General features: G+C 39.9%; 1 protein-coding gene across 1 annotated transcript; it reads left to right on the top strand.

Annotated features, from left to right (window-relative positions):
* Positions 1–42,474: 42,474 nt before the first annotated feature.
* Positions 42,475–54,118, top strand: zgc:162592 (uncharacterized protein LOC561993 homolog). Its single transcript, XM_051651206.1, has 2 exons — positions 42,475–43,282; positions 53,731–54,118. Exons 1-2 carry the CDS (start codon positions 42,475–42,477, stop codon positions 54,057–54,059), a joined length of 1,137 nt encoding a protein of 378 aa, XP_051507166.1. The 3' UTR covers positions 54,060–54,118.
* Positions 54,119–54,455: the final 337 nt, after the last annotated feature.

The following is a 54,455-nucleotide window of genomic DNA, read 5'->3' on the forward strand; positions in this document are numbered from 1 at the left end:
AAATAAATTCAATGCACACAGACTGAAGTAGTTTAAGTCTTTGGTTCTTTTAATTGTGATGAACTGTGACTCACATTTAACAAAAACCCACCAATTCACTATCTCAACAAATTAGAATATGGTGACATGCCAATCAGCTAATCAACTCAAAACACCTGCAAAGGTTTCCTGAGCCTTCAAAATGGTCTCTCAGTTTGGTTCACTAGGCTACACAATCATGGGGAAGACTGCTGATCTGACAGTTGTCCAGAAGACAATCATTGACACCCTTCACAAGGAGGGTAAGCCACAAACATTCATTGCCAAAGAAGCTGGCTGTTCACAGAGTGCTGTATCCAAGCATGTTAACAGAAAGTTGAGTGGAAGGAAAAAGTGTGGAAGAAAAAGATGCACAACCAACCGAGAGAAGCGCAGCCTTATGAGAATTGTCAAGCAAAATCGATTCAAGAATTTGGGTGAACTTCACAAGGAATGGACTGAGGCTGGGGTCAAGGCATCAAGAGCCACCACACACAGACATGTCAAGGAATTTGGCTACAGTTGTCGTATTCCTCTTGTTATGCCACTCCTGGCGTCTTACCTGGGCTAAGGAGAAGAAGAACTGGACTGTTGCCCAGTGGTCCAAAGTCCTCTTTTCAGATGAGAGCAAGTTTTGTATTTCATTTGGAAACCAAGGTCCTAGAGTCTGGAGGAAGGGTGGAAAAGCTCATAGCCCAAGTTGCTTGAAGTCCAGTGTTAAGTGTCCACAGTCTGTGATGATTTGGGGTGCAATGTCATCTGCTGGTGTTGGTCCATTGTGTTTTTTGAAAACCAAAGTCACTGCACCCGTTTACCAAGAAATTTTGGAGCACTTCATGCTTCCTTCTGCTGACCAGCTTTTTAAAGATGCTGATTTCATTTTCCAGCAGGATTTGGCACCTGCCCACACTGCCAAAAGCACCAAAAGTTGGTTAAATGACCATGGTGTTGGTGTGCTTGACTGGCCAGCAAACTCACCAGACCTGAACCCCATAGAGAATCTTTGGGGTATTGTCAAGAGGAAAATGAGAAACAAGAACCAAAAAATGCAGATGAGCTGAAGGCCACTGTCAAAGAAACCTGGGCTTCCATACCACCTCAGCAGTGCCACAGACTGATCACCTCCATGCCACGCCGAATTGAGGCAGTAATTAAAGCAAAAGGAGCCCCTACCAAGTATTGAGTACATATACAGTAAATGAACATACTTTCCAGAAGGCCAACAATTCACTAAAAATGTTTTTTTTATTGGTCTTATGATGTATTCTAATTTTTTGAGATAGTGAATTGGTGGGTTTTTGTTAAATGTGAGCCAAAATCATCACAATTAAAAGAACCAAAGACTTAAACTACTTCAGTCTGTGTGCATTGAATTTATTTAATACATGAGTTTCACAATTTGAGTTGTATTACTGAAATAAATGAACTTTTCCACGACATTCTAATTTATTGAGATGCACCTGTAGAAGTTTGCTCAAGATTGCTCAAGTTCATATGGACAGAGTAAAAGAATAAGTAAAATCCATATTATTTATGTTATTGTTCGATTATATTATATCATATTAATGCTTTGAATGTTTATACGATAACTTTGTGTGAGGTACAGGTTTATCATAATCTTAAATTTAACCCTTTCCTAACTGCTGTTCTGTTCGGGAAGACCCAGTAGAGTACAGTAGACATACAGAACAGTGGCATACAAATGTGGCAATTACCAAAAAGAAACAATCGGCACAATTAATCAGTAAAACCAATATATCGGTGTACCTCTACTTACTAATCTAATCAGCTGCCATTCTTTCCTCATGTGCATCTGTGTAATCATTTGACGGTATTTCAAAGGTTGAGCAGAGTATGGTGTGTGCACAACAGTAATCCCAAAATCAGTTTTCTAAGTAAACATCTCCCTTTCTCAAGTGTGATGTGTGCATGCAAACCACAGTGGCAGCTGTGTCACTGGCTTGGTAGGAATTAAAATCTTCTTGGATTACTACATAAAACCTGGCACTGGCTTCGAACATGAGCGCCATATTGAGAGCAGGAGGTGATGCTGGGATGGAGGAGATGAAGAAGGTGCGGGGGTTCAAATGCAATGAATGGATACTCGGATGTAGAGATTAGTGCCTCTCAAGACTCTCCTGTAAATCTTTGTCTTCCATCTCTAATCTGTGCCAATCAGACACATGCCTTGGCTCATTTAAATGGAAGAATGAGATTCTGAAGGCATACGCGAGAGAGCTCTGATTGTGCGTAAAGCTCTTCTGTTGTTCTTGATTAGTAAGTACCTCAGGGTGACTTTTAGACTCCAGTGGATGCTCTCATGTAGACCTAGTTTAGCCATAGAATAATTTTAAATTGCCATTTTAGTGTTTGAAATATTCATATTAAATATTACATTTGAACTTACTAAATAAGATGCAAAGGATGCAAAAGTGCCCCATTAAGACCCCATGAAATCAAAGTTGTAGTTTTGTGGCTTTTTGAGCAAGGGGGTCATATTAGGGCTGTAGATTTAAAGCATTAATTTAGTGTGAATAATTATATATTTTTTTAATGTTAAAAAAAATATATATAAAAATCAATGCAATTAATCATGCCCCCTGACCCGTACATAAATTCCATAATACGCCTTGCTGTATTTGCATTCTGCAGTTTGCAGGGGAAGTTAACCCAGTCTCATCTGGGGGCTGTACTATTGGTACCAAAGACAAAGAAAAGAGTTGGCTGTACATGCAGTCGTCAAACCAACCAGAGGAGACAGGCAACACAGAATGAATAATGAGACATTCACAGATGACACGATTTTGCATTCAAAGACAGATGGTCAGAGCACAATAGAATGCAGAGATATTGAGACACCTTTTTCAAAGTTTCAAACTACTTTTAACTTGACACAGTGTCTTAAAAAGCAGTGTTTATGGCGTGAGATGCTGAAACCCGATGCAAACAAAGTCTGATGCATGTGTACTACATTAACAAACATTTTAAATAGTGCAGACGGAGAACATCCTGTGATGAACTCAATTGGATTTGAAAATGGATTGCTTTCTAGAGTAGGCCAATAATAGGCTAAAACCCTGTCTACACTGGGCCCGTCGAAGTGAACATTCTGAATGACATGATGCAGATACTGTAGCACGGACCAATCAGCTGTGAGATCGAGGAGACTTCAGCAAAGGTTAAATGGCAAAAAAGACTGTGTCCTACTTTATTTACAATGGAAATCCACTGGTGTAAACATTTACTTAACTATATAATTATTACTGTAATGTTGTTGATGCTAAAACTGCGCATAAATGTGGAAACATCACAAGCTGGCTTTAATGTAGCAATCAGAAGATATTTAAATATTTAACAAACAAATTTAATGTCAAAAAGATTCATATCTGGTAAGTAAAATAATAAAGCGGCTGCAGCAGCTCTGAAGCACGTCAGCAATAGAACGGGGCATCTGTTTAATTTGCGCCTGACTTAATAAAAAAGCAATGCAAACTTAATTTATTTAAGTTGTAACAAACATCACTTTTTACAGTATTAATAATGCGTAATAATTATAATAAATGTAAAAATGTTTCAAATGCCACCTATAGAAATTTGTATTTCATTTATTTCACTATTTTGAATCTATTTTTATGAAGTTTTCTGAAAACAGTGGTCCATTTCTGGTGCTGTACAGCAAAAACTAAATCTTTTAATGGCTATATTAATTGTGTTTATTTATACATTTATTTTTTTTTAGAGAGAAATGTTATGTCTGAAAGCTAAACAATAATGGTACCTATTAGGGAATAAATAGGTATACTTGGTCAAAAATTATAACATAATTATCTGTCATAAAATGTCTTGGACTAATGAAATTGTGTAGTGTGACTGTGTGTTGAATTTCATTGTATTGCAATTCAGTTAATTCAACTTCCTTTCATTCAAATTAAAATTCCAATTCAACATCCTGTGGGGCGTGGCCAAATCAATTCAAATTCCAACTCATGAACTGAAAGGCAGCCAATTCAGAAATTCTGAATTTGGCACAACTCTGCCCTCAGAATGCAGGCCAGCTGGACCATGCTAACCAGTCAAACCTTGACCCTTGGGTTTGAGGCAGTATAAGCTAGTGTACTCATAACATTTGACCAAATATGCTTTTAGCAGATACATGAATTTAAAATGCTCTCCAGAATGTTCCCTCCCCCAATACCACCTGCCACCGACTAGCAGTAGCAAGCTTTTGGGGCTATGACGTAAATGCATAGGCTATTAAGTTATTGGCCATTTTTTAAAGAAAGGACAAGCCCTTTGATATGTCTCACCTCAATTTCAAGTTTCAATAAGAAATACGTCAACACAGGAAAGAAAATTGCTTTCACATCACAATAATAACAATGGCATGCACTGGTAGCTTAGAATGCACAAATGTTGATGGCCAGACCATTGGCGGCAGTGTAATAAGAACTATGTATTGAACTGGATTCTACCCATAATTGCAATCAGTGTAAAGACTTGAGGAAAGGCATAACAAGATCATTTTTGTAGGTAAAAACAAGTCAAATGGCAGCATTTTGTGCTGGTAGTCTGGCAAAATCAAGCAGCTGTAAAATGACTAGGGAACGCACAAAGAGCTGAATAGAGGTCAAGGAAGAGCCCTATTTTTTTATGCTGTGATGCATAAAGTTGTATAAGCCGGGCAGTTGTAGTAATGTGATCCACAAAGGAGACCAAGTGTTTTACATACCGGAGGGCAAAGACTAGGTGACCTTCAGTTGAAATAGAGAGAGATTTGATGAGGGGGGTCTTTACTGAATGGAAGAGGAAATCAGTTTAGTCAAGGTAATACTTGTGGTGATGGGTAGACAATTTTAACTAGGGATGGACTGTGACTATACTGCAAAAACTCTTTTGTTGCCTTGTCTTTCAGTGAAAATATTTAAACATCCCTACAACAAGATTACATTTCACAGAAAAAGCCTTGTTTTCAGATACATCTAACAAAATTTTGTGCAATTTATAAAAGTGAAACTCAATCGACAAAATTTGTTGTCAGGTTCCCGACTCTAGTTAAGTATTTTCTTCACTGTCAGGACCTGGAACCTGTGTTTTGTGTTAGTTCTGTCTTGTGTATCTAGTGTAAGGATCCTGCCACTTCGGTTAGTCTTGTTTATAGTTGTGGCTGGATCCTGACACTAGTGTTGTGTGAGTGCACATGGCTTTGTGTTTTCTCACTGCATGTACACTCATGTCAGTTCAGTCCAGAACACCATGGGCCCTATTTTAAGAGCGCAAGCGTTATGCACAAGGCAATGCTTTAAGTCAAAAGCACAAAACTGATGGGCATGGCCATGAAGTTTTAGTATTTTCATACAAGCATACCTTGTAATCTGTTTCATCTACTGGCTAGTATAAACAGTGAGTGTATCGGCACACACTTCACTTCTACCGGTCAATTTTGATTTTGAAAAATGTTATTCATTTATTGAAACACAAAAAAATTAAACCAAAAATATTTCTAATTTCAAATTACACTTCAAATGAAAAGAAAATATAATAAAAATAGCAAAGTGGTAAAAATAAAAAATCCAAACATTTTACCCTCTCCAACTTGTTCCACCAGCCCCTTTTGCAGTGAAACCACTCTACGACAACTGGTGGAAAATTACTAGTCAAAATTAAATCATAAATACAATTGTAAATATACAAGAATAATAATACATATAAAACATAACAATAAAAATTATAATAGTAATTGAAAAAACAAACCATGACCTCTAAAAATATAACAAAAATCTCATAATTTTTTTATTTCAACAAACGGCCTCAACAGCGATTGAAGGGACATAATTAGATGTTCTGTACCTTCAGAATTTGGACATGAACTTTATTACCACCTTCTGATGAAATCTCCAAACTGCTAATGCAGGAACTGAATTTGGACTTTGCGCTGAGTTAAGAGGTGGTATTGAAATGTATTAGCGCAACAACCAAATTCTTAGGAAAATAGCAAATTGCGCTTTGTGCCACTTCATTTACATACAATACTCCCACAGTTTGCGTGCCTACACCCACAGTAGCGCAAAAATTCCCACCTACGCCCAGTTGTGCTTTGCGCTGGCATGAAAATTGCACTTAGAATTAGTGCTCTCACAAAAATTGGATAAGACATTGTGCATGGTTGTAGCGCATTGCGCTGCGCTTTGTGCACTCACGAAAATGGAGCCCCATAACTTTTGCATTTATGTTACGTAAAATATGAAATATGATTTCTGTAAGACATCAAATACAAACGTCTGTTTTATGCACTGATTACTTGTGCTGTAAGCCCTACATAGACACAAACTTTATATCTAGTAGTTTTCTAAAGAATGAGCCATTTTTTTACTTGTCTGTGAGTTTGCTTGGGTGAATAATCCAATATTATATCTTAGATGTCCAGTACAAAATATGTAGTCCAGCAGGAAAAGCATGCTAAATAAATCATTGGAAAAAATATGTTATTGACTATTGGTAATAAAACGTTATATATCAGGCTTCTAATGACACCTACACTCACTGAGAACTTTTTTAGGAATACTATGGTCCTAATAAAGTGTTTTTTGGCTGTTGTAGCCCATTCCCCTCAAGGTTCTACATGTTGTTCATTCTTAGATGCTATTCTGCTCATTACAATTGTACAGAGGTGTTATCCATAGCTTTTCTGTCAGCTCGAACCAGTCTGGCCATTCTCCGTTGACCTCTCTCATCAACAAGGCATTTCCAGTATTATCTTGCCTTCTCTCTCAAAAGCCAATCTTCATAGAAAAACTAACAGAACTCATGACATGTACTATGTCCATGAATGCACATTATTTCTACTGATCCTAAAATAAGCCTTCATGTTCAATACACAGGCCAAAGGTCATTCAGAGCACTGAAATGATGGATGTGTGTACATGCCAGTTGATAAAAAGAAAAACACCTCTCTCTCTCTCTCTCTCTCTCTCTCTCTCTCTCTCTCTCTCTCTCTCTCTCTCTCTCTCTCTCTCTCTCTCTCTCTCTCTCTCTCTCTCTCTCTCTCTCTATGAACCCTTTTGAATTACATTATTGCAGCCCAGGGGATGGATGCGCTATACTATCAAGGTCTTTCTCTGCAATATGTGATTTTGTAATTTCTCTTACCAAGTCATGATGCTAGCACTGAAATGGGTTATGCGCCCACTCTTACACTGCAGCTTCCTGCTTTATCTCTCTGGTGTGCATGTGAATATGATTCATTGTGGCTTCTCTTCAGTCTCTTCTGTTAAGCATGACATCAATCCAACATCAATTTTATTTACAGAATATTGTCACTGTTGATGGTGATCATAGGAAGAAGGTCTTACAAACGATGTATGAAGAATTTGTATAGTAAATCTAAAAAATTGCAATAGTCCTTAAACCTCACAATACCTTTGTTACATCATGAAAAGATTGACTATTGCAATATTTTATGATATGATCATATATGCATAATTTCTTACCTGTATGTACAACAAAAGATCTAGTTTAGCTTCTGGTATTCTGCTTCAAAAATGAAGATTCTATAATGGTGATATGAAAGGTGTAGGTGAGAAACAGATCAATATTTAACAATATTTTGTACTATATAGTAAATCTCCACTTTCCCTTTCACATTCTTCTTCCTTTGCTTTTGGCAATTCAGATACTTCGTGCATATTACCACCTACTGGGCAGGGAGGAGAATTAATAGTAAAAAAAATAAAAAAAAGACAAAATATTGATCTGTTTCTTACCCACTCCTCTCATATCACTTCTGAAGATATGGATTTAATAACTGGAGTTGTATTATCACTTTTATGTTGCCTTTATGTGTTTTTTGGACCTTCAAAGTTCTGGCCACCATTGACTTGCATTGTATGGACCTACAGAGCTGAGATATTCTTCTAAAAATCTTTGTTTGTGTTCAGCAGAAGAAAGAAATTCATTCACATCTGAGATGACATGAGGGTGAGTAAATGAAGAGAGAATTTTTGGGTGAACTATCCCTTTAAGGTTAAGACTTAAAAAAATAAATAAAATAAATAAAAAATAACTCTTAAGTATACCGCTTGTAACTCATTCCACACTATTTGTGCGACAGATACAAATGAAACCTCAAATCATGTGGTTTTCACCCAGTGCAAGATAAAATGAGCTAAAGAATGCCAAAAAATTACTTTGAAGGAGGAACTTCAGCCACATCTAAGGATTAAAATATCATAGAGACTTTGGGGTGGGCTCTTGGGACTTAGGCCAGTCAGCAAACACCCTAATAACCCTAGCAACCACCCAGCATATATGGTACATGCACTAAAAACCACTCAGAACATCTTAGCAACCTCACTGCACTGCCGTGGCAACCACCCACAACACCATAGCATTGCGGTAGCGAATTCTGCATGAGCAAGCAGCATTCACATTTTCTTTAGAAAAAGTAAAAATCTAGATCTCTCTATCATTGCAATACTATATGTGGAAAAAGATGCAATGTGTATCATTAGCCAATCACTCTCACCCTTTATTTATCCAGTGGCTGCTGATTATAAACTACAGCATGCTTTGTCTGCACTTTCAGCAATATTGTTGTGTGCTGCTGAGGCACTCATTAAAGTTTCATTAATTTTATTCTCAACAGAAAAAAACTGGCAAGAGCAGCAACAATGTTAGTTATTCCCAGAGAAAATCTATTAATGAGATGCAAATAAGCTCTAGTTTTATCTGATTAGTGACAAAATAATTTAACCAAAAAAATAATTTTTATGCGTGGCAGCTTAATTTTCCGTTCATACAAAATTCTAATTTGCATGAGGAGTAAATCGTTTTATTAGTGCAGAGCAAACAAGATGTGACATTAGGCAATTAGGCAAATTGTTATTCTTGTTTAGGCATTCTTTTAAAGGGACAGTTCTCCCAAAAATGAAAATTCTTTAATTTACTCACTCGCATGTTATTCCAAACACATTACTTTCTTTCTTCTGTGGAACACAAAAGGAGATGTTAGGCAGAATGTTAGCCTCAGTCACCATTTACTTTCATTGCAACTCCTTCCATAAAATGATTATTAAGAATTTAGAATTTTCCATTTATTTTCCAATTATTAAGAATTTTCCATTTTGGTCTTTAAGTTGTTCAAATCTCTCATTGTGAACTGACAATGATAAGCAGAGCATGTTGAGAATGAGAAGTCATAGAGCTAATCATGAGCAGAGATTACATCTGCAGTCTCTAAAATCTATTTTACTGTGAAATGGAGGAGACATGGTGATTCTACAACCAGAAGCAGCTATCAGAGCCTCATTATAGGTCCCAACAGCACTTTTGGATTCAGAGATTAGAGCATGTAGCGGTGCCCATTTCAGAACTCTTCATGTAATGTTGCAGCTGGATCTTTGGAACATTTTGACTGCTTCACATTTCACTCTGTAAAAGCAGAGAACAGGCTCATGGCTATGATTTCTGGCATGACAGAGGAAGCAGGTGTGTGCATGTATGTTAGTTTGTCTGATTGGATGCATTATGCCTAATATAGTTGGACTAAATATCAGTGATTTCCATTCTCACAAAATAACATGGCTAATAAACCAGTTTCAATTTAGTATGCCCAATTTTTTGGCCTCTTAACAGGAAAAAAATAGCTTCGCTGAGCAAACTGGAAGCTGCATTGTTTAGTGGTACAGGATTTGACATTTTTAAAAGGGGTGTGAATCGATTAAAATGTTTTAACTAATTAATTGCAGTTTTCTGTGATTAATCGCGATTAATCATAGTACATGATACATTTAAACAAACCATAAAATATAATCATAAATATATTTACTTTATACTTTGTCTTAAAGAATTTGCATGAAATCATTTATTTTTATTATTATACATGTACAATATAATAATATATTTATTTATTTATCTTTTGTGGATAGAGTTAAAGTAGACACATTTTACAGGTATAAATGTTTGATACATGTACAGTGCATTCAGAAAGTATTCAGACCCCTTACATTTTTTCACATTTTTTATGTTGCAGCCTTATCCTAAAATGCTTTAAATATATATTTTTTTCACATCAATCTACACTCCATACCCCATAATGACAAAGCAAGTCAAGTCATTTTTATTTGTATAGCGCCTTTCACAACACACATCGTTTCAGAGCAGCTTTACAGAAAATCATGCATTAACAGAAAATTAAACTGTAATATCCATAATGTCTTAGAGTCATCATTGTGAAGTTTGATAAAATACAATTGTGAATTGTGTTTAAAAATAAGAAATTAAATAATAATTGTATTTAGAAATCCAGTGAGCAAGCCGAAGGCAACTGTGGCAAGGAACACAAAACTCTATAAGATTTTGGTTAATGGAGAAAAATAACCTTGGGAGAAACCAGGCTCACTGTGGGGGCCAGTTCCCCTCTGGCTAACATCATGAATATAATGCCAATATTACTTATGTATAGTGCAAGTCATGGTTTAAAATTATTAAACTAAGTAAGTGTTAAGGGTCAGTGTTTAAACAAAGATTTTGTATGAACTGTAAGATTAATGACTAATGTCTTTGAAGTCCATCCTGGATTAACTGCAGAAGTTCACATAGATGCAATTGTCCTTGTTAGTTGGATGATGAAGGGTTTTGTTGGCAAATAATTTATAGTTTATGTATTCCATTTCAAGAGTGTAGTCCATTATTATATCGAGGTGATGCAGGCAGAGATCAGTTAGGTGCATCGCAGTTCAACCGGCCGGTAATTTCGGTGAGGTCCAAGGTTCAGGCAATGGCATATGAAGTATCCCATGTCTTATGGTTGGAGTTGGCATCAGTTCATCCTCTGAAGTCCATCGTAATAGACTGAAGTGATGTTTGGCCGGCACCGGCTGCTATTAGTCATCATCACTCAGAGACATGTAGCAGTGGAGTCCAACAAGAAGCAGGAATGGAGCTGGATCCAGCCGGTTCTGGTGACCTCAGTATAGGAGTCCCGAGGTTGAGACAGGGAAACAAATAGAATAATATTAGCATAGATGCCATTCAATTTATTACAGAGTTATAGATCATGATCAATGTTTCTGGTTTCTGGTTCCGGCAGACCTAACTAAAGCAGCATAATTGTGAGTTGAAGGATAAATTAGGTGTATCCCTAGCTAAATAGATGAGTCTTTAGTCGAGACTTAAACTGAGTGAGTGTGTCTGCATCTCGAACAGTGTTAGGGAGATTCCATAGTTTAGGAGCCAAATATGAAAAGGATCTACCTCCTTTTGTGGATTTTGATATTCTAGGAACTATTAACAGGCCAGGATTTTGTGATCGTAATGAACGTGATGGAATATAGCGTGGTAGAAGGTCACTTAAGTACTGCGGAGCTACACCATTCAAAGCTTTGTACGTAGTTAACAGAATTTTAAAATTAATATGAAATTTAACAGGTAGCCAATGTAACGATAATAACATGGGGCTAATATGATCATATTTCTTGGTTCTAGTCAGCACTCTGGCTGAAACCAGATTTTTGATAACTTTGCAAATGTATTAAAAAGAAAAAACTGAAATATCACATTGACATTAGTATACAGACCCTTTCCTAGAGTTGGTTGCCCAGCTAAACTGAGCAATCGGGGGAGAAGGGCCTTGGTAAGAGAGGTGACCAAGAACCTGATGGTCACTCTGGTTGAGCTCCAGAGATCATGTGTGGAGATGGGAGAAACTTGCAGAAGGACAACCATCACTGCAACACTCCACCGATCTGGGCTTATGGCAGATTGGCCAGACAGAAGACTCTCCTCAGTGCAAGACACATGAAAGCCTGCTTGGAATTTGCAAAAAAGCATCTAAAGGACTCTCAATTTGTGAGAAACAAGATCCTCTGGTCTGATGAAACAAAGATTAAACTATTTGGACTCAATTCCAAGCGTCATGTGTGGAGGAAACCAGGCACAGCTCATCACCTGCGCAATACCATCCCAACGGTGAAGCATGGTGGTGGTAGCATCATGCTGTGGGGCTGTTTTTCAGCAGCAGGGACTGGTCAGGGTTGAACAGGACAATGACCCTAAGTGCACAGCCAAGACAACGCAAGAGTGGCGTAGGGACAAATCTATGAATGTCCTTGAGTGGCCCAGCCAGAGCCCGGACATGAACCCAATTGAACATCTCTCTAGAGACCTGAAAATGGCTGTCCACCGACTGTCCTCATCCAACCTGACAGAGCTTGAGAGGATCTGCAGAGAAGAATGGCATAAAATCCCCAAATCCAGGTGTGCAAAGCTTGTCGCATCACACCCAAAAAGACTTGAGGCTGTAATCGCTGCCAAAGGTGCTTCAACTAAGAACTGAGTTAAGAGTCTGAATACAGTACTTATGTCAATGTGATATTTCAGTTTTTCTTTCTAATAAATTTGCTTTGTCATTATGGGGTATGGAGTGTAGATTGATGTGAGAAAAAAATAATTTAAAGCATTTTAGCTTTAGGCTGCAACATAACATTAATTGGATTTATTGTTAATGTGTTAAAACAGTCAACTATTAAATGCAGAAATTAAGTTAATTTCCAGCCCTCATTTCTAATATGTATAAGGCAAGCATGGACATGAATGATCAAATCACGTGGCTTGTTGAGGAGAGGTGAGCTATTACTTTTCTAAGCTGCTCGTGATTTTCACCTGATATATGATATAAAACTGCCGAAAAATCCCATAGACTTACATTGAAGTAGGGACTCAAACCATGTCTAGGGACCAGAATAACACAGAAACTTAGGGGTGGGCTCTTTTGACTTGGGCCAGTAAGTAACCACATAGCAAACCACCCATAACACCTTAACAACTGCATAGCAACACACTGGCAACCACCAACAACATCCTAGCAGCATGGCCATGTTGTTTGCACAGGAAAGTACCATTCACATTTTCTTGTGTGGTGGTGAGCACATTTGCATTCATGTATTTGAGCACCCATTTAGAATCTGAACTTTCAACTCACTGATAAACAGAATCTACTGTATATATTGCAGCACATCTCAAAACTGGCATAGATGCGTCCTATGTTTCGATTTTCATGCTTTCAAGGTAGCTAGGCAAGACAGGTCTTCACTAGAATGCAAGTCCGTTCTTTGCATTCATAACATTGAGAAAACAGCCACATTTTATAATGAGACTCATCCACTCAGAATAAGCAACAATCCATTTTAATTAATTATGTTTTCAAAGTTTGTTGTTGTAATATTTTCTCATGGTAAAACATGTTTAAAATAATTTCTGGTTTAATTATCGAATACTGTATTTCCATGATGGATTTTTTTTTATTTTATTTTATTCATTTTTTCAGGACAAATGTTATAATCAACTTTAGAAAAGATACTAAAATATGATACAGTGTGAATCCATTAATAAAAGCATTATTTTTTTATCTTGAGCAGGAACATGATTTCATTTCCAGTGAGAATGAGAAATGGCTACAGGCTACAGATTTACACTGCCATTATTTTCACTCCATATCTGATTTCTCCATTAGATGAAAATAGATATTAGATAAAGATGCTTGATACAATTCCATATAAAAAGATTACTTTGGCAACTTCTACATGACCGGAGCCATAATCTTAAAACCTTTCTTTTTAAAATCCCGTTTGATTCATTTGAATTCCCTGGCCTGGGTTTGAAATAGAGCTGCTCAGCCGTGATGTCAATTTGTAGGCAAACCCAAAAGGCTAATTTGCCATGGGTTACCTTTTAGGAGTTTCATATGGGTTTTTTTTATAATGGCAGGTTTGGATTTATGAGTAATATAAGGTCTGTGGTAAACATTACTTTAAGATACTTGGACGTTTTGTTCTACAACACAAATTACACACAATCATAGCCCAAACATGAATTTTGAAGTCACAATGTTTTTTTAAAAAGTATGTTGCTAACGAGTTGTTAGATAAGGATGACAAATACCACAAGTATGTGAGTGAGCATGCCTGATTAAACAAATAATTTTTTACACAAACCTATCGATTTGCTTCAGAAGACATTAATTGATCAACTGGAGTCATGTTGATTACATTTATGCTACCTAAATTTGCCTTTTGGATGGTCAAACAGCCAGCAGCCTGATGGCACCCATTCACATTCATTGTATGGATAAACAGAGCTAAATTGTGCTTATAAAAATCTTTACTTCAGTTATGCATCTGGGATGGCTTAAAGGTAAACAAATCATTAGCATTATGATGAGATCAGTAAATGATGAGAGAATTTCATTTTTGGGAGAGCTATCCCTTTAAAGCACTTCTGTTTGTGTACTGTATGTGTTTTAAAATTGAGTGACAAGCTTGAGAAAGCATTTTCCCCATTTAATCCTACTACTATAATATATATTTTAGGCACTTTGTAATAATAAAAAATATAGTAATTAAAAATATTGAAAAATAAATTAAATTAAACGCAAGATGCATTTGTAAGAATCAGAAGAGTTTACCTGAGAGTTCTGAGTACTGTGAGCTTCAATGATGCATGGCTTTACCTTGCAGATTAATTAGCCTTAGACACACATATTTGTGTGTATCTGCCACTGGGTTCCATTCCATGCCATAATACCTAGGGGATGTGGATGCACAAAATGAACAACAGCCAGCACATTGATAAATGTGTGTAACTAAACGTTTACTCTCAATTATCATAGCAATAACATGCACTATCAGCCTGGAAAATAATGCTCTCCTTCCCATTTTCTGCCCAATCTCTCTCATTCAGCTCCTTGGCCAGGCTGTAATTACTCATTCACATCTACATTGGTAGAAGAGCCAGTGAGGGATTGCCATATTCTATAATTGTCTGAAAGGAAAGTTTGCAAATCATTCAGCTGCAGCCACAGTGGCTGTGTGTCAGTTGCATATCTTGATAACACTATTTGAATAAATCAAAGCGGGGAGTGTCATAGTCTGTTATCTTGGCGATGATCATCGAGTCTAGGTGAAAACACTTGATCTTTATCATACGAAATATTTCCTGTCTTTTCAGTTTGCATCTCTCTCTTATGCTAACCAGGCACTGGGGCAATGACATGCCTGATGGCAGCCTCAAACTGTGAACATCTGATAATAATGCAATAATAAGCAATAATAACTGCAGGTTTTGCTGCTTCATATCTGATTCTCTCATTCTGTAGTTTATGAGATTTTGTGATGATTTTCCTGTGAACAAAGGGAAAATAATCAAAAGGTTTTTAGCATGGAAAGCTATTGCCACCACAATCTCACGCTTTGGAAAACTTGAAACCATTGTAAACTTAGAACTTAGGCATGACGCATAATTAACTGCTGACATACTTTGTAGTGTGTTGAACTTTTCACTTTCATGTAGAAAAGAGGCTGATCCACTTAAGATACTTTTCTTCTTTCCATAGTTTCTTTGCTCATAATGAATCACAGTTTGATGAATCATAATACGTTTAATGCATAGACCTGCAGGCTTTCTTTAAGGCTGCTTAATAGTGTAACATTGAGGTATGCATTAATGTCTGTGGTGATGTCTGTAATTTTTAATGTTAATATAATTTCTCCTACACCAGCTTTATATGGGGAGACTATAAGTAAGCCATTCACAGCTTGATTCCCCTTAAAAGAGTAAACACTGACTGTGGCACTATCAAAACATTATTTTGCAAAATGATATTACCTGGTTCATTGTTCATTGACAACTATAAGTAAGCCAAGACAACTATAAGCCATTTGTGGGTTTACCTTCCCCAAAAGTATAAACACTGAGCCTCCCAGGCATTATCAAAACACTGATGTTTATACTATATTTTGAGTGGCCTGCTCAGCTCCACCCATCCCTTTATACCTCAATAGCTAGTGTTTAATAGTGTAATTCCTGGTGAAGAACTACACTACCCATGGTACAGCAGTCAAAGATCCACCAATCAGGGAACTGCAGCCATGCAAGCCCATGAAAAAAGCCTGGAAGAGACCAACCACACATTAGAGTGACGCATTAGAGTCGGTATTCCTTCAACTTCAAACTACTTATTTATTTATATATATCAGATTTTTATTATTTATTTATTTTTTTAAATAACATAAAATATATTGTTTCTATACTTATAATCAACAACCTTAAATCAATAGTTTACAATAGGTTTAGAACTCTTTTACGGGGGGGCCTGGGTAGCTGAGCGAGTAAAGACGCTGACTACCACACCTGGAGTCGTGAGTTCGAATCCAGGGCGTGCTGAGTGACTCCAGCCAGGTCTCCTAAGCAACCAAATTGGCCCGGTTGCTAGGGAGGGTAGAGTCACATGGGGTAACCTCCTCGTTGTCACTATAATGTGGTTCTCGCTCTCGGTGGGGCACGTGGTGAGTTGTGCGTGGATGTTGCGGAGAATAGCGTGAAGCCTCCATATGCACTATGTCTCTGCGGTAACGCGCTCAACAAGCCAAGTGATAAGATGCACGGACTGACTGTCTCAGACACCGAGGCAACTGAGATTCATCCTCCGCCACCCGGATTGAGGTGAGTCACTACGCCACAATGAGGACTTATAGCGCATTGGGAATTGGGCATTCCAAATTGGGGAGAAAAGGGGAGAAAAAAAAACTCTTTTACGAAGGATTTTATGAAAAGTCAAAGGAAAAAATGTAAGGGAAAAATACTTCCAGAACCGACATGGCTGAAAAAGTGGGCAGGCACTGTTGCGCTTTACAGCATGAGTTTGGGGCTTGGCAACTTGTTCAGCCGGGGGAATATGAAAAACCACGGCAGACATGTACAGAGGAAAATAAACTTAGCATCACCAACAGATGTTCGAAGACTTGTTAAAAGACACAGCAACAGAAAACGGAGTAAAACCAGATTGGACATTTGTGTCGCATTTACAAGGTGGAGGACACACACACACACACACCACCAGTGATGTAATCGCTCTGTCCAAAGGGAGCGTCAATAACACGATCGCTGCACAAGTTGCTAATACACTGCCACCTCCCCGGTCAACAACAGCGATCTCGCCTAGGGCCCCAAAATGGTCAGAAACGGCGCTATCGTTATGCTTATTAGTTACCAGAAGAACCATCCTACCTCATGTGCTAGATCCCCTGCACCGCACACCCAGCTGCCGTTTAATCTGGCGATGTTATCGGATGACCTGATTCCTCTACCACGCTTACTGTCCGGTGTATACATGTTATAGTGGTCTTGTTTATTACGATGTTACATTTTTATCACCTTTTATTTAGTATGGCTTACATTCGAACTGCAGTGCACCTTACTGACTTACCTTACTCTGCCTGCATCACCTTGGTCAAAGAATGGACTACACTCTTAAAATGGAATAGATAATAAATTAACTGCAGCCTTCATCAGCCAAATAACAATAGACAATGCATCTGTTTGCACTTCCGCAGTTAATTAAGAATGTAAATTCTAAGATTTTTGTTTAAACCTTGGCCCCTAACACTTAGTTTACTAATTTTAACTCGTACTCGTACTACTCATAAATAACTAATATTTGCATTATTTTCATGCTGTTTAGCCAGAGGGGAACTGGCACCCACAGTGAGCCTAGTTTCCCCCAAGGTTATTAACATCTTATGGAGTTTTGTGTTCCTTGCCACAGTCGCCTTAAGCTTGCTCACTGGGGGTCTAAATCTAAATATAATTATTTTTAATTATTTTAAGGCACAATATACAATCTTCTTTTCTTTTTTTTTTTTTTTAAACTGCACTATTCTGACTTGGAGACATTACTATATTACAGCTTTTTCTGTTGGAGCATAATTTTCTGTAAAGCTGCTTTGAAATGATGTATGTTGTGAAAAGTGCTATACAAATAAAAAATGACGACTTGATTTGTTTCTAGAGAATCAGAGAGTGCGAAAGGGCATGATGAGTGTAAGTGTAAGGGAGTTGGCAAAGGTTGTTTTAAAACACTTTATTTTTGAAATTTCTTTTGGTGCCACTAGTATTGCAGAAATCACACACTTCACCTTTAAATTAACAAAACATACCTCCCTACCCTAAACCTTAAACCTAACCACTAGCGTCATAAAAAGCAAACGTGACATGAAAAATGCAATTGCTGAAGCAACCACGTCATTTCCTAGCTTAAGTGTTGACTCGCATGCTCTTTAGGACTCGTACCCCAGCCCTTTGTACTACAAGTGCAACGCTCAGTTGAACCACCGTGCAATTTGATCGCATTTGAACAAGCTTGTAGATGTATTTAGTTATGTAATGCAAACATTCAAATGTATCGCATTAAAAATTATGCACCATAGTAGAAGTTTTTAAATGTCATAAGATAACATTGTGTAAGGAACAGGGCAAAAAAAATATGTGTTTAACTGATAATCTGCCATTTTAATCTAGTGCACTTTTAGTGTTCATTTCACCAGGATACTGCTGCAATATGTACAACAAATCATTTTGCAAAACTGTAGGTATATATTAACATGATTCTATGAGACTAGGCTACAAACGTTGTTTGTTTGAGCATCCCAACCACCCTGTCATAAAAACATTGGCTCATTCAGTGGCATCATTTTAAGGCAGGACTACCTGTTTGTCTAACAAATGGTAGACAGGGGGAGTGGTCAGGAAATCATTAACTATATTCGGAATAGCATAATATCATACTATAACAATAATAATAATAATAATAATAAATGTATTTTCAAATCAAAATCAAATCACTTTTATTGTCACAACCATATACACAAGTGCAATAGTGTGTGAAATTCTTGGGTGCAGTTCCGAGCAACATAGCAGTCGTGACAGTGATGAGACATATACCAATCTACAATAAACATAAAATTTACACAACACAATTTAAAATCTAATATACACATAATTACACACAACACAATATACAAATAATAACATACAATGTACATTATACAATACACACAATACAGAATACACATTATACAATAAAAAAAAAATAGTATATATAGTATATATAAAATGTACAGTAGGTTGTTTTGTACTGTATTGACATTCAGGCTGTCGGTTGATAGTCAGTTGCCAGTGTGTTGTTAATAGAATATAATTTATGACAGTCCAGTGTGAGATAATAAGATTAATAAAGTGCAGTGCTGATGTATATTGATCGTGAGAGATCAAGAGTTCAAAAGTCTGATTGCTTGGGGGAAGAAGCTGTCATGAAGTCGGCTGGTGCGGGTCCTGATGCTGCGATACCGCCTGCCTGATGGTAGCAGTGAGAGCAGCCCATGGCTCGGGTGGCTGGAGTCTCTGATGATCCTCCGAGCTTTTTTCACACACCGCCTGGTATATATGTCCTGGAGGGAGGGAAGCTCACCTCCAATGATGTGTCTGGCAGTTCGCACCACCCTTTGCAGGGCTTTGCAGGGCTTTGCGGTTGTGGGCGGTGCTATTGCCGTACCAAGCAGAGATGCAGCCAGTCAGGATGCTCTCTACAGTGCTGGTATAGAACCGTGTGAGGATGTGGCGGTTCATTCCAAACTTCCTCAGCCGTCTCAGGAGGAAGAGGTGCTGATGAGCCTTCTTCACAACGGCCTCAGTATGGACGGACCATGTGAGTTCCTCAGTGATGTTGACACACAGGAACTTGAAGCTGCTGACTCTCTCCACTGGTGCTCATTGATGGTGATGGGGCTGTGTTCTCTTTCTCTTCTCCTGAAGTCCACCAAAATCTCCTTTGTCTTACTGACGTTGAGGGAGAGGTTGTGCTCCTGACACCAGTGTGTCAGAGTGTGCACCTCCTTTCTGTAGGCTGTTTCATCATTGTCAGTGATCAGACCTACCACCATCATATCATCAGCAAACTTAATGATGGCATTGGAGCTATGTGTTGCCACTCAGTCATGTGTGTACAGGGAATACAGGAGTGGGCTAAGAACACAATCCTGCGGGGCTCCAGTGCTGAGGGTCTGTGATGAGGAGATGTTACTGCCCATTCTAACCACCTGGCGTCTGCTTGACAGGAAGTCCAGGATCCAGCTGCACAGCGAGCTATTTAAGCCCAGAGCCTGGAGTTTCACATAAAGCTTGGAGGGCACAATGGTGTTGAATGCTGAGCTGTAGCCTACAAACAGCATTCTCACATAAGTGTTCCTTTTTTCCAGGTGGTAGAGAGCAGTGTGTTTTGTAGATGCAATGGCATCATCAGTGGAGCGGTTGTTGTGGTAAGCAAACTGCAATGGGTCCAGTGATGGAGGCAGCATAGAGCAGATGTAATCTCTGATTAGTATCTCAAAGCATTTGCTGATAATGGGGGTCAGAGCAACAGTATGCCAGTCATTTAAGCAAGTGATTTTGGATTGCTTTGATACAGGCACAATGGTGGACGTTTTAAAGTGGACTACAGACAAAGAGAGGGAAAGGTTGAAAATGTCTGTAAAAACACCAGCCAGTTGGTTCGCGCAAGCTCTGATGACGCGGCCCGGAATGTCGTCTGGACCCGCGGCTTTACGGATATTCACCCATCGGAAGGATCGGGTTATATCCGCTACAGAGACGGAGAGTGAACTAACCTCTCTACACGAAGGCAGTGTTATTTCCCTCGAAACGAGCATAAAAAGTATTTAGCTCATCTGGGAGAGAGGCAGCGGTGTTCACGGCGGAGTTTTTATTCCCTTTAAAGTCCGTGATGATATTAATTCCCTGCCACATGCTTTTAGAGTTGGTGGTGTTAAACTGTCCTTCAATCTTGTCCCTGTTCTGGCATTTGCTGCTCTGATAGTTTTTCGGAGGGCATAACTGGCTTGTTTATGCTCCTCCGTGTTCCCGGAATTAAAAGCGGAGGTCCACGCATTAAATGCCGCGTGAACATCGCTATTAATCCAAGGTTTCTGGTTCGGGTAGATCCGTATTGTTTTGGACGGAAGAACATCCTCTACGTACTTTCTGACGAAACACGTTACGCTATCAGCGTCAACCTCGATGTCGTCATCAGAGAACATCTCCCAGTCTGCGTGATCAAAACTGTCTTGTAGCATAGAGTCTGATTGGTCCGACCAACACTGGATCGTTCTGAGGGTGGGTGCTTCCTGCTTCAGTTTCTGCCTGTAAGCGGGCAGAAGCAGAACGGAAGAGTGGTCTGATTTGCCGAATGGTAGGCGGGGGAGGGATTTGTAGCCATCCCGGAAGGGAATGTAGCAATGGTCCAAAACCCGGTCCCCTCGTATGTTAAAACTGATGTGTTGGTGGTACTTTGGTGCAACTGATTTAAAATTGGCTTTGTTAAAGTCCCCGGTCACAATGAATGTGGCCTCAGGGTGCGCAGTTTCCTGCTTGCTTATAATCCTGTACAGTTCCTTGAGTGCCCGTTCTGTGTCGGCTTGTGGGGGGATGTACACAGCTGTGATAATGACAGCTGTGAATTCCCTCAGTAGCCAGAATGGTCGACACAGAAGCATGAGAAATTCCAGATCAGGAGAGCAGAAAGACTTGATTAAATGTACGTTCCTCTGATCACACCAGGATTTGTTGATCATAAAACATACACCACCACCTCTGCTTTTACCTGAGAGGTCTTTCGCTCTGTCCCGCTCGGTGCACAGAGAACCCAGCGGGTTCGATGGCTGAGTCTGGAATCTCCACAGACATCCAAGTTTCTATGAGGCAGATAATGCAGCAGTCCCTCGTCTCTCGTTGGAAAGAGATCAGCGCTCTCAGCTTGCAGAGCTTGTTGTCCAGAGACTGAACATTTGCCAGTAGAATACTGGGTAGCGGGGGTCGATTTGCATGACGTCTTACTCTGATGAGAACGCCGGCTCTGTTTTCCATTTTCCTTCTGTGTTTTCGCGGCCAGGTATCCCAGACAAAGGGCTCCGCTTGCGTGTTTGTTAACAGCGGGTCGGCATTGAGGAATTTGAAGTCCGGTTTACGGTGTGTAATCGCAGAACCAATGTCCAAAAGTGTTTGTCTGTTGTAGACAATAAGGCAGACAACATCCAAGACAAAAAACATAAGAATTGTAAACAAAACAATCAAAAAACTACAATGTTGTTTCGGAGCTCGCAACGCAGCAGCCATACTCGGCGCCATCTTGAGTTCTTTTTATATAGTGCCTTTCTTCAAACTCAAGGTCACTTTACAAGATGAGAGTAAACACAAAGTATCAGAGAAGCATAGGGCAAAGAGATATGTTTTGAGATTGATTTTGAAATCATGTATGGAGGTGAGATCACGGAGGGACTGAGGAATAGAGTTCCAAAGCAAAGGGCAAGTATGCAAAAAGCCCTACCACCTAGTGAGGTCAGCTTGCAACGTGGAATGAATAGTAGGCCCAAATCAGATGACCTGAGTGAGCGGGATGGGGTGTAGTGGCAGACAAGATCAGTGATGTATGAGGGGACAAGACCATGTAAAGCTTTGAATGTTGTAAGGAGAATTTTGTATTGGATACGATAGGAGAGAGGCAGCCAGTGTAGCCTACGAAGGATGGGACTGATGTGAGAATATTTCTTTGAATATGTGAGAACCCTAACTGCTGAATTCTGGATTTATTGAAGTTTGTTTATTGTTTTAGTCAGAAGGCCAGAAAAGAGGGCATTACAAAAGTTGAGTCGAGAAATGATGAAGGTGTGAACAAGAGTTTCTGCATCTTTGGTGCTAAGAATGGCGCGGAGTCATGCAATGTTACAGAGATGACAGAAAGCAGTTTTTGTGAGAGAGGAGATGTGAGTGTGGAAAGAGAGTGTGGGGTCAATGATAATGCCAAGGTTACGAACAGTAGCGGAGGGTCTGACCAGGACACCATTTATATCAACCAACTGATCAGGGAGACAAGATAAAATACTTGGAGACCCAACTACTAGTACATCAGTTTTCTCAGTGTTGAGTTTTAGAAAGTTACTGGTCATCTGAGTTGATGTCCTTAATACATTCAGATAAGGAACTTGTGGGGAAGGGGGCAGTGTGCTTAGAGCTGATATAAAGTTGAGTGTCTTCAGCATAGCAGTGAAAGTTGAGGTCATGATGGCGAATGATGCGACCTAGGGGAAGCATAGGACCAAGTACAGAACCCTGGGGGACACCTTGAGAAACAGGAACAGAAGTAGATTTAAACTGACATATAGAAATGTAGTGTTGGTGGCTGGAGAGGTATGAAATGAACCAGGACAGAGCAGTGCCTGAGATGCCAATTGCAGAGAGCCTAGCGATGAGTATGCTATGAGAGATAGTGTCAAATGCAGAGCTGATATCTACAAGGACCAGGAGAGTGATGGCACCAGTGTCTGCGGCCATCAGTAGATTGTTAACAACTCTGATGATTGCAGTCTCAGTGCTGTGTAGATGACGAAAACCAGATTGAAAACACTCAAAGAGATTGTGTGTGGCCAAGTAGGAGAGAAGCTGAGAAGCAACCACTTTCTCCATTACTTTAGACAAAAAAGGAAGATTTGAAATAGGGCGGTAATTTTTAAGATCTGTGGGGTCTAGGCCAGACTTTTTTAAAACTGGTGTGACAGCCGCAGTTTTCAGTTCTGGAGGGACAAAGCCAGTACTAAATATTCTGTTGATAAGGTGGGAAATAGGCACTGAGATAACAGGCAGACATCATTTAAACAAGGCAGTGAGTGCAGGATCAAGCTGGCAGGAAACAGAATTTGATTTGCTAATTACTGAACGAAATCAGTAAAAGCGCCAATCTGGTGGATTGTGAGAAAACCCTGAAGTGGATCAGGAGGAACAGTAGAGGGGAAAAGTTTGTAAATAGAGTTGATTTTATTTTGAAAGGAGTGAAGAAATGACTAACAGAGTTCAGTAGAGGCAGAAATGAGGGGTGCAGGTGGGTTGAGTTTATTGACAGTAGAAAAAAGTGTTTTGAGTCTAGAAGATGCGTTATTGATAATGGACGAAAAGTAAGATGAGCGTGCATCATTTAATGTTGATTTGTATGCCTGTATGTGGCCATTATAGGTGGCTAGGTGAACAGAGAGACCAGTTTTCCTGTAAAGACGCTCAAGGCGGCATCCTGTATCTTTGAGAGCACATAGTTCATGTGTGTACCAGGGAGACGAGTGAGTGAGGGGACACGTCTACTTTTAAGAGGGGCATGAAAATCAAGGGCATTTGAGAAGGTTTTGTTGTAGCTAGTGAGGATAGTTGCATGATGTCTGTAGGGAAAGATATTTGAAGAGATGCAGAGAAGGATACAGGGTTAATGGAAGTAAAGTTGCGAACGGTAACCAAGGATTTTGGAGCAGACATGGGAAATGGAGTGACACAGCTCAGTTCTATAAAGAGATGATCAAACAGTCCAATCTGAGACCTAGAAACTGTGATATTATTTAGGCCAGTGATATTATTAGTGCAAACCAGATCTAAAGTATGGCCATGTAAATGAGTAGGGAAGGTGAAATGTTGTACAAAGTTGAAACATTTTAACACAGACATGAGTTCATGGGTTGCAGTAAAATCAGTGTCAACATGAATATTGAAATCACCAAGTAATATAACAGATGGACACATGGCACATGAAAAAGTTAGCAGCTCAGTCAGATCACTAAAGAAATTTAACAGAGGGTTAGGTGGCCTATACACAAGACCCACACAGTGATGTTGGAGAAGTGACTTTGAAAACACAGTATTCGTAGGTGGAAATCTCATGAAGTTCAGTGTTCAAAGTTGCTGCGATATACATCAGCCAAACCACCACCTCTGGTTTTCGGGCGAGGTTTAGCCAGGTAATTGTAACCAGGAGTGAGCAGGTTCATGTGTAAAGAGTCCAATGAAGAAATATAATTATTTCTGCTGTATACCCTGCTAGAAAAACCAATTTAAACAGCATGCAATTCCCATGATGGTCTAGGCTGGTTATTGCTGGTTTGGTGCTGGTCTAGCTGGTGGATAGAAAGAGAAGTATTTTTTTTTGCAGTTCTTTTTGATGACACTAGTGGTGCAAAAATTGCACACTTCACTTTAACATTTTTTTAAATTCCTTTCCATTTGCATCACTATAGTGCTTGTTTGTGTCGGGTGGGGTGGAGGGATTATTGGATAAAAAAAAGTTATAGGAAAAAAAAAGTTTTGATTTCATGTGGTTTGAGGTTGTATTTTCTATTATGTCTGTGTAATTTGCTGCATAAATCAATAACAATTTGTAATTAGAAAAACTAACAGATTTCAATTTTTTCCATTTTTGTAATATGACGATCTCATTAAAACTCAATTTGAAAACTTAAAAAAAAAAAAAAAACAATAATAAAAAAAAACAAATCCTTTCCATTTGCTTCCAGAAGTTTTCTTTCTTCCCAACGGCAAAGTGCCAGCATCACCCTCTAATTGCATATGCTAGTGGACAGTTTCCGTTTGTTTCAGAAAAGGTTAAAACATTGGAAGTCTGCCCAGCCAACCTTTTATAAGCCCTTACACAGAACCCTGGCTATTCTGCAGTGTTTTTAGAATCAGTTTATAAAACAAGCCTTTCCCAAGAGTAAAAAGCAAAGGTGAGGAGTTCAAATCAATGTTTCCGAGCTGACAAAAAGAGTGAGAGCATATCTGATGAAAGTCAATAGACTTGGCTGTTTCTGTAGATTATGCAGACAAGCTGTGGTTACACAACACTTAAGTGATTGCTTGATTACTGAGAAAAGAATAAAAACATTTTTTAGGTTTGACTCAGAGGAAGAAATGGTCAAGAGGTTAAGAAGACAACTTATGGGGGCCTGGGTAGCTCAATGAGTAAATACGCTGACTACCATCCCTGGAGTTCGTGAGTTTGAATCCCAGGGCATGCTGAGTGACTCCAGCCAGGTCTCCTAAGCAACCAAATTGGCCCGGTTGCTACAGAGGGTAGAGTCACATGGGTTAACCTCCTTGTGGTCACTATAATGTGGTTCGCTCTTGGTGGGGCACGTTGTAAGTTGGGCGTGAATGCCGTGGTGGATGGCGTGAAGCCTCCACATGCGCTATGTCTCTGCGGTAACATGCTCAACAAGCCACGTGATAAGCTGACGGTCTCAGACATGGAGGCAACTGAAATTCATCCTCCGCCACCCAGATTGAGGCAAGTCACTACGCCACCACGAGGACTTAAGAGTGCATTGGTAATTGGGCATTCCAAATTGGGGAGAAAAAAAAAAAAAGAAGAAAACTAATGGTGTGCAGGGTATATTTATGATTTAAAATACCTTGAGTTTTATGTAATTTTATACAGTATCATGTAAGAGAGCAACAACAGAAAACACACTGAATAAAACAGAATTTGAAAATAGTATTTTTAAGTTATTTTATGATTTCTCTATTTGTAAATGTTCATGTTTTGTGGTAATACCTAGTGTTACTTGCAATCTGGTCTCACAGAATCATGTTACTATACCTACATTTTTGAGAAATACTCGTTGTATGTATCGTGACAGCTCCCTATAATAAAATAAACACTAGAGGTGCTACAACCTCTAGTAGTTCAACTGACTGAGCATTGCACTTGCGATGCAAAGGACCAGGGTACAAATCCGCAGAAAGTGTCGTGGAAGCACCGCAAAGTGACGTGGTTGTTTTGGCAATTGCACCTTTCATCTCACCTATGCTTTTATGACACTATCGGTTAGGTTTAGATTGAAGGTTTAGGGTAGAAAGGTTGGTTTTGTTGATGTAAAACTCGATAGAGCATTCACCTTAAAAAACTCTTCTGTTTGGGAGAACAACTAACTCGCTTATAGCACCACTGTGAACATTTCACTATGTAATATCATTTTGCAAAAATGTTGCCACAGTTACATAATTTCTCCTGCATTTCCTGGTATTCCGTTTTTCTTTTCTTCATGTAAACTCTTTCTTAGGTCTCCTTGTTAGCTATTAATTTATTTATAGTCATGCATTAATTTTTTAGTTATTAAATTCTTAGCTATTTGGTGTCAATGCCACTTCAGCCGTTATAGGTTAACAATGATTGCAGCATGATATTTTCAATCACATTGAGTTCTTCATTACATAACCACCTACCGCTCAAGCACATAATACAAAGATATAGACATTTTAAGTGTCTACCTAATAGAAAAAAATAATGACAATTTAGTCTTCTTTAAAGTTAATGGGTTTCTGAGAAATGGCTGAGAAAGGTCACAGGTGTCTGTTTACAGAGAGTAGGAAAAGGGGGAGCAGCTGGGATGAGAGCAGTTCCCTAGAGTTAAAACATGCTATTTAAGGAATCTGTCCTAACCACAGACACAAACAACGACAAAAACATGCCCATATACAGTATATCTGTGCAAGTTCACTCTCAAACATTCATAAGGTAAAGGTATATTAATGGAATGATGAGTATATAGAAATAAAAAAAGCATTAATAAAAAATAAAAACAATTTTTCAAAGGCATAATTTACAAAAAAGTTTTCTCTATGACACTGGTTGCAAATATTTACAAATGGATTGATCCAAAATCAATCAAATAAATATAATTTAGCAGTCCATATTAAAATTATTAAAATCATTAGGGAGCTCCAGTCAATATGGCTTTGACCCTGAGTCCTGTTATCAGTTTGAGTGTGTTTCTTTCTGTTTCCTCCTACATTGTGATAATACAACCTTTTATCAGTCACCCTCTCTTTGCATGAATGACAGTGCTATCACCCTGCAGCATCTGCCAAGTGTCACATGTTTCTGTTGAGATATACACAATAAAGCAATACAATCAATGCCCGCTGGTCCCTGTCTCATCAGTACAGCTCTGACACACACACACTGTTTACTTGGCTATTTAAAGGAGGACATATCATAGATCTTATTATAATTACTATGGACTAACCTTAACCCACACGCTAACCCTAAAAGGAAATGTTTTGTGAGATATTTTGTCAGAAATATAGCTCACTTCTAGGTATAATTTTGTTTCTGAACTGTAGATACGTTTGCACACACAAACACATTCACAGTCGTAAGGAGCCCATTAGAGAACAGGGAGGGAATTTATTTTCTGAAATAGTTCTGCGTTCCCTCACAATAATTTGGCTCCCTCACAATAAGTTTTGCATCCCCTCGCAATAGATTGCGTTCCCTCGCAATAAGTTTTGCAACCCCTCACAATAGTTTGCGATCCCTCACAATAAGTTTTGCGTTTTCTTGTAATAAGTTTTGCGTCCCCTCGCAATAGTTTGCGTTTCCTAGCAATAAGTTTGGTATCCCCGCACAATAGTTTGTGATCCCTCACAATAAGTTTTGCATTCCCTCGCAATAACTTTTGCGTTTCCCCGTAATAGTTTGCGTTCCCTCGCAACAAGTTTTGCGTTCCTCGCAATAAGTTTTGTGCTCCCTCGTAATAGTTCGCGTTCCCTCACAATTTTGTGCTCCCTTGCAATAGTTTAGCACTCCCTCGCACTAAGTTTTGCGTTCCCTCACAATAAGTTTTGCGTTCCCCTGCAATAAGTTTGAGTTCACTCGCAGTAGTTTGCCTTCCCTCGCAATAGTTTGATTTCACTCGCAAAAAGTTTACCTTCCCTCGCAATAGTTTGCATCCTCTCACAACAGTTTAAATTCCCTCACAATAGTTTGCATTCCCTCACAATAGTTTATCTTCCCTCGCAATAGTTTACCTTCCCTCGCAATAGTTTGCATTCCCTCACAATAGTTTACCTTCCCTCGCAATAGTTTGCGTTCACTCGCAATAGTTTGCCTTCCCTCGCAATAGTTTGCGTTCTCTCGCAATAGTTTACCTTCCCTCGCAATAGTTTGCATTCCCTCGCAATAGTTTACCTTCCCTCGCAATAGTTTGCGTTCACTCGCAATAGTTTGACTTCCCTCACAATAGTTTGCGTTCACTCGCAATAGTTTGCCTTCCCTCACAATAGTTTGCGTTCTCTCGCAATAGTTTGCCTTCCCTCGCAATAGTTTGCGTTCACTCGCAATAGTTTGCCTTCCCTTGCAATAGTTTGCATTCTCTCGCAATAGTTTGCCTTCCCTCGCAATAGTTTGCCTTCCCTTGCATTTGTTTGCGTTCTCTTGCAATAGTTTGCATTCCCTCATAATAAGTTTTGCGTTCCCCTGCAATAGTTTGAGTTCACTCGCAATAAGTTTACCTTGCCTCGCAATAGTTTGCGTTCTCTCACAATAGTTTGCCTTTCCTCGCAATAGTTTGCCTTTCCTCGCAATAGTTTGCCTCCCCTCGCAATAGTTTGCGTTCACTCACAATAAGTTTTGTATTCCATTGCAATATTGAAGGTGTAGGTTCACCCCTGTCTCTTTGACCTATTAATGAGTTGAATGAGTACATGTGCACTTATTCAGGTTGTGTGTATAATTATGAATGTTACAGATAATTTGTGTATTTGGTCTATGAGGGGTGACTGAGGGTCTGACCCATGCCAGGAATGCAGAAACAGTGCTTGCTCATTTAGCCCGGCTCACAGGGAACCTGTTTGCATGTGAGTTGTGTTTAATTCATCAGTCATATTATGATTAATTTAAAGAAGAATTTTTTTGTGTTTAAGTTTTAGGTCACTAATGTACCACATCTATTAACGGACACAAATGCATTCTTAGCATTCATAACTAAAAGTATATTTCAGCCTATGTTTGCTCTTTTGCGTGTGTGTGTGTGTGTGTGTGTATATATATATATATATATATATATATATATATTACCATAGTATTATTACTATAATGGTTTTACTATAATGGTTATGGTTTTGCTATCAATATCATGACAAAAATTTGGTTACTGTATTTAAACCTGAAATTTAAATCAGTATCGCTGAAACAGTAATTCTACGGTTCGGATTCCTGCCAGTGTTTTGACTTGAGCTATGTTATTTTACATAATTTGGGTACATTTATAATGCAACTTGGCATGACTAATAGCCTGTGAGACAACTCAACAGCAGGAAGGAAGTAGACACAGGGAAGCGGGGTTTCTTCTGGCACGTGTACGATTTTTAATCGGCCACTTCAAGGTTTTTCAAGTTCACAAACTCGTCAGATTCACAGCAGGTAGTCAGACAAACTGCTGTGAAGGGTGATCCGCACGTTGGTATCTTTCATGCGGTGGAGCCATTGGAGTGAAGTGTGGTCCGAGCAGAGGGTGAAGGCCCGCCCCAACAGGTAGTACCGGAGAGTGAGGACCGCCCATTTGATGGTACAGCACCGGGCTCTCCTCCCCCTCCACCACCTGCGAGAGTACGGCCCCCAGCCCTCTGTCTGAAGCATCCGTTTGTAACACAAAAGGGAGAGAGAAATCGGGTGAATGTAAAAGCGGCCCCCCGCAAAGTGCAGCTTTAACCTGCATGGACGCCTGTTGACACTGCTCCGTCCACTGGACCGGGTCTGGAGCTCCATTTTTAGTGAGATCAGTCAGCGGGCTGGTGACATCTGAATAATTAGGCATGAACCTCCTAAATTAGCCAGCCAGCCCCAGGAACTGTCTCACCCCCTTTTTGGTCTTGGGCCTCGGGCAGGTCGCAATCGCCACAGTCTTGTCAATTTGGGGATGCACCTGCCCGTGGCCCAAGTGAAACCCCAGATACCGTACCTCCACCCGCCCAATTGTGCACTTCTTCGGGTTTGCTGTGAGTCCTGCTCGTCGCAGCGATCTCAGAAACGCCCTCAGATGCTGCATGTGCCGCTGCCAATCATTGCTGTAAATGATGATGTCATCTAAATAGGCAGCGGCGTAAGCCGAATGCGGTCTGAGGATTCAGTCCATGAGACGCTGAAACGTGGCAGGGGCTCCAAACAGAACCGTACAGACACGTCGCTCTTAGGAACTAGAAGAACCGGGCTGGACCAATCGCTGTGGGATTCCTCTATTACCCCCATATCGAGCATTGCATCCAATTCTTCCCGGACAATTTTCATTTTGTGCTCGGGCAAACGGTAGGGATGGCTCTGTACCACCACCCCAGCTCCGTCTCGATGTGGTGCTGGATGAGGTTCGTACGATCCGGCAGAGGGGAAAACACATCTGTAAACTCCTGTTGCAACTTGGCAACCTCTGCGAGCTGACACTGTGAGAGGTGAATAACAAATGACCGGGGTAAAATGGTTTTGTTTTGTGTTCACCTCCGGCCCAAGCTCCACCCTCTCCGGAACTACCGTAGCCAACGTCACAGGGCCCACCTCCCTCCACAATTTCAGGAGGTTGAGGTGATATATTTGACGTGCTTTATCTCTTAATCGAGATCCCCCACTCGTCGTGTGACCTCAAAGGGTCCTTGCCACTTGGCGAGTAATTTAGAGCTTGGTGTGGGGAGTAATACGAGTACCTTATCTCCCGGTGCAAATTCCCGCAGCCGGGTTCCCCTATCGTACAGTCAGCTCTGTTGTTCTTGAGCTTGGAGCAAATTCTCCTGTGTTAGTTGCCCCAAAGTGTGGAGATTTGCTCTAAGATCAAGAACGTATTGAATTTCGTTTTTACTTGTTGAAGGTCCCTCCTCCCAAGCTTCGCGTATGACATCAACCACGCCACGTGGGTGCCGCCCATATAGCAGCTCAAATGGTGAAAACCCCGTGGAGGCTTGCGGGACCTCTCGTACTGCAAATAACAGGGGATCGAGCCATTTGTCCCGATTTCTAGCATCCTCGTGCACGAACTTACGAATCATATTTTTAAGAGTTTCATTAAATTGCTCCACCAGGCCATCTGTTTGTGGATGGTAAATGCTGGTGCGGATTGATTTAATGCCCAATAATTCATAAAGCTCACGTAGTGTCCATGACATAAAGGTTGTGCCCTGATCGGTGAGGATTTCTTTCGGAATCCCCATCTGGGAGATTATTTTGAAGAGTGCCTCCGCAACACTGCGTGCTGAGATGTTGCGTAGAGGCACCGCTTCCGGATATCGCGTTGCATAGTCCACAAGGACCAGTACAAAGCAGTGTCCATGTGCTGACCGCTCTAATGGCCCGACGAGGTCCATTCCAATTCTCTCAAAGGGGACCTCGATCAGCGGAAGGGGGCGCAATGGCGCTTTTGGGGTGGCAGGTGGATTCACCAGCTGACATTTGCGGCATGCTGCACACAACCTGCGGACATCGCCGCCAATGCCTGGCCAATAGAAATGGGCTATTAGGCAGTTCAATTATTTTCTTTCCCCTAGATGTCCCGCCATGGGATTATAATGAGCCGCCTGGAAAACCATTTCCTGACGGCTCCACGGTATTAAGAGCTGGGTTGTATCTTCCTTTGTTTGAGCGTCCTGCGTCACTCTATACAACCGCTCATTTATAATTGCGAAATACGGAAATGAAAGTGCGACATTCTGTTGAAGTTGTTGACCATCGATCACTCTCACTTGGTCAAAGGCATGCTTGAGGGTTTCGTCTCGCGACTGCTCCAAAGGGAAATCCCCTGAGGATAGGAGGGGCTGTAGCCTCTCTCCCCCTCACATCATTCTGACGTAAAGCAGATGAAGATGGCCCCGGCTCCGCCTCCCCTGCCAGCACATCACACATTTCACATCTCACCACTTTTGTGCAGGACTCATCCGCGCATATTCCCTTTAATAGATTTCTAAATTCAGGCCAATTAGTCCCCAAAATCAGCGGATGGGTGAGGCGGGAACTAACCGCGGCCTCCACTCTATGTTTTGTTCCCTGGAATTTAATCATAAGGGTCACCACAGGGTAGTTGTGAATATCCCCATGCACACACTTCACCCTTACCGTTTTAGCTGTGCCCAAAGCCTCGTGTTGAACCAAGCATTGGTGGATAGTGGTTTGATTACAACCCGTGTCCACCAATGCTTGGTGAGTACCCCCCTTGACACTTACCAGTATCCGGTACGCTCCGGCCTGATTGGGGGCAGCCTGCAGAATGTCGGGGATCATGACCACCGTTCCAGCTCCATCGCAGGGCACTGATACCGGAAGTGTCCCAGATTCCTGCAACTCCAGCAGACCGGCCCAGGCACCGTGCCCGCACCCGCATCGGCGGACACTTCCAACTGAGGGGGAGAGCGTCGGGGCACTGTCGAGGCTGAGGGTGATGCAAAACCCCACGTGTAGGGAACGGGCTTCGGTGGTGGGACTCCTCGCCTCCGTGGGGCAGGAATGGGCTCTGGGGAGAGATCAAAGTGAGAGTGAAGAGGGGAGGGGGAAGAGAGTGGGGAAAACACAGGGGGAGGGTAGATAGAGTGGGAGGGCTCTTCCGCCCTTGGGTATGCTGCCATATGGTCCTCTGCCAGTCGGACAGCTTCATCCAGCGACACCGGGCGGTGGCACTGGACCCACTCTACTGTTCCTCTTGGCAGTCAATGGATTAGCTGCTCCAGCACCACCTGGTTGACAACTCCCGTGACGTCGCGATCCCCCGCCAGCAGCCATTTCCGGCAGGCATCTCGGAGCCACTGGGTGAAGGCAAACGGGCGGCCGCTCTTCTCCAGCTGCATGGTTCGGAAAAGCTGGCGGTACTGATCTGGACTGCAGCCAACCCACTGCAAAATTTACTTTTTGAGGTCTTCATAGGCCAGGAGGTTAGCCGCCGGCAGTTGTTGGGCAGCAAGCTGGGCTAACCCAGACACCAACGGGAGGAGCCTGGCTGCCCACTGATCATGCGGCCAGCTCCAGATCTCAGCGGTGCACTCGAATAAATCGAGGAAGGCTTCCGGGTCATCATCTGCCCCCATCTTCAAGAGCATGGGTGGGATGCGGCCAGGGTTCTCTCCTGGCTGAGGAGGCTCCAAATCACATACCGGTTCTCTGCCTGAGCTCTGAGGATCTCAAAGAACCGATGATCCTGGTCTTGACGTTGCTCAAGCAGAGACTGTTGGTGTGATGGGTGTAGGCCGGCGAGGGACTTGAGGATCTCGGCCAACTGTGAGGACTCCATGGGGCGTACTTCAGGATCCTGGGTTTCGGCACCAGTGTGAGACAACTCAACAGCAGGAAGGAAGTAGACACAGGGAAGTGGGGTTTCTTCTGTCACAGGTAAGATTTTTAATCGGCCACCTCAATGTTTTTCAAGTTCACAAACTCGTCAGATTCACAGCAGGTAGTCAAAGCTTCAGGGGAACATAATGACCTCAACACATTTGCTTCACACACATAACAGATTAAACTGCTTCAGCTTCGGGTACACCGTGGCCTTTCTTATGCCAGACTCTCTCGCCCTGCTGCTGGCGGCGTGGCTGGTTATATGCCGCTCTCCCCATGCACACTGGAATTAGAGACAGGTGTTATACATAATCTAACTCAGGTGCAAGCACTCTTACCGCTTTCTCTCTCTCCGGAAGGACGCCTGACCACGCCCCCACTCCCACATAGCCAAAGAGATTAATTTATGGAAAAGATTAGCCATTACAAATGGAAAAGAATAGCCATTACAATCCTTAATCATATACTGACCTAATACGCAAGTAGGCCAAAGTCATCACATGTCAAGAGACATCAAACGGTTTCAACGGTTTCATCACACTGAAATCTAACATTGAACTGTGATACTGTGAGAATGTACTTCATGATAACTTCATTCTTCCCTTGAATCAATCAACAATACAATGTCATATGAGACAAACATCTAAGGAGACGTTTATGAGTGGAATGTATACTTCTAAAGCACAGGCTTTAATCTTGAATCTAATTCCCACTTTCTTCCCACTCTCTCAATTTTCTGTAAAACAGCATCAATCATAGCTTAGTGGCTCACTCATGTCAGTTGTCATTCTGTGATTCTAACTTTTGCAGTCTTGCTGGAAATTACACCATATAGCCAGGAGATTTTGATACGATATAAAGAAAATAAAAACAAGACTGTGAAATAATATATTACTATGACACATAAGAATGTGCAGAGAGGAAAATCAAGAGCTTCTCTTGTGAATTAAAAGACGATAGATACACTCACTAGTCCTTCTTGTCGTTGTTTGGTTTGTGCGCATAATCACATGCACAAATTGAATGATTTTTGATCTTGATGCAAGCAAAGTCAAGGCCTCCTTATAATCTGAACCTCAAAGCTTCAGGACAACAGACGTATTCTGGCATTTCATCTTTTCATTACCAAATCATGTTAATGTGGAGTACGATTGTGAGAGGAATATCTCAGCAGGTTTTTTCTTCTCAAAAACGCATAAAACAAATAATTTTGGTGTTATGATTATGCAAATGCCTTAATATTATGTTCCAGTAGTAACTAATTGATATCAGCAACAACTCAAGTTAAATTTAAGTTCTGCAGGAAACTTTTTCTCCAATAATTAACTTACAAGCAGCATTGTCTTATTAGACAGGACAAAAGGACAAGCCCATCTGCTGCCAAGTCAAAGAGTGATTCAACACATCAGAAGACAAACAAAGAAACTGTGTTTTCTATAAATTTGTCAAGGTCCAAGTGAACATGTCTTAAGCAGGATGATTTCTCCTACAGTTAAATATAAACAGCTCTGACTTTGTAATGCTCTGATGTGCTCAGGTGCTTTACTATTCACTGTGGTTCACACCTCTTGTTCATTTCACTCAACCAATCAGAAATATTTGTTGTTCATTGTAAACTTATAGTTTCGTCTCTACAACTTTATATGAGTAGTTGAAATGACATTACAAGCAGTGACAGCAGTTTCCTGCATTGTGACATTCCACACTTAATCAAAAACTATTTTAAACAGCACTTTTCTAATTCCTGTAGGCCTATAATTATTGAAACGTGCAGTTTATATATACATCTAGGGTCAATGGGTCAATGACGTGACGCTCACTTCTTAGTCCAGAATTTATTCAAAAATACATAAAAAATGCAATTCACACCATATGTTGACTTGAATACACTTATTTTATTATGCTTTAAATTACTGAGTTCAAAGTCAAATCGATATTTTATTTTGTTGATATTTGGTGTTAAAGTCTAATTAACAGCTGACATTTAAAAAAAGAAATGTTTGCATGAGTAGTGCAGAATAATCTATTGTTCCCTATCTGTCACTCACTCGACGTTGTGTTGATGTAGTGACACTAGGGGTCACTCTTGGGAGCCCAAACACCTCTGCTTTTTTGAAAAAAGGCCAATGAGAATTGGCGAGTGGAATTTGCATGCCACTCCCCCAGACATACGGGTATAAAAGGAGTTGGTATGCAACCACTCATTCAGATTTTCTCTTCGGAGCCGAGCGGTTGCATTCAGGGCACTGAATACAATTCCTCTAAAACTCACCTCGCTAAAGACTGCTGGATTTGACGGTGCATTTCAGCGGCTTCACCCCCTCTGTGCCTGTGCAGTGCAGAGAACGCCCCTGGGCGCTTCGGCAGAGCAAAAAAAAAAGAGTATATTTTCTATTCATAAAAGAGCGGCACACACGGATCGTCTTTTTAAAGATGTCTTTCCGTTTGTGTGTTATTCCTGGTTGCGGTCGCTATCGCTCCGCTTCTGATGGCCACGATCGCTGTCTTACATGTCTGGGCACTGCCCACGCGAAGACATCGTTCGTGGATGGATCATGTCCTCATTGCGAGAACATGACCATGGCAACGTTGCGGTCGTGGCTTGCATTCGTAAGAAAGCAAGCCACCCCAGCGGCTCCCCACCTCGGTCCTTCTACCTACAAGTATGAGGCTGTGCCGGTTAGCACTGGGGGCGATTTGGGGACCTCAATGGGACCACCTCCACCGGGTATCCCCCCACGGACCTACCATTCCTCCGCCGGGTATCCCCCCACGGACCTACTGCTCGCTTGCACCAATCGCGTGCTTGGACGAGATCGCCTGCTCATCTCAGGGCAGGTTCAACATCTCGTCTGGCGCCCCGGAAGATGATGAGTTACCGAGCGCAGCATCGGAGAGTGGGCTCGTCCCGTCTGATGCTAAGGCTCCGGCTGGGCTTCCTCCTTCGGGAATGGTCAGTCACAGGCCGACGCGGAAATGACGGACATGCTTTCCCGGGCAGCCGCAAGCGTCAGGCTAGAGTGGAACCCTCCGCTCTCCCCTGAACCCTCGCGGCTCGACGATTGGTTCCTGGGCTCGGGGCCCGCTCACAGCCCCGCCCCGCCCCCATTCCTTTCTTCCCGGAAGTGCATGAGGAGCTGACAAGGTCGTGGGAGGCACCTTTTACTGCCTGGTCCCAATCTTTTAGCTCCCCCGCTCTTGCTACCCTCGATGGTGGAGCAGCCAGGGGGTATTCGGTGATCCCCCAGGTGGAAAAGGCGCTCGCGGTGCACTTGTGTCCGCAGAGCGCCGCCACCTGGCATGGGTGCCCGAAGCTCCCATCCAAGGCCTGTAGGTTTACGTCATCTCTGACGGCTAGGGCCTACGTTGCCGCTAGACAAGCCGCCTCTGCCCTGCATGCCATGGCTCTCCTACAAGTACACCAAGCCAAGGCGCTAAAAGAACTGCACAAGGGTAGTTCTGACCCAGGATTGATGCAGGAACTGCGCTCAGCGACCGACCTCGCTCTCCGGGCAATGAAGGTCACAGCGTGCTCTCTTGGTCAGGCAATGTTCAATCTCGTGGTCCAGGAGCGCCACCTCTGGCTCTACTTGGTATAGATGCGAGAGGCCATCAAGGCATGGTTCCTTGATGCCCCATCTCCCAGGTTGGCCTGTTTGGTGACACCGTCGAGGACTTTGCCCAGCAGTTCTCGATGGTGAAGAAGCAGACAGAGGCTATAAAGCACATCCTGCCCTGGCGCGGCTCAAGATCCCGAATCCCATCTGCTCGTCGCCAAGGGCGTCTCCCTGCAGCAACATCTCCGGCTCCACCGCAGCCCACCCCCGTGGCCCGGCCCCAGCGTGCAGCCCATCGCAGGAAGCAGACGCCCCCCATCTCATGGCCGGCCGCCAAGAACCTGAGGAAGGCTTCAAAGCACCCCTGAGATGGGCGACCCAGGGGCAAGGAGACCCATCTCTCTGGAGCTGGCGCACAGACCACTCCATCCCTCGGTGGAGGGCCGGGAGGAGAATCTTTTCTTCTTTTGTTTTGACATGAGGGGACAAGGATAGGCCAAAGGGGAGGACCTTGTACTGGTACGCCTGGCCCTCGAAGGCAAACTGCTGGAAGGGTCTGTGTCGAGGTAGGACCGAGACGTGGAAGTACGCATCCTTCAGGTCTACCATCACGAACCAATGTAGATGTCGGACGCTCGCTAGAATGTGTTTTTGCATCAGCATCTTGAACGGGAGTCTGTGCAAGGCCCGGTTCAGCACTCGCAGGCCCAATATTGGTCGCAACCCACCGTCTTTGGTACACCCTGACTGAGGCACCTCTTGGTATAGACGCGTTGGCACATAGCTGGCCCCCTGGTATATGCAAGTATGCGTTTCCCCCAGTAAGCCTACTTGCACAGACCCTGTGCAAGGTCAAGGAGGACATGGAGCAGGTCATCCTAGTGGCCCACCCAGACATGGTTCTCGGATCTCACGCTCCTCGCGACAGCCCCCCCGGCGAGTTCCCCTGAGGAAGGACCTTCTTTCTCAGGGACGGGGCACCATTTTGCACCCGCGACCAGACCTCTGGAATCTCCAAAGCTCCAAGCTAAATTATAAAATAATAATAATAATAATTCATATGTTCATCCAGGGTCAGGGTGGAAAATAATGCGGTGGACAATTACAGGGTGGACATTTAGTGGATAAATTAGCCATTACATGGTCTGGAAATGATATCTAGCAAACATACTTGTAAACATATATTGATGGTTTTATTTCTGTTAACATAAATATATAAAAAATTTCAAATTACATGAAATTACATGGAATAATATAATCTTCCCATAACGGGGTGGACATGTTATGCTTGACCACATAATAACACCACAAAGAAAACATAAAACAAAAGTGTTAAAAACTTAACAAAAAAAAAACATAACAAAACAAAGAAAAAAAATCTAAATAATTTTGCTGAATGGATGATATTTTTCTTTTCTTTTTTTAATTGCTTTTAAGGCAAAACATAAAAAATGCACATGTACATTCACACAAAATGTACATTTTGTACAATTTGAACATTCTATACATGGGCATAAATGCACTCACTGAGACAACAAAAAACAGTGAAACGTATAAGTCATTAGACAGGAAAGATCTCATCATAGCACATAAGAAAAGGTATACATTTTCTATTATTAATTACCCTCAAAGACTTGATTAAATATTCAGTTTCCAGGAAAAATTCTGCAATTAAAATAATTTTTGCTTATGAATGTAATATTTCGCTACAAGAATAAGAAAATTAACAGTAGACTCCAAAGCCTTGTTTTTGTTTTCATAATAGTTTAATTTTACTTTAGAAACACAGTGATTACTCAATTCACTCCAAAAAAAAAAAAAAAGAAAAAAGATCAAATCTTACACAGAAAAAACACTTTCACTCTCGCTTTTACAAAAAGTGCATGCATCATTCACATCACAGTGCTTGGACAGAAGTGCATTACATGGGTAGATTTTGTGCAATATTTTAAAATGAACTAAAATATTATTAATAAGAGAAGTCCAAAAGAATTTCCCTCTTTGGGAAATTGAAGTTTTGGAATGTAATAATTGCCGAATACACTTTTCTCAACAACGAGACTCCTTCCAAAGACAGTTGGGGCAATTGTTTATGGTATATCTCATAACTTAAAGAAGATTTCATTAAAAAAAAAAATTACACCAATTGGAATGGCTTTTATAACGGAGTGGAATCCTTTAAAGGGAACAGGGTGTTGACAAATCTTCATAAACTCCTCATATGAAACAGATCACCTTTACTATGAAATAAGTCTGCAACAAGCATTATATTTACTGAACCATTTGTCCAAAAACATTGACCTGTTTTTAGTCTTGATATCACCATTATTCCAAAGAATAGTCTTGTGGGGGGAAAATTTGTGATTGTACAATAACTTCCAAGCGAACAAAGCTTACTGGTGAAACTGAGCCAATTTGATAGGTAATTTGCCTATAGAATAGTTACATTTCATCAGAAAAGAGAGGCCACCAATTTTTTTAAAGATATTATTGGAAATAAAATACCATAAAGTGTCATTGCCAAGTAAACATCTTTTCAACCAGTTAACTTTGAATGTGTTGTTAATATCATCAAAATTAAGTATTTCGAGCCCCCCTTTCACATCTTTTATTTGCAAGAACATTTTATTTTTCCAAATAAAATCAAGGAATACTCTATTCATTTCTTTTGAGATTTTGTTGTCAACATGTAAGGATGGATACACAAATCTGGATAATACATCTGCCTTGGACAAAAAGACTAAGATTGATAAAGCTCTTTAAGCCAGTTGTTAAATATGCTTTATTTTTAATTAATCTAAATGAAAAATTTAAATGCTGTCTGCTAACCAAATTCTTTGATATATGAATTCCTAGGTATTTCACATCATTTTTAATCGGTATACTGTCAATATGGGTTTCTGAAGTTTTGTATAAGCAAATTATTTCACATTTAGATAAATTAAGTTTGAGCCCAGAGGCAATAGAAAAGGCTTTGATTGTATTCAAAACTGGCATGAATTGATCTTCCGCTAACTGTGAAATTCGAATCTCCCTATTAAAGATGTTAAGACCAGTGAAGCTCTTGTTGTACAAATTTTCGATGGCTAAAATTTCTACTACAAATAAAACTAAAAAGGGGCTTAAAGGACAACCCTGACGTATTCCACGAAGGATAGAAAACCTTGGAGATGTATGCAAATTCAATATAATACAACTATTATTATCTCTATACAGCATTTGTACAACATTAATAAATTTTGTCCCTGAATCCAAAGGCATCTAAAGATTTGAAAAGAAATTGGGTGTTTTACCGATTGAATGCTTTATAAAAGTCGAGAAATAAAATGATTGCATCTGAATTAACTTCCTCCATGTAGTCTATAAGGTCCAAAGCAAGTCGGATATTACAACTAATATGACGTGCATTCATAAATCCAGTTTGTGTTTCATTTATAACTTGATGTAGACATTGTTTTAATCTCATGGCGTATACTGTTGTGATCAGCTTATAATCAAAATTCAGAAGTATAATAGGTCACCAATTATCGATTAGGGATATATCTTTGTCTGATTTTTGAATGAGAGGAATCAAACCTTGTTCCATGGTAGAAGTCATTGCACCATTTCTAAGCATTCCTGAATCATTAAAAATAAAGGCTGCTCTAGTAATTCCTAAAAGTGGACAAAAAATTGTAAAGTGAGGCCATCAGAACCAGGGGACTTTCCCTTTTTCATTGATTTCAGTGCTTCTTCGATCTCATGTAAAATTATAGGTGATTCACAAATTCATTTAGGTTCTTCATTACTTTGGGGTATAGAGTTCTTAAACTGTTGAAAGTAAGACTCACATTTACTTGCCTGAACATTGGGGGTGTATAATTTTTTATAGAAATTAGTAACAAATTCTATTTTTGCTGGGTTTTTGGAGATCAAGTTATTGATTCGCAAAACTGAAATGTTTTTTCTCTTAAAATGTCTTTTATTCAAGGGAGAGGAAATAGCTTGTATTCTTCTCTCCTTCCTCAATCCATTTTGCTCTTAATCTTATGAAGGCTCCTTTAACTATTTCCATATATAATTGGTCTAGTTCTAACTGCATTGCCTTTAATTGGACTGCTTCTGATTCTGAGTGCTTCTCTTTTTTAATTAGATTTTCTATATTACTTAATAGAGCAGCTTCTTTATTATTTATTATTTATTTTAAAGCTTTGGATCTTTGGATAGCCAAATTTCCAGATAGCCAGGAGATCACGGCCCCTTAATTAATATGCATTATTAAGAAAAATTGTATATCCTTTCTTATATGCTAAAATGAGATCTTTCCTGACCAATGACTTATATATATATATATATATATATATATATAATACATCATTTATATGTTAAAAATATATTTATTTGAATTTTTTCGATTATTTGTCTTTTTTATCTTATGTATAGATTTTGGATGGTTTATGCATATTTTTTATTTATTTTATTTGTTTATTTTTTTCCTTCACCTGTACTTGTCTTTATGATTGTATTCATACATTGTTTGATCTTACTGAACATTTACATAGAAAAAACTCCAGTTTTACCACCATTTGTGGACTTTTTAGACGGTCCCTTACCCACTGTAGGCAAATGTTAAATTGGCGATCTGGAACGATTTCACCGTGACGCCATCTGACCAGCTTAAATACGGGACAAATCGCGTCTCGTATTGATTCAGTATTGATTGATTTTATCTTTAATTCGGGACGATCACGTATTTTACGGGTTGGGTGGCAACCCTAGTTCATAAAAGGTTCAATGCTACAAACATGCCAATCTATTTTAACACTTATAAAAACTGGACTAGCCTACTACGCAGTTTCCCCAATTGCCTTTCTATATACATGCGCAACCGAGTTTCGCGCAGGAGCGACGCTTTTCTGCGCTTTCTGTCTGAACGCCCCCCACCTGCGATGTTATAATTAAGGGCACTCAAGCCGATGGCATCATGTGACTCTTGAGCTTGATTTGTTACAGGTGTTCATCTTTCTTTGTGTGTTTGCCATTTAGATTGTGGTTGCTTTCTGTGAGCTTTGCTAAAACACTCTCCAAACGATTGGAAAAATAACGATTTTTCAAATCGCCATGCGTCATCCACTGTAACATGCCAATATGTCTGGCATCAACATCTCTTTACCATCATCAACCGATGCTGAGTACAATGTCACGGAGACGGATCTACACAGGACCCTGGAGGCTCACCGCACCATTAAGATTGGAATAATATCAGTTTTGGGAGTGATGATAACTTTGGGGAACATCGCTGTGGTGATGGTCATTGCGTCAGCCGTATCGGGCTGGTCGCGAAACTCGCGGTATTTCCTTTTATCGCTCACCGGAGCCGATTCGGCGTTCGGACTGCTTATAATGCCGCTGAATCTGTGCGTAAGTTTCATGAAGGAATATCACGAGGGCCCTGACCCTTTCTGTCACGTCGTAGCATTTTTCAACGCAACCATTTATTCGACTTGCATGTATACACTAGCAACCATAAGTCTGGAAAGATACATAGCTGTGTTTTACCCTTTGAAATACTCCACCGTGCTGACCAGGAGACGCGCGCTGTTTTTAATCTCGTTCGCGTGGATATTCCCGCCAATTCTCCTCATACCCATCTCGTTTCCGGCGGGCATCATTGAAGTGTACTTTTCCCGCGCATCGCTCGTGTGCAACCCCCTCTACTCCAGCAACGTCACGTACTCACTCTCTTTGACGGGCTTCATCTTCTTCCCATGCTCGGCTATCATGACCTTCTGTAATCTGCGTCTGTGGATAGCCGCCAAGAGACAGAGGTTAAGGTTGAGGAAGCACAGCTGGGGAGGAGGATACAGACCCAAAGTGGCCTTACGTGTTCTAGTACCAGTCATGACGGTATACTACACCTGCTGGACGCCCTGCATGGTGATCATGCTTTACAATGGTGAGATCTTTATTCATATCAAATGATAATTGTGAATGTTCAGTGTGTGCCATCAGAACTGTGCAGAGATGTTCACCCCAGTCTTTTTCATCTACTATTACTTTCAACTCGCTTTATCTGAAACACTGTCAAGTCAAGTCTTTGGCATGATTCATATGTCCCAAAGATTTTCTTTAAGTTTCAAATGTGCATGTCTTAAAGTCCGCACGAAATGAAAATTTTATGTGATTGATCTTATTGTGAATGATTCATCCATGCATGTGTTTTATGGTTTTTTGTTTTTTTTGACTTCATAATCTTCAATCAAAATGTAATAACTCCATCTTCCGCTGAAATTACAGACTTCTCACTGGTGACATACAGTGGTGTGAAAAAGTGTTTGCCCCCTTCCTGATTTCTTATTTTTTTTGCATGTTTGTCACACTTAAATGTTTCAGATCATCAAACAAGTTTAAATATTAGTCACAGATAACACAAGTAAACACAAAATGCAGTTTTTAAATGAAGGTTGTTATTATTAAGGGAAAACAAAATCCAAACCTACATGGCCCTGTGTGAAAAAGTGATTGCCCCCTAAACCTAATAACTGGTTGGGCCACCCTTAGCAGCAACAACTGCAATCAAGCGTTTGCGATAACTTGCAATGAGTTTTTACAGCGCTGTGGAGGAATTTTGGCCCACTCATCTTTGCAGAATTGTTGTAATTCAGCCACATTGGAGGGTTTTCGAGCATGAACTGCCTTTTTAAGGTCATGCCACAGCATCTCAATAGGATTCAGGTCAGGACTTTGACTAGGCCACTCCAAAGTCTTCATTTTGTTTTTCTTCAGCCATTCAGAGGTGGACTTGCTGGTGTGTTTTGGATCATTGTCCTGCTGCAGAACCCAAGTTCGCTTCAGCTTGAGGTCACGAACAGATGGCCGGACATTCTCCTTCAGGATTTTTTGGTAGACAGCAGAATTCATGGTTCCATTTATCACAGCAAGTCTTCCAGGTCCTGAAGCAGCAAAACAGCCCCAGACCATCACACTACCACCACCATATTTTACTGTTGGTATGATGTTCTTTTTCTGAAATGCGGTGTTACATTTACACCAGATGTAATGGGACACACACCTTCCAAAAAGTTCAACTTTTGTCTCGTCAGTCCACAGAGTATTTTCCCAAAAGTCTTGGGGATCATCAAGATGTTTTCTGGCAAAAATGAGACGAGCCTTAATGTTCTTTTTGCTCAGCAGTGGTTTTTGTCTTGGAACTCTGCCATGCAGGCCATTTTTGCCCAGTCTCTTTCTTATGGTGGAGTCATGAACACTGACCTTAACTGAGGCAATAGAGCCCTGCAGTTCTTTGGATGTTGTTGTGGGGTCTTTTGTGACCTCTTTGATGAGTCGTCGCTGCGCTCTTGGGGTAATTTTGGTCGGCCGGCCACTCCTGGGAAGGTTCACCACTGTTCCATGTTTTCGCCATTTGTGGATAATGGCTCTCACTGTGGTTCTCTGGAGTCCCAAAGCTTTAGAAATGGCTTTATAACCTTTTCCAGACTGATAGATCTCAATTACTTTCTTTCTCATTTGTTCCTGAATTTCTTTGGATCTCGGCATGATGTCTAGCTTTTGAAGATCTTTTGGTCTACTTCACTTTGTCAGGCAGATCCTATTTAAGTGATTTCTTGATTGAGAACAGGTGTGGCAGTAAGCAGGCCTGGGTGTGGCTAGAGAAATTGAACTCAGGTGTGATAAACCACAGTTAAGTGATGTTTTAACAGGTGGGGCAAACACTTTTTCACACAGGGCCATGTAGGTTTGGATTTTGTTTTCCCTTAATAATAACAACCTTCATTTAAAAACTGTATTTTGTGTTTACTTGTGTTATCTTTGACTAATATTTAAACTTGTTTGATGATCTGAAACATTTAAGTGTGACAAACATGCAAAAAAATAAGAAATCAGGAAGGGGGCAAACACTTTTTCACACCACTGTATGCAGGACTTCTCCAGTCATTTGGTCCGCTTAAACCCCGCCCCTTTCTTATAAATACCACAACCTTGCTTAGAGTTGAATGAAGCATCAATTGCATGTTGGTGAAGATGGCAGGGTGTATTTTCAAAACTACTGTTCCTTAACCCAGGGGTGTAGATTCTGGGGTGGGGGGGGGTTAACCCTTTCCAATAATCAAGTACAACCCCCCCCCCCCCATTATTTATACCATGATCTGTGTAAATGCTTCACACTGCAAACCCCCCCCCACACACAATGTTCAAGCCAAATCTATGCCCTTGCAAACTTCCTTGGTTACTGGCTTCCTTTGGCTGGCTTGAATTTACATTTCGATTGAGTTGGAGGAATAACGGCGAATTTGTGTTTGTGTTCGAGACATTTCACACCTGAATTGCTGAGGTGATCACTAATGAATACAACGCTTCAGATGCCTCTGGAGTTTATATTTTTGAATGCAGTGATCTTGGGATGCACAGCACGAGTAAGTGTTATTTTCCCCCTTTATATTTAGTGTATTGTGATTCAAAACGTTAAAATATGGTTATCTTTTACTCGCTAATTTTTCAATGGTTACAGCGTATTCGTAAGCCAAGACTGCGAAGTAATCATTCATTTATGTTGTCAGTTTGATCATAAATGTGTTGAGATTGCTGCTCAGTTTCACCAATTACCAGCTCTGACTCGAGCAGCGTGGTGGTAGGGGTGTGTCCCCTGCAAACTCTCATTCAGATCTTCCTCTGGCTATGCAACGCCCACTTTTCACAATCCAGTCAATGATGGATAAACTAAAATCCCCGCCATACATTTTTTCTTGTTCGATGAGCTGTTTCACTTGGAAATACGTCACAATACGGAAGTTGGTCGCAACTTCCGTTTCATGCCGACTTTAAAGGGATAACTCAATGAAAAAATGAAAACCCATATGACATTCTGTCTTCTATGGAACGCACAAGGAGATGTTTTGAAGAATGTTCAAACTGCTTTCATCTAGCGACAGCATATTGTGACAAAAGGCTGTCAAGTTTGAAGAAGAACTAAAGGATGTAAAAGGAGTTGTGTGACTAGCTTTATAGGTTTTATGAAGCAGATAATGAATAGCTTTGTGTGATGAACAACCCCAAATTTAGGTCATTATTGGGGATGTGAATTAGGAATGGGAATTTTCAAGTAATTTGTTTAGTCAAGTACTTTAACCCACAAAAATATTAAATATATGACATGTTCATTATTTTTTTTTAAATTATTATTCACAAACGTTACCAAGAATAAGCTAACTTCAACAAACTATCCTTTCTTTTTGGAAAAAAAAAAAATGCACTTTTGTGCATAATGCACATTAGTTTGCCAAAAGCAGTGCTGTGGTGCAACTAAAGATGTGTTAAGTATACTTGGTTGTGCTAAAATGGAACTTGAGTACACTTTAAATATCTACCCTTGTATTTCATTTGTGAAATGCACAGAATTGACTCCATGTGAATGTATGTATTTTGGTGACATTACAATTGCAACTCTATTACTCTGTAAGAGTGCTGGACATTATTTTTATACTGATAATATACTGCTGGCCCACACCACAACTGAATTTCAGCTTGCATTTAATATATGTACTTCTGGCAATTGCATTAATAGTATTATAGCTTGGGTTTTACTGGGAAGAAAGTTTGGGAACCAAACATAGTGAGTCTTATAACATTGTTAATCAACAATGATAACCCTGAATAATTGCACTTAGCAAATCATCAACTCTCACAGGATCGCACATGTCTCTCAAAGCAATACTAATCCCACCCAGGGTAGCTAAAAAAAAAATGACATCTTTTCATAACATAAAATGACATATTTAACATTAAACTGAACTCGAAACATAACTTAAACCCCAATTACTTTTAAATGTTAGTTAATAAAACCCCCAAACAGTCCCCAAAATCTAAACGGATGTACCTCATTAATTATGCAAACACAACAGCCAATAGCAAGTCCCCAAGCAGAAACATCAACAGATGTTACAGTATATGCCTGGAAAGCACTGGAATTCAATGTAGATTTAACACCTGACATTTTATTAAAATAGGTAATCGTGCCATTTTGCCCTTTGCACAAAGAAAAGTGAAAAAATGCAGACGTCTGATTGGTCCATCTAATCACTGATCTACAAAGGCCCTGGGTAGGGTTGCACCAGCTGTGCTTAAGTTCTCACGTAAGTTGGGACGTAAAGTTCACCCTAAGGGCTTAGTAACAACTAGTTATTTTGTAACAAAGTCAGTGCTTAATTTGGTTCCACCACCTGTTCTTAATGCAAGACTTTACTAGTAGGTCGTAAGCTCTCCGTAAAGTAATGCATAGTCACATAATATGACGTTTACCCTTATTTATCCAATAAGCAGTCTTCAAATTTGTACACAGGTGTTAAGCTGAAATGAAGGGCTTTTTATCTCGCTATGGTTGATGTACAAACCTTGTTTGCTCGCATAACTGTCAGCTGTAATAAATTATATCCCCATTAAAATGATACGTAATGAAAGTAGATTTAATAAATAGTATATTTGCCCTGTGTAAATAATATATAGGAACTGTATCTAAAATAAATAAGGGGTGATAAATACTAATACAACAGGCTGGAAAAATAGACATTTATTCATTTTAATATCCTATATATATTTTGAATGTGTTGAAACTTGACACGGAGCAACGCACCCTGAAAACTGCACCGTTAGAACGGTTTCATGCTGAAGAGCCTTTTAAAAGGTTTTTTTTATCTCTCTCTCGTAAAAGTAAACGAGTGTAAATGCCAAACCCATCATATACTGTATGTCGAAAGGACTGAAGCCTGTCACGCAAAACACTCATTGATGTCATAAAATATCAGTCTGCTTTTTTATTCCATCTGTTACTCCTGGTCAGAGGCTTCAATAAATATTTAGTTTATACGTAGGGTTACGTCTTACCTAAGTTTAACGATGCAACGCTCAAATATTTAGTAGTGCGTAAATTGTGACTTGGTGCCCATTTATGCCACAACTAGGCTAAGTTGTAACGTACGAATAGCTGGTGCAATCGGCCCCTGGACCGAAAGTATCTAACTTGCGGCTAGTAGCCATAAATTAGTAAAAGTGGATGAGGGCATGCTGGCTAGCTAGTTGTCACTGCCATTCTGTGTTATTTGTAGTCGTGTGTAGAACCATAATAAGATGCTCCGTTATACAGCATTATAAGTCCAGATGTTTATCTAGGTAGTTATAACTTACATGATATGACTTGCGTGATAGTTGTAGAATGACCATATGCTGTTTGTACAATGTTAAGCAAATTAACAGTGTTTTAAATTCTCTATTGGTTTTTTGTTTATTCTTCTTTCAAGAGGGAAATCTGTCTTAATTCAAAGTAAGACAAGATTGATATTGAAGATCAAAGTCAGCAACATTAGACAAAGTAGGACAATTAACAAATATTGCTTTGTATACTATTATTGGGGATGGTGAAATAACTTTAACTCTTCAAGTCACACAATGTTGAATGCAATATGCTGCTTTAAAAATGGTATAAAACACAGAGCATGCTGTACTTGTGTAACGTTGTTGAATGCAGACACAAACAACAAAAGACTGATTGAGACTGATTTAATAGATGCATAAAGAGGAGGAACCCATACACAAGAACACGCAGTTGAACCAATTCAGTGTTCCAGTAGTATAATCATCAATGGCTTAACAGACAGCATTTCATTTTGTTGAACAAAATGTTTGAGCAGAGGTTTGTGTTAACTGAAAATAATGACAAGCACACAACCAGTCTCTCTCCATGGAAGCAGATTTCAATCTTTTTAGTTTGATTGGATCAACATTCGAACTGTGTAAGGGGACAGTTTTTGACTTAATATTTATGTAGATAAAGAGCTAATCACCGTGATGTTGAAAATCTTGGTAGCTGGTCTAGTATAAATTGGGTGTACAACACACTCTGCATATTGATTACTTAATGTTGTTGTGATGTCACGACCAGCCTGTTTGAGGGGCTCCCACTTCAAAACTGGTTCTGGAGCGGTGACTGCTGCACATGTAAATTTAGTATCACTCTTATGTTTTAAGGAATGTGCATTGTGCAATTAAAAACAATACTCAAAATAATGTTTTAATTATAATTTTTAAATTAAGTTTCCAGAAATTAGTAACCTCTTGTTATAAGATGTCCAAGTTATAAAATGGTTTGTTTTCTGATAATTTGATAACACGATGTTGAAATGCAAATTAAATATGCATTCTTAAAAGTTCTCAGAACAGACATGGCATATTTTAAAATATACAGTATATATATTAGGAAAATATTTCTAAGTCATTACTAATATTTTTATTATTTATTTATTTATTCTAAATATGTAACTTTATTGAAAGAAAAATAAAAAAAATTCACTGTCAGCACTATCACTTTTTCAAGATGGATAAATAAGAAACCATAATTTTGCCAGCTTTTGTCACATTCCACAGTACAGCACACTGAAGGTATATGGAATTCAGGTCACAAACATGGCAGCACGGTCAGTGCACAGGTCCCCATCAGTCAGGCGCTGATTCCGTGTTTTGATGCTGAGGAACAGTTTCCGCTTCAGCATCTTATAGAAGTTTTGAATTGTGTTTGAGTCCATGAAACAGATTTTAATTAAAAGATTGTCACAGAAATGAACGTTTCGCGCCTACTCCAGTCTTCTCCCCTGTGCCGGTAAACCCCGCCCATTTGTCTTGATTGACACAGCACATGGCTGACGTAGCATATAATTTGAGAAGTCAGTTTGAGCATTTGATTTTTTTCGTTTTAGTAGTCGGTTTGATTTATCATTTGAGTAGTCCGTTTGAGCATTTCAGTGACTGTTTGAGTAGTCAGTTTGAGCATTTGATTTTTTTTATTTTTTGTTATTAACATTTTTTTATTGATTCCAAGACAGACAAAAATAAATTAACCACAAAATTATACATTTTTAATTGTTTAACCCCCCCCCCCCCACAATATAAAATAACTAAATACCCACATATAAACAGACACACAAATAGTACATAAAACAAGACAACGTTCAATATATAGGGAAAAAAAAAAAAAAAAAATTATAATAAATAAAACTCGTAATCGATCGACGTAATACAACGAGATCCTCTAAGTCAGCAAGGACCTTTGTCGACATCACCGACATGTTGGACAACTGATGCTGGATCTCCTCTCCTGCCGCGCATTCTAAATCGAGTCCCCGGTCTGTAGGCCTGTCGGGGCTTTCATCCTGAACGCGTAAGTGTCTTTTAATGTCTCCAGAGCCTGAGGATTTTGACTTCTTTGCCATATTTTACCTCAAAGAGCAAATGTGTAACTGGGTGTATCAAATTTCACCAAATTATAACATGAAAATAATAAAAAATGTAGCTAAGAGCTGGTCACTCACACGTCTGCTTCTTGCATGACGTCACTTGACCTCCATCTTTTTTTTTGTGCTTGATGAACATTATGACAATTGCTTTTAACACTGTTCAAACAAGTTGTAGAACCATAAAACAAGTTGTAAATGAAAACAAGCACCTAACCAGTGTACTTGAAGTACACTATATTTTAACTTAGTGTATACTTCTAATTGCATTTGTAAAAGCTATACTAATTTAACACTTAATGATCAAAATTTATCTGTGTGCATTTGAAGAAAGCATTAAATAAGTGCAATTACATGGTACTTTCAGTTAGTACATAGATATGTTAATGTATTTGTAGTATACTTATCATGAAATAAATGTATTTTAAATACATTTTGGTATATTTTTAACTAGGGGCTAAGATTCTGTGTTTCTTGTACCGCTTCACATTTTCTTTCTACCATAAAAGCAGATCCTCATCCGTTGGTTTACATGACTCCCACAAGAACCGAATACCAATACAGTATAATTCAATAAGAATTTAAATGTTTCAAATATTGCCACACTTGACTTCATACTTTGGGTGCGTCTTATGTTGTGAATCAGTATATCGTGAACACAAAGTGAGTAAACAAGGGTGTTTATGCACTAAACATTGGGACACTTATGACTCAATTACCTGCAACATGATAATGAGGTTGCGTGTTTAAACGCAGCTGTTATTAATCAAACATTTCTGTATAAAAAAATATAGTGGTAGGTATTAAAACATACAGTGTTATTATGAAGGATAAATGGCATAAATGAAATAAAAATACAAAAGTAGCATTATCTTCTAAAAACTCTAGTTTAAAAGATTGTTTCCCTTTCATGCACATAATGGATAAAAGATATTACAAACAATCTATTTGAAAGAGAAAATAAGGCTTTGACTTAATTTTACACTTGCACTCATTTTCTAACGACTTGAGATTCTTCAGAAGACCTGATAATGTTTCAGGTAAGGGAACATAGTGAGCAACGATGGTCCCTGGTTTTTACGTGCATACAGGGAATTTTTAGGAAATTAAAGCTTCAGCGCACTGAATGATTTTGCGATTGGGACAGTAGAACTGGCCGACTCCCTGGGCAGTGCCCTGACTACTGAACTGTAGTTTTTGTCCATACAATGCAAGTGAATGGTGACCAAACTTTCAAGCTCCAAAAAGGACTTGAATGCAGCATAAAGGTAAACCATAAGACTCCAGTGGTTTAATCCATGTCTCTCACAAATTATCCAATCATTTTTGAGTGAGAACAGACCAAAAACAGCTCCTTTATTTTATATAAATCTTGACATCAGCAGTCTCGTTGGTGATCTTGATTTCAAGCTCGATTACACTTCCTAGCACCAACTAGCGTTCAGCACTAGGAAGTGTAATCGAGCTTGAAATCATGATCGTGCCTAGAGAATGCAGTGGCAAGATGTAGGGGATGGTGGGGCATTAACTAATGCTTTTTGGTTTTAAGTTTGTGTCAATGCACTTGGGGTTCAAAGTGTTTGTATTTTTTCACATATATTTTACACATGTCTGGTACAAATATGTAGTCTTGTTTCATGAATACAAATACTTGGGGGGGGCGAGTAAAATGTTACAACGTGTCCCATAGGCGGTATGGGTGTCCCATATAACTGCTGGCTAGCTAAGAATGAAAAGACTATGCAAGCTAACAGATTGGAGATTAAAATCATACCAAGTTTACCTCGTTTTAAATAAACACTCAAATCGGAGATGAAAATTATCTTTTGTGTGAATTTTTACTTTTACTACTGTAAAATGAACTTTTGGCAATATATTCAAAAAGTTTTTGAATTTTTACGCAATTATTTCTCTACACAGTGTTGATATGGCAACAAGTAAACAAATTAAGTTTCGTCTGACCAGTGTGTGGAAACGTTTAAACCATGTGTTACAACTAACCCCGCACTAGTTTGTGTCCTGCTCTCCCCTACAGTAAAAAAGTTCTGTTCTCACCCAAAATTGATTAGATTGCTTCAGAAGACATTGATTAAACCACTGGAGTTTTATAGATTACCTTAATGCTTGCTTAATGTCCTTTTTGGAGCTTGAAAATTTGGTCACCGTTCACTTGAATTGTATGGACAAACAGACATCATATTTCCATTAAAATATCTTTGTGTTCTGTGGAAGAAAGTAATCAGAGTTTGAGATGACATAAGAGTGAGTAAATAAGAAAATTATAATTTTTGGGTGAACTATTCCTTAAAAAAAAATGGAATTGTTCTCGTATCACAACCCTAGTTGTTATTTACTTAAAATCTTCCCCTCCACCTTGTCTCATTCATGTTCGCTAAAAATTCAGAAATGGTGCAAGAACCAGTGACCTTTGATATCATTGACGTCAAACATGCCGCAACCTGCCTTGAGGCGGCAGAGTTTAAATATACTCGAGTGTGAGTGAGATTTGAACGCAATGGCAGTGGGGAAAATTTTCAGTAAAAATCAACCTCGGTCTGAAACTTAACATAAAACTCTCATATGGCCTCAGAAGACTTTGTAATATGGTGAACAAGTCATAAAGGGAATTTTTGTTTTTTTTTTTTTTTTTTTTGTTCCATGAAAGCATAATCAAATGGGTTTGGAGTGACATGAGAGTGATTTAAATGATGGAATGAAAATAAACTTTCAAAATAAACGTCTCCCATTGGTTGAACAAACAGATAGTCTACCTCAAACTCAATCCACTGGTTGAGGCAATGTTGCTGTTTTGGGCTGGACAGATGCTCAAAAAACAGGAATATTTTGGTAGCACCACAGTGTTTCGCTTTTAGGTGCAATTAACTTGCCATTAAAAAGTGACTTGCATAAAATTTACTCTGCATATTATTAAGCTTGTATATGAGAGAATTCTAACAAACTACACTCATTAAACACCTGCATAGGCTACTTGGCTCTGTAAATGTCATTAACTTTGTGCATGTTACAATGAAGCTAACATTTCAAACTATAAGTTGTAAAAGACATAATTAGTATCCGTCCTAATACATGTTTTACTTTTTTACAGCCATTTCAGGCAGTAGTGTCCCAGAGTGGATAGAGTTTATTGCAGTGTGGTTACCAACCGCCAATGGCTTCCTTAATTGTATCTTCTACTTCTGGATCAACCATAGCTTTAGAAGGAAATTCCATTTGGTCCTTCAGAAACTATGTCTAGGACCATGTCCTGGTGCTGACACTAATTCTGGTTGCATCAACTCAGTAGAGTCCTCAGTGGTTCTTGGATGGAACGGTAACCATTCTCTTCATGAGCGTTTTTCTAGCGTGTCGTCCACATGTACTCTACTCATGCTCATGGCAACTGAGACCAGCATCCGGGAACCACAACCAGGTTAAGCATCCTTTGAACATGCTGATCTCATGAAGTTTTAAAAGATCTGCTCAAATTGAGGCATTATGAAAGCAACCTATATCTTTAAAAGGCCTGGTCAGATGTTACACAGATACACTTTTTAATCACAAAGTATTATTCTGAAAGGCTCTTGTCCATAGCTTCATTCTCTTTTAGTGTAATGGCCATATGTGCCTTTTTACTTTTTGATGGCACAATCTCACATTTGTTTAGGCCAAATGTATTACCATCATGAAAATGTCATGTTTCTTAACAAAAAGATTTGTTGAATGCCATTCTAAGTTAAACATGTGATGAGAGCCTTTGAAACATTTTCTTATCTAGTAAACCTGATATCAAGCAACTGAGGAAGGTTAACCTTTAAATCTTAATAAGCAGTT

The sequence above is a fragment of the Myxocyprinus asiaticus genome, chromosome 2 (assembly GCF_019703515.2).
Source record: "Myxocyprinus asiaticus isolate MX2 ecotype Aquarium Trade chromosome 2, UBuf_Myxa_2, whole genome shotgun sequence".
NCBI lineage: Eukaryota > Metazoa > Chordata > Actinopteri > Cypriniformes > Catostomidae > Myxocyprinus > Myxocyprinus asiaticus.

Excerpts from the sequence above, each read along its gene's own strand:
- zgc:162592 (XM_051651206.1), top strand. The coding sequence starts at position 42,475 with ATGTCTGGCATCAACATCTCTTTACCATCATCAACCGATGCTGAGTAC. Across the intron at positions 43,283-53,730 it reads GGTGATCATGCTTTACAATG|CCATTTCAGGCAGTAGTGTC; the intron begins GTGAGATCTTTA and ends ACTTTTTTACAG.